General features: G+C 34.3%; 10 protein-coding genes and 1 non-coding gene across 21 annotated transcripts in view; 7 read left to right on the top strand and 4 right to left on the bottom strand.

Annotated features, from left to right (window-relative positions):
* The first annotated feature begins 3,345 nt into the window (after positions 1–3,345).
* Positions 3,346–10,880, top strand: LOC125867329 (U-box domain-containing protein 44-like). The gene is made up of 5 exons (XM_049547787.1): positions 3,346–3,523; positions 4,009–5,353; positions 6,653–6,956; positions 8,090–8,562; positions 9,379–10,880. Exons 2-5 carry the CDS (start codon positions 4,136–4,138, stop codon positions 10,363–10,365), a joined length of 2,982 nt encoding a protein of 993 aa, XP_049403744.1. The 5' UTR covers positions 3,346–3,523; positions 4,009–4,135; the 3' UTR covers positions 10,366–10,880.
* Positions 10,881–11,669: 789 nt separating this feature from the next.
* Positions 11,670–13,326, top strand: LOC125874597 (pentatricopeptide repeat-containing protein At5g08510). Its single transcript, XM_049555514.1, has 2 exons — positions 11,670–12,596; positions 12,721–13,326. The coding sequence occupies exons 1-2, from the start codon at positions 11,670–11,672 to the stop codon at positions 13,318–13,320; spliced, it is 1,527 nt and encodes a 508-aa protein (XP_049411471.1). The 3' UTR covers positions 13,321–13,326.
* A 234-nt stretch (positions 13,327–13,560) lies between these two features.
* LOC125864713 (calcium-transporting ATPase, endoplasmic reticulum-type) lies at positions 13,561–19,625 on the bottom strand. 6 transcript variants are annotated; one of them, XM_049544781.1, is made up of 8 exons: positions 19,567–19,625; positions 16,868–18,397; positions 16,665–16,786; positions 15,784–16,062; positions 15,311–15,694; positions 14,920–15,029; positions 14,594–14,822; positions 13,561–14,429 (listed from the first exon to the last, which is right to left on the bottom strand). In XM_049544781.1, exons 2-8 carry the CDS (start codon positions 18,333–18,335, stop codon positions 13,875–13,877), a joined length of 3,147 nt encoding a protein of 1,048 aa, XP_049400738.1. In that variant the 5' UTR covers positions 18,336–18,397; positions 19,567–19,625; the 3' UTR covers positions 13,561–13,874. The 6 variants fall into 6 exon arrangements, with proteins under 6 accessions (XP_049400738.1, XP_049400722.1, XP_049400731.1 ...); XM_049544765.1 differs by lacking the exon at positions 19,567–19,625 and adding an exon at positions 19,388–19,533; XM_049544774.1 differs by lacking the exon at positions 19,567–19,625 and adding an exon at positions 19,280–19,376.
* Positions 19,626–30,143: 10,518 nt separating this feature from the next.
* On the top strand, positions 30,144–33,420 carry LOC125846787 (serine/arginine-rich splicing factor RS31). Of its 4 annotated transcripts, XM_049526419.1 has the most exons (7): positions 30,148–30,252; positions 30,433–30,562; positions 31,551–31,976; positions 32,106–32,218; positions 32,346–32,575; positions 32,675–32,926; positions 33,094–33,420. In XM_049526419.1, exons 3-7 carry the CDS (start codon positions 31,913–31,915, stop codon positions 33,113–33,115), a joined length of 681 nt encoding a protein of 226 aa, XP_049382376.1. In that variant the 5' UTR covers positions 30,148–30,252; positions 30,433–30,562; positions 31,551–31,912; the 3' UTR covers positions 33,116–33,420. The 4 variants fall into 4 exon arrangements, with proteins under 4 accessions (XP_049382354.1, XP_049382370.1, XP_049382376.1 ...); XM_049526397.1 differs by lacking the exon at positions 31,551–31,976 and having other exon boundaries at positions 30,144–30,252; XM_049526413.1 differs by lacking the exon at positions 31,551–31,976 and having other exon boundaries at positions 30,144–30,252; positions 33,097–33,420.
* A 2,578-nt stretch (positions 33,421–35,998) lies between these two features.
* Positions 35,999–40,246, bottom strand: LOC125841700 (probable serine/threonine-protein kinase WNK10). Of its 2 annotated transcripts, none has more exons than XM_049521927.1 (7): positions 39,891–40,246; positions 38,567–38,604; positions 38,232–38,459; positions 37,931–38,151; positions 37,695–37,852; positions 37,223–37,616; positions 35,999–37,127 (listed from the first exon to the last, which is right to left on the bottom strand). In XM_049521927.1, exons 1-7 carry the CDS (start codon positions 40,230–40,232, stop codon positions 36,268–36,270), a joined length of 2,241 nt encoding a protein of 746 aa, XP_049377884.1. In that variant the 5' UTR covers positions 40,233–40,246; the 3' UTR covers positions 35,999–36,267. The 2 variants fall into 2 exon arrangements, with proteins under 2 accessions (XP_049377884.1, XP_049377159.1); XM_049521202.1 differs by having other exon boundaries at positions 35,999–37,123; positions 37,219–37,616; positions 39,891–40,245.
* A 1,063-nt stretch (positions 40,247–41,309) lies between these two features.
* Positions 41,310–41,383, top strand: TRNAV-AAC (transfer RNA valine (anticodon AAC)). Its single transcript has one exon. It is a non-coding gene; the product is annotated as a tRNA-Val (tRNA).
* Positions 41,384–41,495: 112 nt separating this feature from the next.
* On the top strand, positions 41,496–48,601 carry LOC125877598 (bifunctional fucokinase/fucose pyrophosphorylase). 2 transcript variants are annotated; one of them, XM_049559168.1, is made up of 7 exons: positions 41,496–41,919; positions 43,680–43,920; positions 44,125–44,489; positions 45,291–45,417; positions 46,010–47,020; positions 47,254–47,984; positions 48,169–48,601. In XM_049559168.1, the coding sequence occupies exons 1-7, from the start codon at positions 41,590–41,592 to the stop codon at positions 48,565–48,567; spliced, it is 3,204 nt and encodes a 1,067-aa protein (XP_049415125.1). In that variant the 5' UTR covers positions 41,496–41,589; the 3' UTR covers positions 48,568–48,601. The 2 variants fall into 2 exon arrangements, with proteins under 2 accessions (XP_049415125.1, XP_049376087.1); XM_049520130.1 differs by having other exon boundaries at positions 41,551–41,919; positions 43,685–43,920.
* Positions 48,602–49,036: 435 nt separating this feature from the next.
* LOC125843138 (protein LEAD-SENSITIVE 1) lies at positions 49,037–53,230 on the top strand. The gene is made up of 3 exons (XM_049522624.1): positions 49,037–49,131; positions 49,220–49,391; positions 52,398–53,230. The coding sequence occupies exons 2-3, from the start codon at positions 49,298–49,300 to the stop codon at positions 53,066–53,068; spliced, it is 765 nt and encodes a 254-aa protein (XP_049378581.1). The 5' UTR covers positions 49,037–49,131; positions 49,220–49,297; the 3' UTR covers positions 53,069–53,230.
* A 936-nt stretch (positions 53,231–54,166) lies between these two features.
* LOC125841887 (aluminum-activated malate transporter 10) lies at positions 54,167–56,553 on the bottom strand. The gene is made up of 6 exons (XM_049521075.1): positions 56,077–56,553; positions 55,849–55,989; positions 55,455–55,727; positions 55,245–55,363; positions 54,987–55,130; positions 54,167–54,873 (listed from the first exon to the last, which is right to left on the bottom strand). Exons 1-6 carry the CDS (start codon positions 56,405–56,407, stop codon positions 54,385–54,387), a joined length of 1,497 nt encoding a protein of 498 aa, XP_049377032.1. The 5' UTR covers positions 56,408–56,553; the 3' UTR covers positions 54,167–54,384.
* Positions 56,554–61,433: 4,880 nt separating this feature from the next.
* On the top strand, positions 61,434–66,946 carry LOC125842644 (uncharacterized). The gene is made up of 3 exons (XM_049521968.1): positions 61,434–61,791; positions 65,006–65,154; positions 66,566–66,946. The coding sequence occupies exons 1-3, from the start codon at positions 61,609–61,611 to the stop codon at positions 66,702–66,704; spliced, it is 471 nt and encodes a 156-aa protein (XP_049377925.1). The 5' UTR covers positions 61,434–61,608; the 3' UTR covers positions 66,705–66,946.
* A 1,704-nt stretch (positions 66,947–68,650) lies between these two features.
* The window catches only part of LOC125874658 (dof zinc finger protein DOF2.5-like), a 2,348-nt gene continuing 2,020 nt past the window's right edge, over positions 68,651–68,978 (bottom strand). Inside the window, exon 3 of the mRNA XM_049555654.1 lies at positions 68,651–68,978. This exon is cut by the window's right edge and continues 383 nt beyond it. The gene's annotated coding sequence lies outside the window, so the exon portion shown is untranslated.

The raw sequence follows: 68,978 nt of genomic DNA on the forward strand, positions 1-68,978 counted from the left end.
TGATAAACATGTTACATGTCGATACACAAGTGACATATTTTGTAGTTTTGGCAAATTGGATGTGATCTTTTACTGGTTCAATCTGATTAGTCCTAAGAAAAATAATTTAGAATTAATCTGTCCCAATGATAAAATAGAGTTGTGTTTAAGCTCAAAGGATCATTAAAAATCACAACTGAGAGGTCTAAAAAATAAATACTTCCATTTTTTTCCAAGTATCCAAAATTAAGAAAAATGTCGAGATTTAAAGTAATATTCAAATTTGTGAATTTAAATCATCTATTTTGTGACAGCTGAATTCCACCTTATTCGTGACAATTATATCAAAATATTTGTGATGACAATACAAGTTCGAGATCACGCTTTTAGGTATTTGAATCGGACCAAATTCATCAAACTAAGATGAAGTTGAAAAGCTCATAAATTTAGTTTTAAAGAAAAACTCACATAGACTTTTTAAAATTGACATACTTTGAAGATCACAACCCTCATCATTCTTGAAATCAAATACAAATTATAACTTATTATAATTTGTTATTGTACAGTTCTTTTGTTCATAATTTTTATGTGGTGTGAAATTAGGTCTTAGGTGGTATCTCATTAAATTACTAATGTGAGACTTTTGTCACCCCACCTCATATCTGTGCTTATTTCTTATGAGAATTGTTCAAGCCTTATAAGGAGTTCACCCATCTCATTAACCAACAATGTGGTACCTTTTTCATTCTTTAACCGCATAGCTCAAAAAATTCAAAAGTAAATAAGAATATAAGGTGATCGACAATATTAACATAGGTTATCGTGGGACGATTAAACTCTTTAATTAAATTTTTTGAATTTGAGCTCTTGGTCACTGAAAAAATTATACTATTAAAATGCCTTTCCTCCACCCTCTAAAGTAGGCCCTGTAATATGTAAATTCAAATTTAATCAAATTTCAATACAAACGCAAAACATGTGAAAGAAAGAAAAAAAGCACAAGTGACAAAACTTGGTATTATCCTTTCCAAATCTTGAACGCGCTCTTTACTTTCCCGGGACTGGAACACGGCCTTGAAATGGCACGTATGGTTATTTTTTAATTTTTTTTTAATTTAGTCAACAGCACGAGTCCTCTGTCCAACCAAGCATTTTTCTGCCATGATACAAATTTAATAGAATTGTTAATACAAGTTTTGAACACTGAGCTTAGACCATCTCCAATTCACCTTTATTTTACTCTTCATTCTCTATATTTAGAGAATAAAATAGAGAATGGGCACTCCAACCCATCTCCAAATCACCCTCTATTCTTCAAATTTAGAGAGTTAATATTTGGTTCTCCAAATTTGGAGAACTACTATTCACACTCTCTATTTCACTTTTTCATTATTTTATTATTATTTCTATTACTTTTTAATTAACATATTATTTTATATATAATTCCATTAATTAAATATCTAATATTCATAATTCTTTTTTAAATGTAATATAATATTTTAAAAAAATATTATTTAATATATATTATTTTAATTTCAAATTAATAGTATTTTAATTTTTTTTTCTAATTTTCGTGAATAATAAAATTTTATTTTATTATTAATTTTCATTATAAAGAATATGCAAAATTAAAATGGCAAGATGAAAAAATTTAATTTAAAAATACAATACATGATATGATAATTTAAATACAAGATAACAATATAATACATAACATAATAATTTAAATACAAGATAACAATACAATATGATACATAACATAATAATTTAAATACAAGATAAAATACAATACATAACACAATAATTTAAATACAAGATAAAATACAATACATAACATAATAATTAATTGATCACAACAATAATTTAGAAATCCAGTAGGTCGTTTCCAGATTTAGCACTATTCGAAAAAAAATTAGAATATGATTCCGAGAATTGTTGTGATTGTGGTTGTGATTGCGATTGTGACTGCGGTAGTGATTGTCGATTTCTTTTTTCAAGTATTCGTTGTGGTTCTCGTTGCAGGTAATCACGAATATTTGGATCACTAATAGTTTCTAAATTTTTCATTAAAATTTTAGTTTCGTCTCTAAATTCCTTGGCTTTGATATATTTATCTAGCCTTTTGCCGTCTTGTTGTTTGGATGTAGCAGATTCTGATAACATCTTCCCAAGTCGATTATTTTCGGTTTCGAAAAGTTTCATAGCCGATGAAAGACCTTCATCTTTTGATCTCTTTAATTTTGATTTCTTCACCCCAATAGGCCGTTCAGATGAAGTGTAATGACCTGAAAATTTTTCATTTAAATTAAGTGAAAAACATGATATGTTAGGAGATGATACTATAGGTGATGTAGGACTAGGAGCCTCGGACTCCGATGATTGCAAAGTAGAGCCTTGTCCTCGAACTTTTTTCTTTCCGGTGTCGATATCCTTAAACTTTTCAAAATCTTTCATTAGATTCCATACATGATCAAACTTAAAACCTTTTTTATAAGTTGATTCTTGCATAAGTAGCATTTTTGCTTGATTAATTTGCAAAAATATGAATCAAAATTGTGTAAGTAAATATATATAAATATTATACTGCACAACATGATAATTTAGGATGAACGTGATCTCAATGCACCAATTCAAGATGTCGTAGAGGCTCCAACTCCACCTATAGAAATGGTGGTAGATAAAATCTCCGATTTGAACAATTTTTACTAGATATAAAAAAATTAAGGACAAAAATGCTTATTTTGAACTCCGCAATGCATTAATAGAGCATTTATGGGAGCAACGTAATAATTTTGAAAATTGAGTGTTTATGTAATTGTATGTCACTTTTATTTGAATTTATCCCCTAATTTATGTATTATATTATATTTTCTTGCAATTTATGTTATTTAAAAATTTAGAATAAAAAATAATTTTATATCACATTAAAAATTATATAAAGTAATTATTTGAGAAAAAGAAATAAATGATTTATATTATGAAATAAGAAAATAAGAATGAAATAGAAATAATAATATAATATTGAGGAGAAAGAAAAATATTCCTTTTTAGAGAGTAAAATATAGAATTAGATTGAAGTTAATTGTCTGAAAAAATAGAGAATTCTATATTTAGAGAGTAAAATAAAGGAATGGATCGGAGATGCCTTTAAAACAAGAGAATAATTGCATGAAAAGGTTGAAATAGACCTGGAAAGTAGAAATAAATGATAGTATCTATATGTAAAAGTAAAAAATGGAAGAATCCCCACGTAGAAAGAAACTTGGGCCAAGTCCTTTGTACTGTACCACTTTGGAAAAGTTCAATGCAATTTCTCAATCTACTTTGTTAATCTTCTTCTTATTATTACTTCCTGGAATTTTCGCCTGCATTTCTTGCCAAAACAAAAATATCATGTATCTCGAGTTTGGGTTTCGATTTTTCCAATTTGGTTTTTTCAGCTAACTCTCTAGCGCAGTCAACAAAACTTTTGATTATTTGAGTTGGGCTATCAATTTTTTTACAATTCTTGCCAAGACTTTGTAACATAACAACCCTTAATCAGGTCAGCTATCTATATTATCATATTTAGTATAGTTTTCGTTGACTTAAACAAGTCTCCTTGCTCTACTTGTTTTGTTCCCTTTTGCTTCAAATGAATGTATGTAAAAATTCCGTTTCTTGATCTTGAGCATTTTTTCATCTCATGTTCTTGAAAAAGCTGTAAAATTGAGAAAGTTTTTACCAAGATTTCAACTTTTGTGTTCTCAAGCTAAAACCCCAAAACACAATTTGCTTGAGCATATAAAGTTTGGAGACGAAATTCAAGCTCATTTATTCTATATCCTGAGCTGTAGCAATCTGATTTTGTGTTTAACAACTTTTAAGTAGTGTGTGTTTTGTGAGGAGAATTTTAGTAGCTCAGTTGGTTGGGTTAACTAACTGAACTCAGTTCGATTCCCCACCTTGTAATCCCCTCCTCATACCCCCAATTTTTATAGTACATATTTTTTAAAGTGGGTGTTCTGATACTTGGAAGCTATAATGAAGGTTTCTTGAGGTAAGATGAAGTAAAGTGAAGGCTTTTCCTCCAGTGGAATTACTACTTCCTAGATTGAATCACATGAGATGAGATAGCCTCAACTTTGGTCCTTGAGAGTTTTTCCGGGCTGAAAACATGGTGCCAGATATGATTTGTGGTCCTTTTGCAGATCTCCTCTCTTCAACTATGGAGTGCATCCTTGAAATAGTACTTACTTCCAAGAATGTCTTTATAGAAAGAAAGAGTTTTGAAGAACTTTCAGCTTATTTGAATCGTATTGTTCCTTTTCTTAAGGAGATCAATAGGAAGAACATTACTGATTCCACACCCTGGGAAAATGTTATACAAATTCTTAACCAACAGACAGTGGAAGCAAGACATCTTATCTTGGAATGCAGTAAGAAAAACAAGGTCTATCTCTTAATGAATTGTCGGCTTTATGCAAAGCGCATACAAAATATCACCAGGGAAATTAGCCGTGCATTAAGTTGCATTCCTTTAGCTTCTCTTGACATTTCTTCGGGTATAAAGGAAGAGATTGTCCAGGTGATTGATAGTATGCGTACAGCCGAGTTTAAAACAGCCATAGCTGAAGAAGAGATTTTAGAGAAGATAGACTCAGGTATACATCAGAGAAATGTTGATCGGTCCTATGCCAACAAGTTGTTAGTTTCAATTGCTGAGGCCATTGGAGTTTCAACTGAAAGCTCAGCTTTAAGGAGAGAATTTGAAGAATTCAAAGATGAAATAGACAATGCACGGCTAAGGAAAGACCAGGCTGAGGCCTTGCAGATGGACCAAATAATTGCTCTGCTAGAAAGGGCGGATGCTGCAACATCCCGTCAGGAAAAAGAAAAGAAGTACTTCATAAAGCGGAAATCATTGGGCAATCAACCTTTGGAACCACTTCTGTCATTCTATTGCCCGATCACTCGTGAGGTTATGACTGATCCTGTTGAGACTCCTTCAGGGCATACGTTTGAAAGGTGTGCAATAGAGAAGTGGTTGGCAGAGGGAAATTTGTGTCCCATGACATCTACACCTTTGAACAACACAATGATGCGGCCGAATAAAACTCTGCGGCAGTCAATTGAGGAATGGAAAGACCGTAATACAATGATCACTATAGCTAACATGAAATTGAAACTATCGTCTGCCGAGGAGGAAGAAGTTCTCAATTGCCTGGAACAGCTAATGGATATTTGTGAGCAGAGAGAAATTCACCGAGAATGGGTTATTATGGAGGACTATATTCCTATTCTAATCAAGCTACTGGATTTGAAAAGTAGGGATATCAGGAATCTTGTTCTTGAGGTTCTCTGCGTACTAGCAAAGGATGATAATGATGCTAAGGTACTTATTCTTTTTGAAAAATTATAGGTTTTTCAATGTGTCCTCTTTACTTTGAGGGCCTATAAGATCAAATTGTCTCTGCATTCTATATGTAAGATTATTAATCTCTCACATTGTTGGGAAATGGAAGTTGAAAACAGTGTATATGTTGAATGTTGTCACTAGGTTCAAGTCTTTAACTTTAATCTTTGTGAAAATGGCTGACCAAAGATATTGACTTTGTTCATATTCATCCGACAATGTCACCATGGTTGGGGCACAACAATTTCAGTATCATGAAAAGCCTAAGAGGGTACTGACAGTGTAGAAAAGCCACATAGGATGTGAGCACCATATGATCCACTTTGGTGCATTGTGGACCTCACACAATTTTCTAAATAAATAATTTAAATGTCATTAGGTATGAGTATGAGATCCATTACTGCCCAGTTCAGTCAAAAATGGCATTTCGTCGTACCATATGAAAAAATGCTGTTAGTTCAAGTAGTTCTAGTGCAATAAGGATCTCTCACAGTTAATCGCTGATGTGAGACATATTGGGCCAAGTTGCATTTGAAAATCTATACTAGGTATTTGCTTTAGAGAGAGAGAGAGAGAGAGCCTTTGTAGTATATCATGCACTTTAAGGTTAAATTCATTTCTGGGCTTATGGAAATTAGCTGTTGAAATTTTATGGTTCATTATGTGTAGTTTCCTATGATTTTTGTTAGGAAAATCGTACATTCTTTCTAACAGTTTCATATGATTCTAGGTCTGGCAATTTTATAGGCCTACACATTGAGTTGATGTGTATGCCGGAAAATATCACACTTACCATATTAGAAATCCTGATGAGTTTGATGTGATAATGCAAAATTTTGTAGTACAAACCTCTGAGCAATTAACACCCTTGAGGAGAGTATGTTTCTCCAGTTGTATGTATTTGTATTTCCCCTGACCTGGACTCCCGCATTTCTGTCATTTAGATCTTGTTGCTTTTCTGTATTTTTCCTATATATACTTATGGTTTCAGACATGTGATGTTGAAATGTCATGCTTCTCGCCCAGACTAGAATTAGATCCAATACAATGTCAACTAAATGGGCATGAAGTCATTTACTTGCATATATGAATTATTTGGAATATGGTATTAATCAGAATGAATTATTTGGAATATGGTATTAATCAGAATGAATTATTTGGAATATGGTATAATCAGAATCAATTATTTGTTATCACGCGCAGAGTATAATATCACATACCTGCAACCTTGATAGTTTTAATGAGTTGTTGAAGGCTCTCACATTAAGTGTATTGCAGGAAAGAATTGCTGAAGTTGATAGTGCATTGGAATCTATTGTTCGCTCACTTGGACGTCGCATTGGTGAAAGGAAGTCAGCAGTAGCATTGTTACTGGAATTGTCAAATTGCAAGTCAGTTCAGGAGTCCATTGGGAAGGTTCAAGGTTGCATACTTCTGTTAGTTACTATGTCAAGCTGTGATGACAACAAAGCCGCCAAAGATGCAAGAGACGTTTTGGAGAACATTTCATTTTCTGATGACAATGTTATCCTGATGGCCCAGGCCAACTATTTCAAGTACTTGTTGCAACGCCTTTCTTCAGGTTAGTTTCTCAATCATATTGCCGTCTTTGACCTTTAAGAACCCCGACACTTTTCTGATGTGGGTTCTTAGTTTTTGGTTTGGATAACTTGATGAATATATAGAAACCTGAGAATGGTTAAGTTTGTCGTAGTTGCCGGATCTTTCTCAGTTTGCATGTCATTAGTTACCAAGATCTGGGAGCTTGATGAGAACAGTTTTTTTTTAAAAAAATAATAATTTGGAACCCCTTACACATTGTGATATACTTGGGCAATTTAATGGAGGATGGCACCAGAAAAAAATTCAGCATTAAACCAATAGCATTATTACTTATGTAATCATGTGCGGCACGGTAGATCTTTGAGATTGTATAGTTTACAGTTGACAATATTACAAATAGTTTCTATAACTGTGTTATCCAGTATTGACTTATTCTTCCATTTTTTATACATGTTTTTCTCTTTGCTTCGATTATCGTACTATTTGTTGTTACTACTGTTCTTTTATCCATTATTTTCATCATGGCTTCTTCATTAATGTATTTCCTTTTCATACCCTCTTTAAAATGTTTTACTTGAGACGAGGGTCTATCATGAACAACCTCTCTATCACAAGATAGGGGTAAAGCATGCGTACATACCACCTTCCCCAAACTGGGTATGTTGTTGTAATATTAAAAATAGTTCCTATGGCACAAATTGAGTTTGTAATGCCTCCTAATGTACTTCTTGGAAATTTTAAATTGTGAAGTTCTCCTGCTCTTAACAAATGTATACACATAAGCTGTGTCAGATTGACTCCTTTTTGGTTCGAATGGTTCCACTCTTGTTATTGAACATGGATGAATTCTCTATTTCTTTGTAATGGTAGTAGAGTATCAGTTACAAGTTTGTCAACAGCACATCTGTTTTTCTTTTTTCAATATAATGTTGCCGAAGCCGCAAAGTGCCCAATACATTTAGCAAAATCTTACAGTTATGTCCATTGATAGGAGTGATGACAGAAGAATTCAATGTGGATACTTGGACACACAATTCAGTAGAAGAGCAAAATTTACATTCAACAGCTTCTTGTATTAGAGTCTGCTCTAATATTTGCTTACTTATGGAGTACTAAATCATTACCATTAATTATCTTCTCCTTACCTAACAGGATCCAGTGATGTGAAGCTCCTAATGGCAAAAACCTTAGGAGAGATGGAGTTGACAGATCATAATAAGTCATCTCTATTTGAGGAGGGAGTTCTAGATTCCCTTCTTTCCTTGTTGTCACATGGTGAAGTTGAAGTGAAACAAGCAGGCGTGAAAGCTCTGCTAAATCTCTCTAGTTTACCAAGGAATGGACAGGAGATGATCAGAAAAGGTGTTATGCGTCCACTGCTTGATATGTTGTACCGTCACACAGCCTCCCAAAGTCTGCGGGAACTTGTAGCCGCCACTATTACAAAACTTGCCTTCTCTGCAAGCAGTGAAGCGCTTTCACTGCTTGATGCTGATGACGACATTTATGAACTCTTTTCCCTAGTAAACTTGAATGGCCCAGCTGTGCAGCAAAGCATACTCCAGGCTTTCTGCGCCATGTGCAAGTCTCCATCTGCCGCTAATGTCAAGACCAAGCTATCACAGGTATTCCCCTCTTAGGAAAGAAGTAGTATTTCTGAGTAATAGCATGTATCGTCATCAAGAAATCTACTTTTACCCAAATAAATTCACCCATTAAGTAAGCAGCAACAGATGTGGTAACTAACACTTGCTTTTTAGAGTTAACTGAGTTACTAGTGTACATCCTTCTTGAAACTTGCATATGAGATGCTACCTGTTTTGAGACTTGTTATAAGCAATATCATGAGACAGCTACATAGAATTCCTTTCTGTGGAAAATGATCAAAACTCATGCTTAGCCATAACGACTGACAGACTGTTACAGTTTTATATGATTACGTTATGGTTCTTACTACTCATTTTACTTTTTGATGCTCCTGCTGTCAAGCTCCTCGATACTAAAGGATTTTTGGATATTCTTTAGTTTTGTCAATCAGAGAATATCAGCAACTCGTTTCTACTCTCGCAAAATTGAACTAGGAAGTCTTGATGACTCCCTTCATTTGAATGGAATGGTGTGGTCTGAAATAGGCCCATTCTTGCAAACATGGGGTTTACATCATAATGCCAAAGCTGACCACTTCCCAAATTGAAAAACTTAATTGTTGCTCTACTTTTTCATACTATAATATAGTTAAACACAAACCCACTTATGCACCACCCTGAATGTATACACATTAACGTGTAAGTTGTGCTCTGCCCTCGACACGTTTTCTGCTATCTTTATGCTTCCCACTCAAAATAGTGGTAGCTTTGCTGTTAAAGGTGGCTCCATTAGTATTTTATATCTTGTTTTTTTAATTTCTTTCTCACTCAATACTGAGAATGTTGCATCCACAGTGCTCAGCTGTCCAAATACTAGTGCAATTCTGTGAGCATAGCAATTCAAATGTACGGTCAGATGCAATCAAATTATTATGTTGCTTGATTGAAAATGGCAATGGAGGTGTGATCCAGGAGTACGTGGATCAAAACTTTGTTGAAAGATTACTTAAGATCATCAAGACTTCGCAGGACGAAGAAGAGATTGCTTCTGCAATGGGGATTACCTCCAACCTTCCCAAATCTCCTCAAATCTCTGATTGGCTTTTTGCAGCGGAAGGACTTCCCGTCTTTTCTGAATTTCTTGATGAGGTAAAGCATAAGAGTTCCTGTAAGCTTCAGCTGGTAGAAAATGCTGTCGGGGCATTATGTCATTTCACAGTCTCAATAAACCAACCAACACAGAGGATAGCTGGCCTTGTTCCCAAGCTGATACGACTGCTAGACCTGGGAACAAGCTTGACAAAAAACCGAGCTGCAATTTGTCTTGCACAGCTTTCAGAGAATTCACAAACACTGAGTCGTACAATCCCAAAGCGTTCGGGGTTATGGTGCTTCTCACCTTCACAAGTAGAACTTTGCCCTATTCATCGAGGGATATGCACACTAGAAACTTCATTTTGTTTGGTAGAGGCTGGCGCCGTGGGACCTCTGGTGAGGGTTCTTGGGGATCCCGATCCTGGAGCCTGTGAAGCTTCTTTGGATGCCTTATTGACTTTAATTAAGGATGAAAAACTTCAAAGTGGTGCTAAAGTTCTTGCTGAAGAAAATGCCATACCATCAATGATAAAACTACTTGATAGTCCTTCCCCTAGACTGCAAGAAAAGGTTCTGAATTCATTAGAAAGACTTTTTAGGTTGTTGGAATACAAGCAGAGGTATGGATCCTCTGCTCAAATGCCTTTAGTCGACTTGACACAACGAGGAACTAGCAACATCAAATCTGTAGCAGCAAAGGTACTTGCTCAGTTGAATGTGCTTCATGACCAGTCCTCTTATTTCTAAGGCAGAGCCATGATCCTTGAAGGCGCACACAGTGCAATTAGATGAAGAAATTGGTTACAGTTAGGTTGCGACTAGAGCAAGATAGCATAAAACCCCACCTTCATGAGAAAGAACCTCAGTTAGGAAGGCAGGAGTTTGAGTGACTGAAGATTGCATGGTAGCCCTGGTTTAAGTGAAATGCAAAGCCCTTACATCTGATATCTTGTGGTGCTTTCTGGCAATCGTGGTGAACATTCAGGAAACCACTGGTAATATAATTTTTTTTTTCTTTTGAAATTCTTGCATTCTTAAGAATAGGGGTTGAGTAACAATCAAATACTTTGATAAAACCTGATTTATGTGTAAGTGGGAAACAAGCAATTTGGGCTGAGCTCCCCATGATAGAGTGGTTACTCAAGTCTTTGTTGTAAAATATGTAATGGAATTCTTTAGTCATAGCCAATTGATTCACCTGTAATATATTCTGAATTCTTTACTGATCAAAGTAATAGCTTATTGATTCTTTTGTTTCTTCTTACACTTGGTTGTCATGACGGGATCCTCGCTAAACTGGCAGTCTTTTCTCTTTTAGCATTTCTTTGGAATGTTGTTCATCAGCTAGCATTCCACTCATGTTTGAATTTCACTATATGTAGTTGTAAGGTCTGTTCCGTCTTCAGCTTATTGATTTTCTTTACTAAATTTGAACAATATTTGGATATGCCTTGTACATGAACAAATTTTCGCTATATCAAATCCAGTATTTCAACTCCATGAGCTTGCTCACATTATTGGTCCGAGCCCAAAGATAGGGTTGCAGTAGTCTAATAACTACAGTAAAACTAGTCAATATATGACTGAATCTTCACAATACAGATTATGGATTAAATTAGATGAGATTAAATTGTGCACTTGATAAGTGAGAATTCATATAATCTACCCCAACTTACTATGGATTAAGATGTAGTTGTTATATCAAATTCAATTGTCCACAACTTCTTGTTCGTTGCTCCAACAACAATAACTACACTTCAATACCAAACAAGTTGAGATCGATTACAAAAATCCAACTATGTTTCTATGTTGAACCTCCGATCCAAGAATAATTAAATAAGTAAGCGTTGCCAAGGTGTGTCAATGTTCATTAAAAAATTATTTTGGTCTTTGCACTTGGGAAGGTTGTTTGGAACCAACAAGTCTGACAGATATTTACAAATACCAACTTTTAACACCATTTAAATCTCTTATAAGGTAGATTTTTTAATCCTATTCATTATTCACCGAGTTTCGAATTGTAAGATAGATTTTTGCATCAAACATTTCTTATGAACCAACTGAAACAAATACACGGCAACACTCTCCGAAATGGCATCGACTTTACACAGTTCTTGATCACTAAGCTTATTGAAATTCCAAACATCCCGTACGCCCACAAAGTGTTCGACAATATTACCAAACCAACTGCTTTCCTCTACAACAAGCTCATTCAAGCCTATTCTTCCCATGGACTTCCCAGCCGGTGTTTTTCTCTCTACATCCAGATGCGCCGGCAAGGCTGCTCCCCTAACCCACACTCCTTCACATTTCTCTTTGCTGCATGCACCAATAGTTCCAGCCCCATTCAAGGCCAAATGTTCCATGTCCATTTCATCAAATGGGGTTTTGAATTTGACATTTACACGTTGACTGCACTTGTTGACATGTATGCTAAAATGAGTTTGTTGCCTTCTGCGCGAAAGCTCTTCGACGAGATGGAAATGAAGGATGTCCCCACTTGGAATTCTTTGATTGCCGGGTATGCCAAGAATGGAAATGTGGAAGAAGCATTCAAATTGTTTTCAGTTATGCCTTCAAGGAATGTGATTTCCTGGACTGCAATGATCTCAGGCTACTCGCAAAATGGGAAGTATGCGAATGCACTAGCTGTCTACAAGGAAATGGAGAAAGACAGAAGGGTAAAGCCTAATGAAGTCACAATTGCTAGTGTTCTTCCGGCTTGTGCAAATCTTGGGGCGCTGGAGGTTGGGGAGAATATTGAAGCTTATGCAAGAGCAAATGGATACTTTAAGAATATGTTTGTTTTCAATGCGGTGCTTGAAATGTATACGAAATGTGGTAGAATTGATAGGGCAATGCAACTCTTTCACGAGATTGGTAGGGGGAGGAACTTGTGTTCTTGGAATACCATGATCATGGGGTTAGCTGTCCATGGAAAAGGTGATGAAGCCCTTAAGCTTTTCAACCAAATGCTGGTAAGCCTTCGCAATTATTCTCTTCGTTCTTATTTGCCGTTGTAATGCCTATGAACATCCAATTACAGCAGCAAGAATGAAATTTTACAGTGGAATTTACATGATTGTCCTGCTGTTGACACAGGGAGAAGGAAATGCACCTGATGATGTAACATTTGTAGGAGCTATCTTAGCATGCACACATGGAGGCATGGTAGCAAAGGGGTGGGAACTCCTCAAATTGATGGAGCAAAGGTTCTCCATAGCTCCAAAGTTGGAACACTACGGCTGTATGGTTGATCTCTTAGGCCGGGCTGGGAAATTGCAGGAAGCTTATGATCTTATACAAAGCATGCCAATGAGACCTGATTGTGTTATCTGGGGAACTCTTCTTGGGGCCTGCAGTTTCCATGGCAATGTTGAACTGGCTGAGAAAGCAGCCGAATTCCTTTCTGTGTTGGAGCCATGGAATCCTGGGAATTATGTTATTCTCTCAAACATCTATGCAAGAACTGGCCGGTGGGATGGTGTTGCAAGGTTAAGGAAACTGATGAAGTCCTCTCAGATTACAAAAGCAGCAGGGTATAGCTTCATTGAGGAGGGAGGTGATATTCACAAGTTTATAGTAGAGGATAAATCCCATCCAAAATCAAATGAGATATATTCACTGCTTGATTTAGTCACAACTAGATTAAAGTTTGATGTAAGCACCATGGATATTGATTTGGATTCTATTGTTGAATAGAATTTTTAGCAAAAACAACTGAATAGTTTTTGGACCTACATGTCTCTCCTTCCTATTCTGTCTAGAGTTGTTCCTCCTCCACCAACTCGAATTACACAAGACTAATGTAATTAACTCCCTCCTGGTTGTGATCACTAATAGCCAGCCCCCCACCCCCCAGAAAAAGGAAAAAGATAACAACAACAACAACAACAGCAATAGCACTGATTGAGGAGATATATAACTTCAAGCACCAAGACCAGAAAAAGGTGTTTAAGTTCATCAAAATCTATGGTAAGATAGCAGATTCAATAAATGAATTATACAAACTAGAATTTATAATACGTGAAACCCCTCCTAGAAAGGATCAGGGAAAAACACAACAGGTTTTGCTTCAGAAACCTTGAATTTTATGATAACAAGAAGCCTTCCAGGGCATGTGATCAAAGGCTATATAGCTTACAGAGTTCCTCAAAAACTATCACCCCAAATAGATTTTTCATTTCTGAACAATATACATTTAATCAAACCTCCTTTAGTCAATAGTAAACTCGAGCATATCCTAGAAGAATACATTATGCAGCTTTTAGTTTAGTTCTTCTTCTTCTCCTTCCCACAAATTTGAGGACTTCATCAATAAGAATAACAGGTGCAGAAAGCAAGATGACTAGAAGCCATTCATTTAGGCTTAGTGGGACAATACCAAATATATCTGCTAGGAAAGGAACATAGAGTATCAGGCTATGTAGGGCAAACGAGACTGACATTGCAACAAGAAGCCAAGGATTTCTCCAAGGTGGCATTTTGATCAAGCTGTTGTCTTCAGAGAGGGCATTGAGAGAATTAAACATCTCAATTGCCACAAGGACAGAGAGTGACAGTGTCATGGCCTTCACTTTACCAACAGTAAAATATTCACAAGGGTCAGAAAAGGTAATCAGGCGGTTACCAGCCTTGAATGGACTCACGGTAAAATTTGGCCATGCTGAGCATTCACCCCAGTTGCGAAGCTGTGATAGATGAACAAGTGTGTGGCCATCACTCACAAGATTAATACCAAGGAAAGAAGCCTGGGTGTACCACACTATAAATATACCGACAGTTGCAATGCCCACGTAAGAACCAATGACCTGAAAATTATCTCAGGAATCAGAATGTAAGACCCTCGGCACAAAAGGGCAGTATCCGACGTGGGATTGTAAGAAAAGAGACCGCAAAGTAGCAAGATACAAAACAAATGCAGCAACATATAGTAATACACATCAAAGAATAAGAAATAGCAATCCAAACTGACCATATATCGGAAGAAAACCCAGGAGTTTATGAGAGCATCGTTGCTCTTCCTAGGTGGTTTCTGCATTATGTCAACATCAGCAGGGTTAAATCCGAGAGCTGTAGCAGGTGGGCCATCTGTTACCAAATTTACCCAGAGCAACTGCACAGGTATCAAACATTCTGGTATGCCCAAAGCAGCAGTCAAGAAAATGGAGATGACTTCACCAACGTTAGATGATATCATATATCTGCATCAGCAAAGAATACAAATGAAATTAAGTAAAAAGAGAGCATGACTAATTCTAGGAATAATCACATATTCAATACCAGAAATATAAGACTAACCTGATGAAGGCCTTCATGTTATTGTAGATCGAACGTCCCTCTGCAACAGCAGAGACTATAGTACTGAAATTGTCATCCGCCAGAACCATATCAGAAGCTTCCTTTGCAACCTAAACATATAAGTCTTTGATCAGCTAATTAATTGATCAACAAGTTAAACATATTCAGGAAAAAATCGCATGCAGGGTGCTCAATCATATGGGTACTTCTAAAGATTTAGATAATTAACTTAGTGCCACAGCTGTCGACCAGTCCCTCAGAAGACCTCACTACTCTCCTATTTCAAGAGTGTATTTTTAGGTAGTACACGGTTAAATAATTGGACTGAGAGCACTAATATAACAATTCAGAAAATGTGTTGTAATGTCCACACAAGAAAAGCTTATTTCACCTCAGTTCCTGTAATGCCCATGGCTATTCCAATGTCAGCAAGTTTTAGTGCAGGTGCATCATTGACACCATCTCCAGTCATTGCAACTATTTCACCCATCTCCTTCAGCATCCTTACAATTTCTTGTTTGTGCCTGGGTTCAGCACGAGAAAAGACCTTGCCTCCATCTTGTGACAATATCTCAATTTGTTGCTGAGAGGAAAATGCCATGAATTCTTTGCCAGTAAAACTACTCCCCCTAAGATTCTCACCATTAGAAAACAACTGAATTTCCCTGCAAACGGCCTCAGCTGTGGATTTATTGTCTCCTGTTATAACCATGATTTTGATCCCAGCTATGCTGCAGTCATTTACTGCCTTGTGAACTTCCTCACGTGGGGGGTCCTGCATTTCATTCATTTAGTCAAACTATAAGGAAAATGAAGGTTTTCTAGATAGTAATGCATTATTCTTGGAAACTTAAACCTACTTACCCTTAGACCAACAACTCCCACAAAAACTAGATCACTTTCTATGGAGGAGTAGCAGGATGGATCAAGCAGCTTCTTGTGGGCAGGATGAGTCGCAGCATAGTATCCAGAAAGCTCACCTAAGTCATCTTTATATGCCAAGCCCAAGCACCGTAGACCCTTAGAGCTCATCTCCAAGTGCCTCAACAACAATAGTTGTCTACAAGACTCGTCAATAGGAACAGTTGATCCATCTGCAAGTTGAACATATGTACTACGTTCTAGCAAACTCTCAACAGCACCCTAGACAAAACAAGTTTTAATCAGACATCAACACATTACCAAGCTCAACTTCTGAACAAGTGGTAAGTTCAACATCATCAAATAAAACCTAAGCATTTCCAAGAGTAAATGACTTCATTGTGGAACTAACTACACAGAAGCATCTTTTGCAGAAAAGACAGATAACACTACAAACTGTTGATGTCCATTTTTCATGTGTGGAGACTGAAGAACGTTGAAAAACTGTTGATGCCCATTTTTCCACTTTTGGGAACCGGAGAACGTTAAAAACAGTTAACCTGCCCCAGCATCTTGTAAAGGAACAACATTGAACCTACTACTATAGATAAAGATAATACAGACTCAGTTGCTTGCCAATTGAAATTTCCTAGGTGTATACAGCTTACAGCACGCCAACAAGATTACTAGAATAAGACTCAAAATAACAACTTCTCTAGAAAACTGAGTATATCGAAGCCAACAGACAAAGAAAGAAAATATTTTAGAGACCAATTATCTCTAGTGTCTAATGTAGTTCAGAAACTGATTATACAAATAAAAATATGCAACTACACTGGACTCCATTACTATTGACTGATGTACAATAAAGGACATGAAACAACCTTGACAAGAAGTCGATTGCTCCCATTTGGCTCCCGCACAATAACACCCATGGATTTGCGAACACGATCAAATTCCAATGTTGCAACCCTTTTTGATCTTTTCATCCACCAATCACAGCATCCTATATTAAAAAGAATCTCAATACATTGGTTTTTGAAAATAGTAGCACATAGATAGATGAGTGAAGTAAAGTTATGTTCACCTAATTTAACTGTGTTGCGATCAATCAAATAACTCGATACAATCTGTGCGTCCCGAATCTTGCTCCTTGCTTTGCTATCTGGTACTCCCATCTTTTCCACCAAAACTTTAAGAGCTGCCTCAGTAGGCAATCCAGTTGCTTTGAACAGACGACCATCACAGAAGACCCCAGCATCATTGCAGATTGCACATATTTCAGCCATGAGTAGCAAGTTAGAATCCATTTTGGAACAATTCCAGCCCATTATTCCCCCATCCTTAGGATCATAAGTTGTACCTTCGACGCCAAAAACTCGACAGGCTGTAGTTTTCCCTCCCAATGTGAAGAATTCTGACACAGACATTTGATTGGTAGTCAAGGTTCCTGTTTTATCTGAACAAATCACAGTTGTGCATCCTAAGGTTTCCACGCTTGGAAGTTTCCTCACTATTGCATTCTTTTGTGCCATTTTCCTTGTACCAAGAGCTAAGCAAGTAGTAATTACAGCTGGGAGACCTTCGGGAATTGCAGCCACTGCAAGAGCAACAGCTATCTTGAAATAATATGTGCATTTCTCAAATGAGAAACGGACATTAGAAGGCCAGCCATCCACAACCTCCCAGGAAAGAAAATATTTGTAGTTGATTGCCCACACAAGTAAGCAAACAACGCCAATGGCAGATGTAAGCCTATTACCAAATTCATCAAGTTTCTTCTTCAAAGGGGTGTCACTTTCTTCCATTGACGCATCATGGATTTGTCTTTGAATATTACCAATTTCTGTGCACATCCCCGTGTTCACAACAATGCAGATGCAGCTACCATTCACAACTGTCGTTCCAGCAAAAACCATGTTCTCTTTGGCCTGCAATTCACAATCATCCATAGCAAGGAAATCAGTGCTTTTAGTAACTGGCATTGACTCCCCTGTCAAAGAACTTTGTTCAACCCTTAGGGTTGAGGATTTTAAAGTGGCAACTCTCATATCAGCTGGCACTTTGTCACCAACTCGCAGTTCCACGATATCCCCTGGAACAAGCTCCTTTGCTGGTAAATCCGGTACTAAATATCCATCTCTGAGTACCTTTGCAGACTCACCTTGCATCTCTTTTAATGCTTCTAGTGCTTTCTCAGCATTGCTTTCTTGCCAAACTCCGACGATTGCATTGAGTACTAAGATCAACAGGATTACTAAGGGTTCTACATAGGCCTCGAACCCTGACTTTCCAGTCTCATCCTGATGCAGATAAGCTAGAACAAATGAGATGAAGGCTGCACCAAGGAGGATTTTGACAAGCATATCATCAAACTGCTCCAAAACAAGCCTCCACAAAGGCTTTCCCTTTTCTTTCTCAAGTTCATTCAAACCATATCTTTCTCGCCTCTTCTCTACTTCATAAATGCTTAGACCCTTCTCTAATTTTACTTGGTACTCTTTCAGACACTGATCGACAGACCAGGACCAGGCAGGGAATGGTTTTTCTTCCATCACAAATTGAATCCTCAGTCTTACTTAAATTCCACAGAAATTATCCTCAATAATCTCATTCCCTAAAAAGAGATATAAGAATTAACAGTTTGAGCAAAGAAGCACTACTAAGCTCCCTCCGTCCCAATTTATGTGGCATAATTGGAATTTCCAGATCAATCAAGTTTTGCTTAGACAGGAATTTCTTTATATGCCTTATAAATATTTTAAATTGTTAATTATTGTGTTTTATAGTACTTGTTCTGTGATTTTCAAATATACAAATTTTATTTTCAAAAAACTTAAAACTTGTATGTCCTAATTCAATTTAAAATTTTAGAAGTTTGAATCTCGAAATTCCAATTGCTCCATTTAAAATTGGACAGAGGGAGTAGTATTTTTAGTGTGCAACACTAAAACCATAAAATTTAAGCAAAATAATAGAGAAGGAAAGCTAAATTAACATCACTGAAGCTAGAAACTTCATTAGACTTTGCCCAAACCAAATAACACACAGAGCAAACATGAAGACCAAATAAGAGAAAATTCACATAATAAGAGTTAAAAAAAAAAAACAAGTTCCAACTAGAAACTCTTCAATAACAACAACATACCCAGTGTAGGTCCGGAGAAGGAGGTTAAGATATACGCAGACATTACCCCTAACTTGTGGGGTGTCTCCAACTACAACTCTATTAAGTTTTAATTGACAGCTTTTATGACAAGACCTAACCAATTGTGAACCATAAGTAAATTAAAAGCAAAACAGGGACGCCAAGCAGCATTAAAGTATCAAAGAAATAGACTTAAAGAAATGGAGGAACGAAATCAACAACCCCATAAACTTCTATACAGCAATATGGAAACTAAAACCATGCAAAGCAAACAACTTTACATATAAAAACAAGAATAACGGTCACATAAAGAAGAATCAAAACAGATCATGTCATTAGTACAGTACCCACATGAAAAAGATTGAAACTTTAGCAATTGCAAGGAAGGCAACAACCATAAATCCCAAAATCAAGAAGTGATAAAAAGGAATACAATGAGTTGAAAAAATGTTGTACTACCTCTTATAGAGGACAAAAGCAGTGGCTTTGAGAGAAAGTAACTGACAGATCGGACATAATATGATGAGAAAGAAAATTCTTGGAAACTTACGGCCTAAAAATTTCTTTGCTTGAAAAAGCATTCAATAAAGTAATATTTTTTAGTGAAAAACAAGAAAGAAAGACTGAACAATACTTACTTGAAATTAGAAATGGAATAACTGTTTTTATGCTTTGGAAAGAGACAGAAAACTTCTACAAAAAAAAGTTTTGAAACAGTTGGGATTATAAGATCGAAGTGGACAATGAATGAATTTACCATAATGTCCTTAAAATTGGAGTTTGACTTTTATGTGGTAGTAGCCGGAGACAAGTAGACAGCCGTACGCGTAAACAGAATCTTCAATGTATATACTAGTACTAGTATATATATAAAATTATAAATCATTAAATGTTTTTTTTATTTACTCAATTTTATTTATTTAAATAAACATCATAGAAAGTCATTAAGAGGAATAAAAAGATTTTTTTATGTATATTCTAGTAATGTTGAATGACGTTTGATTACAAGAGAATTGTTTAGTGACTTATTGAGATATTTAGCAAAGTTCAATTAGTAGTAATTCTTTTGTTATAAAAAATATATATATTTAGTGAATTTTATGTATATTTGAATAAAGTTGCACGAGTTTTATGTTATCAAAAATAATCTTACAACGTTATTTCAGTAAAATAAAAATTGGGTGATGATTAACTTATGAATGAGTTGGAGACAGGGGAGTAAGTGAAGGAAAAAACATTAGATTTGAACTCTACACTACTTTAATCTTATTGATTTAATGCGGATTTTCAATTATTCCATTATTTCAAATTATCTATAGTGATTTTCAAAAATATTTATTTAAAATTATTTATTATTTTAGAAATTTTTAAAAAATAATTATTTTTTCTCATTTTACCCTTATTAATAGTAATTGTTATTGAAGACGGCATACAATTTAATTATTTTGTGTGACATATAAATAGAGTAAATATTTAATGAAAAGAGATTAGATGTTAAAACAAAAATAAGGATAAAATATTATTTTTTTAAATTGAATAATATTTTTTAAATGATAATGTAAAAAGAGAAACACATTAAATAAGTTTATTTGAAATGGAGGAAGTACTAGAGTCACCCCCAACTTAAATAAGTCTTTCGATTTCTTTTTCATTTAGTGACACTTTTGTCTTTAATTTGGTTTATTTGACTTTTGCATTATATTTAATTTGTAAAGTAAGTTTAAAATATAGTGTCACTTCATATTCAAATTGGTTTATTTGACTTTTCAGATATACGTAGTGTGTAAAATTTGTATACAACATTGAGATTTCATACTTGAGTACTTCTTATACTTTTTCTCCAAGAAATATTAGCAAGCTTATAAAATCGATGGATTGACCATAGGAGGTACAAGTCTTGCCTAGCATACTAAGAAAAATATTTTTTGACAGATTTCTCAAATTATAGAGAAAATTGAAATACGTTATAAAGAATAACTCATTCATTTTTCTTGATTGTATTTTGCCTCAGGCTCTTAGCAAGTAGTTTATCGGATAAAACTGTTTATGATCAAGCAATCAAACACTTGCTAGTTATAACTTACAGAGTGATAGGTAGCTTGTTCTTGTTATATAGGTGGAGTGTTGGCCAGTGAAGAACTTATATATTCAGAAGATACATGTTGTGGAAATACGGATATTCAAATAGATATGTGGATATACTAGGAGTGATAAGATTATGATATGTTATCTTAAACTAAAAGAAAAAATAGAAAGAAAATAAAACAAAGTCATTTATATAGATTTCCGTCATTCAATTGCAAAGTATGCTTTCATATTGACGACTAATTTTGGCTTTTATTTTTTCACTAATGATTAAAAGAATAACACTGTAACAAAAATAGTTTTTAATGATAAAAAATATACATATTAATAAAGAATGTCAAAGCTTTTACTAGTATTAATTATTTGTCATTGAATCTAATATTAATATAAACTTTTAAAATATTTACAAATAATATTAATTGTGACTAAAAATATATATTTAACGATAATTTAATTAACTAATTGCCGCAACTATCCTAGGAGTTTATGCAGAAAGTAATGTTGTCCACGACTCAATGGGAATTGAAGAATTATGGTGGGACAGCTTCTAAAAGTTGTTTGGTTAGGAAAAAAGCAAAGACCACGAATAAGAAAACCATTCAACAAGATTAGTTTTTGACTCTCTTCATTGTTTCGCAAGGAAAAATGCAATAATTCGGGCTAGTTAATTTTCATTTTATTATATTAAGGTTATTAAATTATTTTTATAATAAAAAATATATTTAATTTTAGCTAAATATCGTAAAAGTAATCAAACAATCCTTGTAACAAAAAAATCATTCAATTTTGTTTTACTATAAGGAAAAGTCTTTTAACTATCTCTGTAACTAAACAATCACTCACTTTTGCTTAGGTATCATGAAAATGTTTTTTAAAAAAATAAAATAAAATTGGAGGTAGATGAAAGGACGAGACGATTACAAAGTGGAAAATCGCACCATCACCAATAAGGTGAAAGACTTTTTTGATAAAAGCAAAGTGTTTAATCACTTTTTGTGAATTTTAAGCAAGTTGAATAAATATAAATAGTGGTAATTTAATTATTTATAGTATGATAAAATAAAAGTTGAATGATCATTTGTGTATACTTACTATTAGGATTTATCTTAATTTTCTATCATTAATTAGAATTATCTATCTTGGATGAAAAAAGGTTTTAATTTCTTGGTGGAAATGAACTCTTTCATACTTATATTTCTCTTGAAGGACGTTTGTAAATAGAAGATTCTTTATTCGCTAGACAACATAATAATATTTGCAATAATATGGTTCTTTAAGGATTTAAGAGTTTTGTTTAGCGGTAGATTATTATTTATATAGTTTTTTACTCTTTTTTATTAGTTTTTCATATGTAGGTCAACTGGTTAAATCATATCAAAATATTATGTTTTTTTTAGTATAGTTTTCTTTGTTAGTTGATTTATCGTCATTTAAAATTTTATAATTGTTAGCTTTCGCATGATATCTTGTTATTTCGATCTCAATGGTCACCTCCAATACTTCATTTCTTTATCCATCAATTTTGGAAAAAAGGAAAAAGAAAGATGTTTTCAAAAGATGAGACTAAGACTTATTGTACTAGAAGTACTTTTTTTTTTTTTTTGGTTTCCCATTCGGGGTCCGGAGCTCCAATTGGAGCTCCGACTAAATTTGGATCGCGTTCTGCAGGGCCCATTCGGGGGTGGCGCTCTCAACGGGATTTTCTCCATACCCAGAGCTCGAACTCGAGACCTTAAACACTCTCACCAGTGCACCACAACCCATGTTGGTACTAGAACTACCAAGTCAGATTTGGTACTTTTGCTCAAATTTTCCAAGTTGAGCCATCTTCTTGGAAACTTCGTGATGAAAAACCGCATCGTGGCATATTCTAGTGCTAATATTATAGATTTAATAGTAATACCACCTGCCTTAGTTTAATTAATAGATTTATACTCTTAGATCTTGAATAAGTGGGATTACTTTATTTTATAATCAATTTACCAAACAATATTCTCCAAAGATAAGCATATTTGTAAAATAATGGTAAAGTAGCTGATCTAGCTGAATAATAAATTGAGACCTGTTCAGTGTTCTGTTTGTTGTAACACCTACCATCAATTTTGTTTAAAAAAATTATATTGTCTTGTAATTTATGTATTTGTCAGCTTACTGACTATTTCAAAGTGGACGTTGCTTTCCCTTCAATGATGACCTTTATAAATATTTTAGTTTTATGAAATTTTATAAATGTGTATTGTATATTAATTATCATTACAACAAAACAGTTTTTAACGATAATATATATATATATATATAACAAAGAGTGATAAAAAATTTATCGGCATTAGTTAATTGTCATTGGATCCAATATCGTTATAGGCTTTAGAGATATTTACAGAGTGCTAATTGACTTTAAACGTATATATTTAACGGTAATTAAATTATTACCTTTGATCAATTGCCATTAAAAATCATTTTTAGTGTAGTGATTTTTAAATTGAGATACTGCAATTTTGTGTTAATTGTGATTTTTAAATGAGCAACAACAATAACACACCCATAGAATTCTGTAATTGAGATTTACAAATAGTGAAGTGTACGTAAACTTTATCCATAATAGAAAAGTTATTTTCGAATGATCCCCGGCTAATTCAAATGCCAAGCACACTTTGCTGTTTTTTCAACAACAAAATGTTCAAAGCAAGCGCACTTTGCTTTAAAAAAGAAACATAAAAAGGGCGAAATGATTTTTCTAACAAATATTTCTTTTGGTGACCATTGAAGGTGATCATAGTAGTTAAGGGTCAAGTCAAAATGTCAAATCCACTAAAATATATTTGCAAATGTACTCATAACGCTTGATGTTTATGATAAAAAATAAATCAAAAGAGATTAGTACTGCATTTGGTTATTATTTTCAAAATAGTTTCGTACTATATATTCCCTCCGTTCACTTTAATTTGTTCAATTTAAATTTGTACATTTTTCAAGAAATAATAATTAATATAAACATTTTATCATAATACTTATTGATATTCAGTCTTATATTTTAGAAATTGATTTAAGGAATAAATAATTAATGCTAATAATGGTAATATACGAAGAAAAGGATACTTTTGATATGCTAAAAATGAAATGTATTTCTGTTATAGGGGACAAGTTAAAATGAAGGAAATAATTGATTTATCCAACCGCTTTTATCTCTACTAATCCTAATTAAGGTGACACATACGACGAGGTTTCTTAAAGAACATGTTTAGTGAAAAAAAATGAACAATATATAGTTATAAATTAAAGTCTCCAAGTTCACTTTGCAAGTGAAGTTCTCTATTGCTTTTTAGGTTTAGGAAAAACAATCTATCTAATAACTAATGTGACGATCCATAAGTATCACGTAAGTGCCACATGGAAGAAAATTGCCAATATGGATTGTTTACATAGGAGAAAGACAATTTTTTGGATGTATCTAGAGAAATATAGATATTTTCTTTGAAAAATTATAGAATTACATAGAAAGTCCTTGAAATATTATAGGATTGTAGAGTATTCTAGAGAAAAGACTTATTTGTAAATATGTAGGAACTTACATAACTATTATTATTTACATATTAGCCCTAAGTTAGTAGCATAAATAGAGGGGCAACCATTTTTATACAAACATCAACTAAAAATCAACAAATTTCTCTACAATACTATCTTTCCAAGCAATTCTCTTGCGTTCTTTCTTCCGTTCTCTTAGCGGTATCTAAAATCATAGATTGACTTAACTTAGCAAGATCAAAAGCAAGTGGTGCAAGAACGTGAGTAAGTTGTACTTTTCCATTTAGAGGAAAGATTCAAAACCTTTATCATTTTGAGTACGAATATTTGAAGGCAAGAAACCCTTTAATTATACAAACTAGCTAATAACAATCAGAATCATCCGATTTTTCATTAAAAATATTTAAAATAAATAAATATATCAAAATAAACAACATATAATACATATACTTTAAACAAGAAATGATCTATCTATAACTCCGATAAAGAAGAGTCAATTGACTCTTATTCAACAAAAATGATTCAGACTCCGCCACTGATACAGTAAATCTATTGAGGGAGTAAGAGAATTACTTTAATACAAAGATTACTCACAATCAAGCATTCACTAAATATATGCCATGTGTCATTATATGTCGTATGATCATTTAACTGAAATTAGTTACGTACGGAAGTATGCTAAAGCTGATTTTTTTTGTAGCTATAACAAACTGAGCGCTTTAATTTTTTAATCAGTAATTGTAACATGAATAGTTAGGAACCCTTTAGTGTCAATCATAAATTTTGAGCTTCTGAAAATGAAAAAGTTCTATTGAGAGCATCGTTTTAAAAAATGAGTCTTGCAATGTGTGAATTCAAATTTACTCAATTTCAATTCAAATATCAAATATTGAGAAATAAATAAATAAATAATGGGCAAGTCTCTGGACTAATTATTGATTACAATATATAGGAGTAGAATTTTTGTGTGGATGTGATGAGTGATGTACAAGACTGCAAGTGAGGGACAAAGAAGTCAAGGACAAACCTTGCAAATTCTTCTCGCACGAGAAAGCTAACTGCTAAGTGAAAATGACAAGGCCATGATACGGCTTCAGTGGTTAATAGAAAGAAGTGATTGGAGTTAAGGATAGTCAAAATACAAAATTTTATCCAACCAAATATAGAATGACTTACATGTAATATATATCTAGGGAAAAGGGTTAAAAATGCCCTCAAACTATATGAAAGGAACAAAAATATCCTTCATTTATAGTTTGGCTCAAAAATATCTTTATCGTCAATACGTTGGTTCAAAAATGCTCTTGCAGTCAATACTTTGATCCAAAAATGTCCCTATATACTAAAATGGGTCAAAAATGCCCTTTTCTGAATAAGTATATTATTTTTTCTTTTTAAACACATTTTCTTCTTAATTAAATTATTAAGAACTATGATCTTATTTTCTTTCTTTTAAAATCACTTTAACAAATAAAAATGTAGGAAATATTTTTTTTCTTCTTCTTAATCTCATCTTATCAATTAAAATAAAAATAACTTCATGTACCATCTCGACAGATAATATATGTCATATGTATAGGATCATAGTATATCCATCATTAATTTATATTTATATAATGATAGCAAATAATTATAATAAAATAAGAAATATTTTCATTTTTTATTTTTTTTGAATTGAAGATAAACATTTGCTAATTTAAAAAAAAAATATTAGAAAAAGAATGTGTTAAAAGAAAATAAATAATATATTTATTTGAAAAAACGAGCATTTTTTTACCCAAAATAACAATAAGGGCATTTTTGGACCAAAGTATTGATGAGAAGGGCATTTTTGGACCAAAGTATTGATGAGAAGGGCATTTTTGGACCAAACTACAAACGGAGGACATTTTTGTTACTTTCACATAGTTTAAGGGGATTTTTGACCCTTTTCCCATGTATCTATATTGTATAGTATGGGATCATTTGATACGAAAGATAAAATTAAATAGTTTGGTATAAAAAATAGTCAAGGAATAAAATTTTGGTGTCATGTTTGGGATAACTTATCTCACCATTTTATCATAATGATGAGATAAATTATCTCATATACATAGTGACATAAGTTATTTCAGGTATAATTAATTCTGGGATAAGGTTACTTAGTACTTAGGTCGTGAGTTCCGATCTTAGTAGCCTTTATTCCCATCCCGCGTAAGAACATAGGTTTTTTCCCTCAGTTTCTGCTCTCCTTGCTTGAACTAAAGAACTACTTTTCACTTTAAGTAGGACTCTAAGAGCTCTACCTTAAAATGAGTTAGATTTGCTGTGTTAACAAGAAGGAATGCAACTAAATGACCCTATGACTATGAGAAAAGGAGAGTTTTTGTGACTTTAGTTTTAATATTATAAGCAGAAAAGGGCCTAAAATACCCTTCAACTATGCGAATTGGTACAAAAATACCCTTCTTCTACCTTTTGGGCCTAAAATGCCCTTGACGTCAACTTTTGGGCTCTATTTTGCCCTCATCTTTAACAACCTAAATTCATTAATGACGTGTCACTATCCTATTGGCTATCCTAAAAATTAATTAAACTAATTAAAAAAAAACAATATACCCACCCAATAGCCCACCCGTAAACTTACCCAAATACTCTAACCCAACCTTCATCCTCAAACCTTTTAACCTAAAAAACTTACTCTCCAAATCCAAATCTCCTTGCTCCAAATCAAAATCCAGAGCTCCTGATCATGATTTATAAATTCATGTAATGGATTAGACATGAAATAAAACTTTATTTTATTCTATATTTACCACATTTGTTATTATTATTATTATAATATGTTCGTGTAACATACTGTTAATCAAATGAAACTCGATTATTGTCGTGCAATATATTACATATTTTTGTAACATGAAAATTGCAAAAATGAAAGAAAATAAACGAAAGGGAGAAGAAGACGAAAATTAGCTAAAGCTATGCTCTTTTGTTCAGTATGCCAAATTATATGTTCTTTTGGTCAGTATGAGAAACAAAGAGTATATCATAACTTCCATATGAGTGTATGCTCTCTATTAACAATTTACTGTAACATATCAACAAAAAATGAATGCAAAATCTGAGATATATAACTACACAAATGCAAAGTTTGCTTCTTGTAATTTTCAAAAACACTTAGCTTAGTGTCAAAAACACCTAGCTTACTTCTTTGACAAAATAACTACAGTTCATACTGTTGGGATATATACTATTAACCATATGTTAAGAAATAATATTTATTACAAAATAAATATTTGCTCAATTTTAATAGATTATATATTCGTTTATGGTGTCTTTTTACTTGTACAATAGATGATTTAGTGTGTAGAGTTTTAGCTTATACACAGAGGATTAAATCATCGGTTCTTTTAAGTATAAATTTTTTGTTCACAATCTAGGATGGAAATTGGACATGCCATCGGTACGATTGTAGCACAAGATTATACGTAATTTATCTTGATTATGGGAACGGTATAGTTCCAACTTCTTGTGCTAGTACATTTTGTATGTATTAAACGAGACCGAGTAGAGATAGTTGTTTTAGACTGGCTAACAAAAACATATTCTCTAAACTATTAAATGTACTTATATTCTTAATCTTGATATAACTATTATGATCTATATATATTAATTATCGTTTTGATTTATTAAAAGGTGACATTCTGAGATGGGTCAATATGCCTGATAGATTGGATGGTAATAATATATATTGGTGAAATAATAAGTTAGTTGATGGAATCCATGTCTCGTTATAGAGATTGATTGATATGCCTTTTTTTTGAGAAACTTATAAGTTTTCATGGTGTCAAACCTTGTAAGTGGATTTATGAATCCGACACATGAGATAAGTTAAATAGTGCTCTAAAGGAAATTGATCATTGAATTAAATTCGTCAGTAATTTAATTTATTGATTAGTATATGTAATCTTAACTCGGGGAATAAATTGATTCTTGGTCAATCCAAAAGAACGAATGCAATTAAAATGTAGTATCAATTATTTTGGCAAATAATTAAATATTCACTTTGCCAAAACGCAGTACACTGCTGCCGCCAACACTAGCATTATCGATCTACAACTACTACTCCTTAATTGCCAAAAAAAAATTACTACTATAGTTATTCACGTGAACACAGAAAACTACAGCCATACATTTTTTTTACAAAATAATGGATCTCTTTTTACAACAAAAGATTCCATTGATTTACAGTAAAGAGAGCAATCCAATTACTAGGGAAAAAGAAAAAAAGGAGCATGTATTTTTTGGAGAAGAAACGTGTGTTTCATGAAGGAAAATAACTTTTTTTCGGCTGGGAAGAAATTTCTATAAATAGGGTTTCTCCTAACCTGCAAAGACAATCCATTTTCTATACGATACTTGCCCACCAAGTATTGAGAGAGTTCGGATGTGACCTTGGGATCACTGTAGAAGACCATAGTTGCCGTCTATTTTGTGAATTCGCTTGAAGGTCTGTCTAATTCGCTTGAAGGTATCTGTTCACACTTCAAAATGTATTTATCGAATTAAATTTCAGCAAATTTATGTGTTATAGCATGATTATGTGTTGTAGCATATATGGTATTGATTATCTATTATTCACGTAAACAATAAGATTATGGTATGCCTCCGCTGCACATATAATTTTCCAACACTTACTTTAGTGTGACAAAAAAAAGTAAAATCTTCACAAATAAGTTCCTGCGACTGCAAGCATAGAAAGAAAGGCTCAGTAATGAGTGCAAAGTTCGGTTGGGTTAAGAGTAGCAAGGAGATTTGGATTTGGATTTGGAGCTAAGTTTTTTAGGTTAAAAGGTTTGGGGATGAAGGTTGGGTTAGAGTATTTGGGTAAGTTTATGGGTGGGTATATGTTTTTTTAAATTAGTTTAATTAATTTTTAGGATAGCCAACAATAGGATAGTGACACGTCATTAATAAATTTAGGTTGTTAAAGATGAGGGCAAAATAGAGTTCAAAGGTTGACGTTAAGGGCATTTTAGGCCCGAAAGGTAGAATAAGGGTATTTTTGTATCAATTTGCATAGTTAAAGGATATTTTAGGCCCTTTTCCGTATTATAAATAATAAGTTTAGTTACAATCGATGAAATTAATCCTTGTCCTTATCATTTGTTTTCCCTCATAAGAACCAGCAGGGTTTTAAGTAATGACAATATTTTCATAAGAAAATTAAAATATTAGGAAGAAAAAGGAGAAGAATGAAGAAGGAGAGCCTGAAGATAAAAGTTATGTTAGCTAGATAAACGATGACAAAAATTATAAATGTCAAATAGGTAGTTGAAATGAATTTGGAACTTGTTTAATAATTACTTGAATCGAAATATGTTGGACAAATAAGCTTAACAAACATGTCAATAGGTCATAACTCAAGTTTCCAATTCTTACTACTTAAATTTTAATTTTATGACTTGTTTAAGTATCTAATAAACTTTTTAATTTATTATATTTATATATAACAAATCAAAATAAAATAAAAATATTTTATAGATCAATTTAAACTACATATCAATCTAATTCTATTACGCGTATCCTGACTTTATTTTTTTTTCAATTTCCAATGAAGTGGGCTTTGGTCCACCCGTAGGCTAGAAACAGGCCCAAAAGTAACATTTAAGCTGTTTCGGTCCCGTAGAACTTTTCTGGAAGACGAATGCTTTTGTTTGAGTTCTAAGGATTTGCAGGTAAATATTTTCAGTTCCCCTTAACCCTAAATTCTTACTTGAAATCGTTTGTATGAAGCAAAATTACCAAATAGGAATTCATTTGTTGGAATTGACATGTAATTCATTGATTGATAGTAAGGATTTTTATTTTTTGCTTGTACACAAATCCATTTACAGCGCTGTTGATTAATTTTTTAGGCAAACGATAATTTGGAGTCGAAAATGAGGCCTTTATTCGTGGGGAATATCGAGTATGATGCACGTCAACCAGAACTGGAGCGATTGTTCTCCAAGTATGGAAGGATCGAGCGTGTTGACATGAAATCTGGTAACCCTTTTGTCTTTTTTTCTTCTTATTTGTTGATTTTGTTAGTTTTATTATTCTACTGTTGTTCCTTTGAGGCGTAGTTGATTGCTTGATTGTTTATGTTCATTTGAAGGGTTAAGATTTAATTGTGTTGGCTTTTTAATGCATTTATTCTTGATGATATATATGACTAATAAAGATAAATACAAAAATGATAGCTAGAGGAAACTGTACAAAAAATTGAGATGATAAATTCATCAAAGAGGGCACATAGGAGTAGGGGATTTATGCATAGGTTACTTGTATTTAGTTTCATTTTTTCACAGTGCATAGATGTAACTAGTGTTTTCTGTTGGAGGCTCTTTCTTTGTAGCATTCTTCCTGGAGGGTGTTTGGGGAGATGGGTGTTCTTTAGGTGTATTACTTTTGTTTGGTAATGGTACTGTTTAAAACAGAGTAGCAAGAAAATAACACCCTAAATTAGCTTTATTCATGCAATTGTATTGCAAATTAAAATACATTAGGTTACTATTTACATGATTCTTTAATGTCAGGACACTTGTTTTTCAAATCCAGGCAGTGTTGGCCTTTCTGGAGCTATGAATGTTTTCCTTTTGTTTTTTGAATGCCACAGCCAGTTTGTGTAAAAGGAGTAGGCTGGTAGTCACTATTCACCAGTGTAAACATACTCCCAATCAGGATAAGTAATCCATGTCTTGCCAGGTTTCATATATCTGACCCCAATCAGTTTGGGACGAGTACTATCGGGGATATTGATTAATAGCTTCATTCATATTATCGTGCTGATCCTCCCTTCCCAATATATGAGTATAGTGTTTTTTTTTCTGGATACACGATAGTGATATTTTGCTTAAATGTAATTGCTTTGATGCATAGCTACTTTGTTGTAGCTATGTATGTGCACAAAGGACCTGGTAAGAATGGTGGGGAGCCAAATGTAAAATTCATTCAGAGGATCTCCATATTTTAAGTGTTTCTTTTGACGCAGGAACATCTCCTAAGGAAAAAGAGCTTGTATCATGGCTCAACACTTGCAAAAACTTCTATTGCAAGGCAACCTATCTGTCTTCCTGTACTCCTCAGTGATGGAATCATTCTGCATTTCTTAGATCAATCTTCTGTCATTCACTTACTTCATTGCCCATGTTGCCATTTTTCAAGAATGGTTGTGGTGGGATCTATCTGTTCTTCATGCCATGCCTACCACTATTAATAAGCGGATCAATGAATTCTATCATGCCTTGCCTCCATATTCTGAATCGTGCTGTGAAATTGGTGAAGCATGCTTAGCAATGACTACTCAGGCTTGACTTCTTGGATTTAAACCTTTAATAAGACTTCATCATCATCATGATTTTGTTCATGCAAGGCCTCTCTCTCTCCTTACTTTCATCAGGCCTTCACATACTTGCAGGTGTTGTACTTTTTTATTTCCTAAAGGGGATGAGGGCTTTGATTTAGTGATGTACACTCTGCTCAAAAGATTTCAAACTTTCTTGTCTTGCTTTTTATTATACTTATAATGGTGTCTTTACAACTACAGGCTTTGCGTTTGTCTACTTCGAGGATGAGCGTGATGCAGCTGATGCCATCCGTAGTCTTGATAACCTGCCATTTGGGTATGACAAGCGCCGGTTATCAGTGGAATGGGCAAAGGTATTTTCCTTGCACTCTTTACTTCTCAAATTCGGTAAATGTCATCACCTTCTCCAAGATACAATAGGATTGAAGTTGTAGTCAACAGTTTATGTAAGAACTATGGTTTGTATCTTTGTTTTGGCAGGGTGACCGTGGTCGACCTCGTGATGATTCCAAGGTTGCAGTAAACCAAAGACCAACAAGATCTTTGTTTGTCATTAACTTTGACCCTATTCGCACTAGGGTGCGTGACATAGAGAGACACTTTGAACCGTATGGAAAGATCCTTAATGTTCGAATACGCCGAAATTTTGCATTTGTGCAATATGAAAATCAGGAAGATGCCTCAAAAGCCTTGGAGTGTACACACATGAGGTTGTCATTGCATTTTCTTCTGTTTGTTTATATTGCAATTTCATGTCTACTTTGTGCTATTTTTCTTGTTGACAAGAAGTGAGTTTTTGGCATTTGCAGTGAGATCCTCGACAGAGTTGTTTCTGTAGAGTATGCTTTGAGGGATGATGGCGAGAGGGGTGACAGGTATGATAGCCCTAGAAGAGACTATGGCAGGCATGGTGATAGTCCTTACCGAAGGTCACCGAGTCCTATGTATCGCAGGGGTCGATCTAGTCCTGATTATGGTCGTCCTCGTAACCCCGCATATGAAAAATACAATGGTTCATCATATGATCGGTACAGGAGTACAGAGTATGGAAGCTATCGCAGGTAGATTCGTAGTGTCTGACAGAAAATTTCATTTTAGTATTTGAATCTAGCTACTGTTTAGGAAGTTCTGTAATTTGCTGTAAGTGGGGAGCTTTTGTTCACTTTTTACTTTATCAAAAATAAATTGGAGAGCTTTTGTTCACTTTCTTTTTCCTCCATAACTTCAGCAGGTCTCCTGTTCGGAGGTAAAGAACTTGAAGCAGTACTTTATGAGATGAAGATCACTACTGCTTTCTGGTATCGTAATATAAATAGATGCTGTGTATGAATGTAATTGATTGTTGCTTAAACTTTAGAGAGTTTGGCAGTTCAATTTGGGTGTTGAGAAACATTTTCTTGGTGGAATCCTTGGCTCTGCTTTTTTTTAGAGCAGTTTGCACGTATTCATGACTGAATGAAAAGGAACACATGTAAGAAAGTACTTGTTAGCTTATGACATTCAGCACAAATTGGGACGATATAGCATTATGCTCCAACTGATGTCTGCTGTTTATTGCCATGTCCTGCCTTTTCTTTCTGTCGTTTTGATTATTGCCCCAACTTTAAATGGGTTGTGCAGCATCAAAGTAACGTTCTAGTACAATTTGTACTGAAAGAATGGAAACATAAAAATTATAGCAAGGCCATCATTTTCTGGAACTACACTGATCCGATGAAAATGAAATATTTAAGTTCCAAGTTTCAGAGAGTAAAACCGATATTATAACTCAGCGTCTTGCATAATCTCTGGGCTAAGTCTGACCATGAGGATGCAAAACTCATTTTCGTCCAATGCCCCATCACCATCCAAGTCTCCTTCTCTCACCCTAGCCTCAGCATCTTCTCTGCTCAATCCCAAAATCCAGAGCTTTTCTGCAAACTAGACGGTGCGATCAATTTGATTGTGGGTCAGCCAGTTGCCGGAATCCTCCACATAGCTCCTTGATAAATGTATCCACGTCCAGCTTGTCCGCCATCACTGGTAACAAGTCTTGATATTTACCAACTTCGCTTTTCATTCTCTTCTAATTAATTTGTGCTTGGCTATATATCTACTGTACAAAAGAAAGTTCCAACTCAGGCTACTTAGAAAGTTGAACTAAAATGTGATAGAAAGTTCCAACTCAGGCTACTTAGAAAGTTGAACTAAAATGTGATGTCAAACTTGTCACAAGGATTTTTCCTTAGTTTGTCTTTTACTTGTCCTCCTTCTTTGAAGCTTCCTAGCTATCTTCTCATTTTGAAATCCTTTTGGTCCCATAATATTTGATGGAATTTAAGTCATCGGTTTAAAGAATTTACAAAATCAGTATAATTTGACTTTTTATAATGTTATGATCCATCAAAGGGGAGTAAAAATGTTAGTGAAGGCCGATCATACTATCAGAATAAACGCGCCTAACTATCTAATTGTGTAAAAATAAAAATTAAAATTAATACCGTCGGTACATAGGATTTTTCTTCACTAGTCAAGGCAAAGAGGATGTTTTTCAAGCCCAAGTTGAGGGAGTCAAGTTTTGTTCAATTGTCAATTACTAGTACTAGTTAACTTTCCTTGTCAATTAATTGTTCATACAAAGGGCATTGTTAATGACTTCCATCTCTCCATATCTAAGTCTAATTGGGGTCTCTTTTTTCAGTGATAACCCTCATAGACTTTATAATAAACCATATGGAGCATCTCAAATTGACCCAAAATCTAGTGCATATATAACTAAATAATGTATAACTGTCAAAGTTCAAAACTTTAAACATGATAATGAATGAACTAAACATACATTCATATCATTGAAAGGAGGATGAACAACCTAAACCTTGATGATGTTGTACTTAACCATGACAATTTTGCCTTCCTTGTACTTGTTAACATCACGAAAACTTTTCTTGTATTTCCAGCCCAAATTCTTGCCACATTCAGCACATAAAATATCAGACACCACATGAGGACCACTTATCATTTGCATGCAATATGGAGGCTCCTCAACAACATTGATAGCATGAGAAAATAGAAATGCTCGTCCACGACCCTTTTCATGTATGCCCTATACATCATAAAAATCAAATTATTTCTCCGGAATCCATTTTTCAGGTTTTATTTTACTTCTCTGTAACAACATTCTACATCTATAATAATGATAGACACCATACTCAAAATACTATGTTATAATATTTCGCAAGAAATATATCATGTAAAAATAAAATAGTAAACTATTTATGATAAATCATTAGTAAAATTTCAAGTACAATTATCTAAAAGGAAAAAATTGCATTTCAATGGTGCCCATAATTAGTTATGATCACAAAATTATTAAACTAATTGCTTGATACTTTTGTTTGTAACAACTAATGAGATCTGCACGTCAAGGTAGGTTTGACTATATATTTTGAAAGCGAACCAACAAATATTGCAAGAAAAAGAAGAAACCAATTAATGTACTTAACTAAAAATTCCTTGTTAATGATATCATTATGATCTGCTACAATATTCCGGCAATTGAAGCAGCAATACCCTCGTAATCCAACTGATTTATCCATCTGACAAAACTTCTATGATTTAATTATAGGGAAAAATAATGAACTTCATGTATATATTATTCGAAGCAATTATTTGGTTATTAATATATATAGAATTGCATTTAAGACTTGAAGAATAAACGGATTTGAATACCTAAGAGGATATGTTTGAATCTTGATTCTAACTAATCTTATCGAGTTATCGTAATTATCTACTGTAAAATTAAATCTTACCTCAAAATTTTAATTATTATTATTTTTATTTTTTACATATTTATATTTTGAGACAATTTCACAAACTTCCCTTGAAGTTACAGCTTGTGATAAATACCTCTCCTAGTTTCAAATATTACACAATCATACCGTCTTCGTTATTTATATATTATGTTTTGTTTTACTTTGTGCGATGGATGTGTTTTGAAATTTTGAAACAAAAGCAAGAGGCTATGTATCAATTTGCCAAATTGTAGTTCATAATTTTCGTTTTAAGTCGATCTAATTAAACCTCTGGGTTATGGATAATTACATTCAATTTAACAAGTAGCTTGTATGAAAAAAAAAAAGTGCATGATCAACATATATTACAAGTCAATTATTCCAAAACATTTGCCTAACCATGGCCAAAGAAGAAGAGTTTTAAAAAGGCTAAAAACCAGCAAAACTAAACGACTATATACACACTTTATACAAAGTACATATAATCTTCACCCACACAAATAAAGGGGTATGAAGGAAGATAGGTCTGAAAAAATGATGTACCAAAATCCATCACGGATTCAAATATGTGATCACAAATTAAGAAAAGATTTAAAAAAAAGAATGAATTGTTGTCAGCTATTCTCCTTCAATTAATTACATGCCAACTTCTTCTTTGTGATCCATCTCTTCCTGCAAGCTTCTAATGCCTCCAGCTTCATTCTTGAGAGTTCTTGATAGCATTGTCGATACAGTGATTCAATTGTGTCAAGTTCTAACTTTAACTCACTCTCCTCATCTTTCGATACTAACGATAAAAATGAACAGTTGCTTGACAAAGTCATGCATTTAGAAGCTCTATTTGTATCTGTCAAGGTCACCTCCAGATTCTTTCCAAATCCATTTGTTAACATGCATTCTACATAATCGCCACCATTTCCCTGTGACTTGCATTCATCATGAAACAATCCCATGAAATCCAGCTCCGATAAGTTTCCACTAGAACCTTTAGAGATTACTTCTGCACATGTAAAGTAATCGCCAAATCCAAATGAATTTTTTAGAGATGAAATCTTTCCCATAACTTCAGAAGCAACAGACTCTCCATCTATCACACTTGCCAAATGTGAAGGGGAAGCAAAAGTAACACGACAAGAAGTGCCATTTGAATTAGCATACAATTTATCTTCATCAACTTGATGAGTAGTGCTGCTAGTTTGGTTATTCATATTGAGAACTGGAATATCATCTTGTCGAGCATTGGATGTGGTAGGTAAGGGCGACAAGGTTAGGTAGTTCTGTAGAGCCTCTTCTCTTTGACTTCTCCCTCCACTAGAATAATAATCTGAAGGCTTCCAACTAGGCACAATTTTCATTATTAGATAGTCAATGAAGTCAGCAATAAAATCTACATCATGATCATCTAGTTTCAATTGATCAACCATCTCAGCCGCAACTAAGAGTGCAGTGTCTGTATAGAGATAGAAATTGAAGTGTATATTCCTTACTCTGCCTGCAAATTTTTAAGGCTTTAAATAAACAAGAGCTATTTGATTCCAAAATGCCAAGCAAATAAAAATAATATAGAATTGGAATGCATCTACGTACCCGAAGGGCTTTTAATCCGCAAGGTCAATGAAACTGAGTTCTCATCATTCTTCTTACCCGTCAATTTAAATTCATTATTCTGATGAAACCTCTGGAACTCCAATGTTGGAGCACAAGGACTTCCACAATGGGAGTCTGTACATACTGATTGGTTACAATCGGAATCTATATCCATCGAATGAGGTGCAGATTTCAATGAACTTAATGATCTTGGACTTTGGTAAGGTGATTGCAACAGACTATGGATTGGCCCGTTTAAATTCTCGAATTGAAGAAAGGGATCTTTGAGAAGGTCCTTGGCAGGCAACCTCTGAGAAGCAGGAACCAGGCATTTCTCGATGAATTCTTTGATTTGGGGATCAGTAACTTTGCCGAGGGATGCCGGTTTAACACCCTGAGCATAAAAGTTCCTTAGATTCACAAAAACATGTAATGACTAGACAGAGTAAAGAAGCAACTTCATCAAACTTACCGAGCTAACTTTCTTAAATATTTGAGCAGGATTTTTGCATTCACTGTAAGGATATTCAAAGGTTACTAATTCCAACATACACATTCCAAAGGAATATATGTCTACTAGTTCATTGTATTCTTCTTCGTAAAGCTCCGGGGCCATAAATTCCGGGGTTCCTTCAGAGCAATAGATAGTTAGCGTGTTAGAAGAGGGGACATTATTTCAAAGCATATTAATACAAGAAATACCCATACCAATAACACTCTTAACAGTAGGCTGCTCCATAATGGTAGCCAATCCAAGGTCCCCAATCTTAATTTCTCCATGATTTCCATTGACAAATATGTTGTCACATTTCAAATCCCTGTGAATGATAGGAGGGTTCTGACTATGAAGATAGTCTAACCCCTGAAGTATCTGCCTTGCCCAAGTCTTTATTGCCTTCATATCAACACTTCTATACTTCTTACGGTATCTGAAAATTACAACTCACATAGTTATTGTAGGACAACACAATTTGTAAGTAAAGAAAATGAGATACTACGAGAAACTCACTGCCTCAGGTTCCCAGATGTGAAGAGTTCAGTGATCATGTTAACTGTTCTCTTCTTGTCATCAACCCATGAATCGCAGAACTTCATTATATTGTCATGCTTCAATTGTTTAAGAATATGAATCTCCGCATACAACTTTCCCAAATCGTCAGGCGACTGCAAAACATCCTCAACTTTCACTCGGCTCCATGCAACTTCAATACCATCAAGTAAGTCAAACGCCTTGTAGCTGAAACACAATTTTAATAAAAAAGACAAAATGCTTTATGCTCTGAATACACAATTAGTACTATAGAAAGGAACAATAAAAATCAGCAATAAGGTTTTGGAACATACACAGTTTTGAATGCTCCCTTGCCCAACACTTCACTGTACTGTAGAGGAAACACAAGCAGGTGATATAAATGATGTCCGTGAAATAATACTCTAGTTTACAGTGCTAAACAGCATATGTTCCAATTTTGTCTTAATATTCAGACTTCTTAAATCTTCTGTTTGGAAGCAAAAAGGCTATTTAAGTTGCTAAAGAACTAGAATTCAGCCTCAAGCAAACACGAGAATCCCATACTCCTTCCTTCTTTTCCTTTTCACAGCTATCTCAATACTACAGAGAGTTTCACTTGTGCCTTGATTAATGTTCTATTATAAAGAAAATTATATATTGTATTTTGAACTTGAAATTTCACAGTATCATCCCATTTGGTGATTCAGCAAAAAGAAAATGATACTTTGGATTAGCATAAACTCAGCACTCTAATGCAGTTGAATTGGACTTACTATTCAAATCACCTTATCAGCAGTAATCAACATAAACCAGTATTTTCAGATCCTTTTCTTCTGTCTCCACCCTTTTTATAAGTATCCTCTCTCGATTACTCTCTTCTTTTCACACGAACCCCACCTCCCAAAACCAAATTTAGGAAGCAGGATGACTAAAGGAGTATGCAATTTGGGAAGTCCAATACATGTCTGTTTGAGTAGCATGGTCTTGAGCAGGCAGTTTGTTATCTGGCTGCCAAGATTTTTCTATTTGATTAAATATCTTCAAATTGATTTGAGCTGAAGCTGGCCTCTTTCTTGGCCTTTATTCTTTACCCACAGAAAAAAAGATGTCACATCTGTTGGAGTGTTACCAATGCTAGGAAAAAAAGGGATTACACAAACTAAGCAAAAAGTCTTCAAAGTTCAAAAGAAGTTTTCTGTGTTTAATCAAGAAGCAACATTAAGATAGTGTTTAATGAAATCTGTTGTTGAAGAAGCAACAATAAAATAAGCTCTTGCTCACTGAAAGTAGAAGCTTCCTGGCAAAGCTTCAAACAAAGAGGTTGGTCTGATCCCTTTTCAGGTGCAGATGAATATGTTGTTGAAAGGTATTGTCACGACAACTCAATTTGTGCGGTAAACTACTCAGGATGATCAGTTGGACATTTGACTAATTAGCATCTCTTTTTTTTCTTTTGACTGACCTCCTCCTTTCTTTAATTCACAGGCACAGGAGGGAGATGAATTATAATAGAAAGAAAGAGATGGATTTTGAATTAGAGTAAGGGCACGCTCAGACATTCCTTTTCGTGATCATATATAAAACAACAAATCAAGAATTCAAAATCTCAATAGAGAAGAAGTAATACAAAAAACAACAGAGAGTATAGTGCATTACCCGAACATATCGACCCTTAGGATCTTTCTCTACATAATCAACTTGGTGAACCGGTCGCTCATTAGCAGATGAACCTAAAAATCCGCCTTTGTTACTGGAAGAACGCCGCAGAGGGCTTCCAACTCCAAATCCATTTCCGGAATGATAAGAAGATCCTGATCCAACCCCGAAACTCATTCCGGCAATGAAGCAAACAATAACAAAGGAAGAATAAGGAAAAGAGAAAACAAAGACAACCCAAAACAGGGTACTCAAATGCTGCCTAAACAAATATATCAACTTTGCATGTCGATAAATGCCTCGGAAAAATAGAATGCCGATCGCGTGTGGAGTGATCGGCATTCAAATTCGAGGCTGCTAAACAGCTAATTAAGACATAGAGATTCAACAAAATCCTTTACAACAACAATGAAATTCTTGTCATCCCAAATTTCACATTAATTATACGATGACCTTCTTCTTCATAAAAATATATATATACTCGTGCAATTAATTAATTAACCCTTCCAAATAAAAGTTATATAAAATTAAGATAAAGAAGGGCTAAAAGATGATAGGGGGAAAAGAAAATGAAAAAAGGTATAAACTATTATATATAGATAAGAAGTGATGATAGACATAGAGCAAAAATCGATTAACTTTTTTAGCAGCAGGAAAGAGAAAGAGAAAAGGTACTAATAATTTTGGGGTGTGGAATTTTTGAAATAAGATGGCAGAAAATAATGCTCCAACGAACACTTGTTCCGTTAATGTTTGCTCATCACTCAAATAAATAAATAAATAATGCGGCGATCAAGGCACCTTCTTATATCTTACGTTGACTCTTTTTGTTCCATTTTATGAAAAGGGTTTTGAATGATACAAGATTTAAGAAATAAAAAAGGATGCATATTATTCTTTTGGGATGGAAAATAAATTTACTTACAGTAATATTTTTGTTGTACCACCACACCCAATCATCAAGATCACAAAAATATTTAAAGAAGTTTTATATATATTGATTGTGGTAAATTTTTTTTTTAAAACTTAAATTAGGTTAAAACAATCACAATTTACATGTAATTTTATGAGTACTAAACAGTGAATTAGTAACATATAAGTTATTACAATAGTTTATCATTTACTTATTCTTTTCTTGAACATGCTGTTATTTTAAAAATAATTAAAATGTATATTATTCAAAATGACAAGTAATAATTGTTATTAAGTTCAAATAGAGATGTATGACGAATATGAACATAAATTATTATTTAATTATTGTGATATAACAAAAGAGGTTGAAGCATAACTAATTATCTATGCGATAAACGATATTCAAACTTGTAGTAGAGTCTGCTGAGGACATTTATATTTATAAATTTAGCATACAAGATTATCAAATTACTATAAATTTAATATGTATGAGAAATTCAACGATCAGGTGTCGTGGTGTAGTTGGTTATCACGTCAGTCTAACACACTGAAGGTCTCCGGTTCGAGTCCGGGCGACGCCATTTTTTTTTAACGCTGTGTCATCTGTTTCCTATTTTGTACTCAATCAACTGATATATGATTCTACTTTTGGCCTTAGAATATCTAAAGTTGCTTCAAAGCAGTATATGCATACTCTGTTACTGATCTAAAGTTGCTTCAAAGCAGTATATGCATACTCTGTTACTGATTTGCGTTTTTCTCCGGTCAAATTCCAACAATAGCAGAAATGGAAAGGAAGTACAACCATAGAAGCCGAGTCAAAGCAGACTTGGCTGCAATATTACGGAAATCGTGGTATCATTTAAGATTATCGGTACGGCACCCGGCCAGGGTTCCGACATGGGATGCAATTGTGCTCACGGCGGCGAGCCTTGAACAAGCTCAGCTCTATGAATGGCAGCTCAAGAGAGCCAAACGCATCGGTCGCATCGCCGATTCCACTGTAACACTCGCTGTTCCCGATCCCCATGGCCAGCGAATCGGTTCTGGTGCTGCTACTCTTCATGCCATTTTGGAACTTGCTAAACATTACCAACAGCTTTCTCTCGAATCTCAGGTACCAATTTTGATGCAATCCTTATGGGAAATTTGAAAGTTTGACAGAGTGATTCAGGATTTTAAAGGCACGATGTATATATATGAACTTCAAAGTTTTCCTTTATTTGACATGAGAATCCGGGTATTAGTGAAAGGTGTTGGACAAAAACACTTGTCCTTTTCAGGTCTCGTCTCTAAGCCTATATATTTGAGATACATTGGACCAAATTCCTCATCTCCATAGCTTTTACTTATGACATTTGAATTAGAGCGACATTTTTGTTAATTTTTCCAGTGACACCTCGAAATGCTTAGGTTATCATTGGGAATACTGGACCCAGTTACACTTAATCCCACCAATCTCCATCCAGAAACTCTGTTGAATATGGGTTGCAAAAGCTTAGTTTGATATAAATCTTGATGCAAGTCATGAGTCTATACAAGACAAACGCATAAATTTTGAGAATAGGTAAATTTTATTTTTACTTGAGAGGATTTTCAGGTATCTCCATTAGTTAAATGAAACAAGGGTGAACACTGTTCTTGATGTCATTGGTTGAAACTTTGAACTCCCAAGCTAATTCTTGATTTTAAATGGATCACTAAGCCAAGTTCTAATTTCATATAGGGCCGGTAAGCCATACGCCTTAGTTGGGCCCCCAAATTTTACCAAGAATATTAATTGACACATTTTATTTTGAAATGGAAGTAGTAAAAAGGTATAACTCAACAAACTAAAACTAATGCAAATTGATTTTTTTTTTTGAGAATGGTAAACTTTACTTCTATATAGCCACAGGTATGCTACAACAAAATGTAGTCCCCCATCACAAAAGTTGTCTCTTTTACAAAATCCTAATATTCTAATTACAACCAATCAATTGCATTAAAAACATCTTCTGTGCTATCTATAACTACTTGTTTACACGAATATAGTAGAGGCCTAAGCAGTCTATCATGATCTTATGTATGTTACTCTTTTTGCCTTCAAAACATCTCTGATTCATCGCTTTCCATATGATTCACCAAATACATGCAGGGACCATCTTCCATCTCTCCTCCTTCTTCACTGCATTGCCATCTGTGTTCCAGCTTCTTAGCACTTCATATTTTTGAAAGGTTTTTGCAGAATCATTTCTCCTTCTGCAACAGTTTCTGAAATCCTTTATAAATAGCTAGTACTAGACATGAGTAGATCATATCACTACATGCACATCATCCTTACACACACACACAATATAATTGCTAGGAAGCATGAATCATCCTCTTTTTGGTGACTCTTATTTGTCCACTTGTTACCGGTTAGCAGAATTATCAGGTTATACAGTACGTCCTTCACTGGCCTCGTACTTTAGGTGCATAACTACTGTTAAGGAAAAGTTCTCCATCCATGGCCTTTGGCCGACAGATGGTGGAGGCAGGGCCGACTCAATAAAACAAGTCACTATTGCAAGTGCTTTAAGCCCCTAAATTTTAGGAACTCACACACAAATTATTAACAATAATATGTATGTAAACTTTAAAATAGTTTTACTAATTGACATGAGATACACATGTGGTGCACACACACAGAAACTAGTTTTATTGAATATACTTGAGAACTCTTATTAAGATTTGACTTTAGGCTACCAACTCCATTGAACAGTCCCTAATTTCATACTGTTAAAGACCAGCCGCGCAAGTGTTTCTTGCTATCTTTTTTGGGATATCAATTTATCATGCATCAGCAAGGAGCAGGTGCAACTTTGTAAGTAAATCACTTGCTTCTCTTTGATACAGTGCAGAAATTCTCAGAGGAAAGAACCTTCTCCATCATTTATCGACTTGATTGCCAAAAAACACATCTTATTACTTCATGCTGGAGGTGATTCTAAAAGGGTACCATGGGCAAATCCTATGGGAAAAGTGTTTCTGCCACTTCCTTATTTGGCAGCTGATGACCAAGATGGACCAGTTCCCCTGCTCTTTGATCACATCCTTGCTATTGCATCTTGTGCAAGACAAGCTTTTGAGAATGAAGGTACTTAACCCTATCAAATAATCAGCATGCATAATCAGTGATACTTATTTTCAATAAGATAGTTGATTAATTTGCTTATACTTTTATTCTGTTAAAAAACATAGTCTATCTACTTATATGTCAACTTTTTGCTAATGTCCTGGGCTATAATCTCTGTTTTCTATATGAAACACCATTTTGAGCAGAGTCAAAGAGTTTTTGCAGGTGGGATGCTTACAATGACTGGGGATGTTCTTCCTTGTTTTGATGCCTCAACTATGGTTATGCCGAAGGATGCATCCTGCATTGTGACTGTCCCTATTACGCTGGATGTTGCTTCCAATCATGGTGTTATAGTTGCAGCAAAATCTGGGATTTCAAATGATACTTATTCCATCAACTTGGTGGAGAATCTGCTTCAGAAACCTTGCTTGGACGAGCTTGTTAGGCACCAAGCTATTCTGGATGATGGTAGAACATTGCTTGATACTGGGATAATAGCAGTTAGAGGTCAGGCATGGCTAAATCTAGTTAAACTTGCCTGTTCGAGCCAATCAATGATCTCAGAACTTCTGGAAAAGAAAAAAGAGGCAAGTGATCATTTATCAGTGGCTTTACTCAACTCTTTTTTGTATTTCCATGTACCAGTATCTAATACTTGGAAATGTGTACTCTTCTCTTAGAAGAAGTATTCTACGTTTATTGCGAGAAGTTTATCATACTAGATAATTGATACTTCATTTGATGTGCAGAGGTGTATTATTTCACAAAAGCATGCTTTTATTATTGCCAAAGAGTGAATTATTAAAATTTTCGTTCTTCTTTCTGTTAAATGTTCTGTAGTTTTGGCAAAAGCACTTCAAGTAACTGAGTGCAGAGCCATTTGAGTCTTTTAATATCTTTTCCCAGGATAATTTGTATATAAGGTGGATATTTTCTTGGTAGCTAGTTTCTGAAGATGCAATAATTTGGCCTGTAAAACAACAAATGTTTAATATAGCATGAAATTTGCTCATCCTATTTTATTGTTTCCTCCATTCTGATGTACTCTTAATTCCCTGATGACTTTCTTTTTCTTCGTCATATATCTTTATTTATGCACCGTTTCCCTAATCTGGATGCTATTTGACATGCAGCCATTTCAGTAACCTATTGGGTTAGATTTTGTTATTTCTCATTTAATCATAAGTTTGACATACCTGCTCCATATGTTGCAGAAAATTCTTCTCTTTCTTGCTATTGTGTCTACACTTTACTTTGTTTGTATTGGCACAGTGAAAAGAAGTTACTCTTCCAGTTTTCTAAAGTCATAGTTTAGTTTTGTTATTTATATTCAAGTGGGTCTTGATCTATGTAGGTGAGTTACTTTTTTGACTTCTGTTATTGGGCAGATGAGTTTGTATGAAGACCTTGTAGCCGCTTGGGTACCAGCAAAACACGAATGGTTGCGATCCCGCCCTTTGGGTGATGAACTTGTCAACAGTTTGGGAGAACAAGAGATGTTCAGCTATTGTGCTTGTAGGTTGAATGTTGTTGACTGTGTGATGATGTTAGTAATTTCCTAAGTCATTGCATATCTCAGAGTCTGCTTCCTTTTTTCTTGTGTGTAAAGAAGCATTAACCTAAATGGCCGTCTACCCATTATTTATTTTTTTGGAAAATAAGCACTCTTTTGAAATGCATTCCAAAAATACAAGAGTTGTGAGTTGATGAAGAGATTGTCTTAATGAAATCACTTAATCATAGTGACTTTATTTGAATGGGAATATCCTAGTCTTAAAATCCTGAAACATAATGGGATTGCTAATCCATGATGGACTCGATTTATAGGTGACATAATTTACATTAATACTTCAGAAGTCACTTAACTAGTTAAGTGGATCTTAAATACTATCACTTTAGGACTCTGTGATTTGAAAATTCTAGAGGAATTTCACTGAATCAAACTTGGTTAAAGAATTATGGACCAAAACAGTATTATTGTATTATTCATATAAAATATCTACTGTTGCACTCTATGGAAACCTTAACTGTGCATTTACTATGCTTATGATACGTGTAAACTGATTTTTAGAATTAAACTCATCTTCTTTTCTTGAATTTGATGCAGGTGATCTATTATTCTTACATTTTGGAACATCTAGTGAAGTTCTAGACCACATGAGTGAAACAGGTGCTGGACTTGTTGGTCGAAGGCACCTCTGTTCTATTCCAGCAACTAATGTTTCTGATATCGCTGCCTCAGCTATTATCCTTTCCAGTAAAATAGAGCCAGGAGTCTCTATAGGAGAAGACTCTCTCATTTATGATTCCTTCATTTCTGATGGTATACAGATTGGTTCCCAGTCTATTGTTGTTGGTGTTAATGTGCCAGCAGCCAGTGATATGACAGAAAAGGTACCATTCAGATTTATGCTTCCAGATCGTCATTGCTTTTGGGAGGTTCCTTTAGTGGAACGCACGGAAAGAGTTATTGTGTACTGTGGAATCCATGATAACCCAAAGATTCCACTCTCAAATGGTACCTTTTGTGGAAAACCCTGGAGGAAGGTTTTAGATGATCTAGGCATTCAAGATACTGATCTGTGGATCTCAGAGAATACTCTGGAAAAATGCTTGTGGAATGCCAAAATATTCCCTGTTCTTCCATACTTTGAAATGCTCACCTTGGCGTCATGGTTAATGGGCTTGGACAACCAAAGAAATGAAACACTGCGTTCTTCATGGAAGCGGTCCCAGCGGATTAGTTTGGAGGAGTTGCATAAATCCATCAACTTTCCACACATGTGTTTAGGTTCTAGTAATCATCAGGCTGATTTAGCTTCAGGGATTGTCAATGCTTGCCTTAACTTCGGCTTACTTGGCCGCAACTTAAGTCAGTTGTGCCAAGAGATTCTTCAAAAGGAATCAACCGGAATTGAAGTTTGCAAAGGATTTCTATCCCATTGCCCAAGTCTTCAAGCGCAAAATTCAGCAATCCTTCCTAAGAGCAGGGCATATCAAGTTCATGCTGATCTGCTACGAGCGTGCGGCAATGAAGAGATGGCACTTGAAACTGAGCAAAAAGCATGGGCTTCCATTGCTGATGAAACTGCGTCTGCTGTGAGATACGGGTTCAAAGGTAAAATGACATATTGAAAGTTGTTACGAACACTGACCAACTAAATCCAAGAACTGTTTTTCTAAGACCTGTTATCTAATTTCTCTCTAACATCTGGGTACTCTTTTGACTGGACAGTCTGGTGCTTCTTTTATCTTCCTCCTATTCTTTTCTTTCTTTCCTTTCCTTCAATTTGCGATGCTTCACATGTGGTGTAAATACAGTCTGTTAATGAAATGTCATTTCTTTATCAGAAAACTTAGCAGGGTCTTCCAGTTGGTTCTCTATCGCATCAAATCCTGGTAATACTAGTGGTTGTTGCAGTGAGTCTTTCCACCATAGGACGGTGAAGATTGAACTACCAGTTCGAGTGGATTTTGTTGGGGGTTGGAGTGATACACCTCCTTGGAGTCTAGAGCGTGCTGGTTGTGTTCTGAACATGGCAATAACATTGGAAAATTCTCTTCCTATTGGCACAGTGATAGAAATAGAGAAAGGGACTGGGATATTTATTAGTGATGATGTTGGAAACCAGTTATCAATTGAAGATCTATCATCTATTGCCCTTCCATTTGAAATCAGTGATCCATTTCGTCTTGTAAAATCTGCATTGCTTGTAACCAGTGTTATCCATGAAAAGATCCTTCAATCAGTGGCCCTGAGAATCAGGACTTGGGCCAATGTTCCTAGGGGCAGTGGCTTGGGAACTTCTAGCATCTTAGCAGCAGCCGTTGTTAAAGGGCTTTTACGTATTACTGATGGAGACGAAAGTAACGAAAATGTCACAAGACTTGTTTTAGTCCTAGAACAGCTCATGGGCACAGGAGGTGGTTGGCAAGATCAAATAGGAGGTCTATATGCTGGCATTAAATTTACTGCAAGTTTTCCCGGAATACCATTGCGGCTTCAAGTCATTCCCCTCTTGGCTTCTCCTCAGTTAATAAAGGAGTTGCAGCAACGGCTTCTTGTAGTTTTCACTGGTCAAGTAAGTTGTGAACTGTAACTAATTCATCGGATTTGTTAAAAGTTTGTGTTTCACGTTTGCATTTATCATGGTACTCATGATTTTTTTAGTGGTTAATTCATCTCCAAATTTATACCCATTACAATCCAACTACTAGTTCTGTTCTAGAGTTTATCAACTTCAGCTGTTGACAATGTATATGCAGGTTCGACTTGCACACCAAGTGCTGCATAAGGTGGTTACTCGTTACCTTCAACGAGACAACCTGCTTGTTTCGAGTATCAAGCGCCTCACTGAACTTGCAAAGATTGCCAGAGAAGCTTTAATGAGTTGCGACATTGATGCCCTTGGGGACATAATGCTGGAGGCATGGAGATTACATCAGGAGCTGGATCCTTTCTGCAGCAATGAGTTTGTCGATAAGCTTTTCGCATTCTGTGATCACTATTGCTGTGGATACAAGCTTGTAGGTGCAGGTGGTGGGGGTTTCGCCTTGTTATTGGCAAAAAGTGCTGAGTCAGCTGAGGAACTGAGACATTCACTCGTGAATACTTCTGATTTTGACGTGAAAATCTATGGTTGGAAAATCTTCTTGGAGAACTAGCTGAAGTTAATCTGTCAGTTAATTATTACTAGTACAGTACTCCTTCTTTGATCTGTATATTTGAAAATGTACACTATCATTGCACTAGCTCCACTCTCCTGTAGGTAGAATTTTACAGAGAGATCCAATTATGAGAGAGCTTCTGTATCTACGCAAATGTACCACGTAATTTCCTGCTATATTTCTAGTTTTAATGAACTCACTCAAAAGAGTGATGTTACGAGCAAGGAATCAAATTCTTAGAAGGAACGCAAAAGCTGTCTACTAGTATAATCTTTGAAAATTATTCTTGCCTTATCAAAGGGGCAAAGAATTGCATCTGCATATACAGTTTCACTTGAACCTACTTGACTTTTGACAATTCTAGGTCTCTCTTATCCAAAAAATTTAAAAGTTTTACGGAAAAGTGTCAAAAATATCCTAAATATATTGGAAATAGCTCAAAATCATCCTGCTCGGTGATTTCAATTGCTGACCCTAGCAGTCAAAAGGAGATGAAGAGAGACAGAAAAAAGCAAATCGGTAATAATTTTCATCGGTAACGTTTGTCGAGTAGATGCTTCGGTGAGCCAATCACCTTCTACCACGTCATTTTGTCTTCATTATAAAATGCACTGCATTTCTTTGATTAATAAATCTTTTTTTTTTGTAGGTGGGGTTGTTAAAGATTGCAACTTTATTCCAAGTACATTTGCATTCTGGGGAGGAGTAAAAGGAAGAGGGAGAGAAGATGGGTTTGTTGACAAACAGAGTGGACAGAAGTGAGATCAAACCAGGAGACCATATCTATACTTACAGAGCTGTTTTTGCTTACTCTCACCATGGTAAATTTTCAATGCCTCCTTCCCAATCACTCATAAACAAGAAATTTATGATAATTTTGTATGTCTGGGGTGTGTTTTCCTTTTTCATTTCATCTCTTTTTGGCCAAAAATGATGATCTTTGATGCATATTAGAAAGCTGAAATGTGGGGTTCTTCTAAATTACTAGTACTAGTACTATTTACTTACTTGCATTGGGCAAATCGCTGCTGTGTAAAGTTTGAGTCTTTTAGTGTGCTGATTTTGTTCTATTTACTTACTTGCATTGGACAACTCGCTGCTGTGTAAAGTTTGAGTCTTTTAGTGTGCCGATTTTGTTAAGTTTTTTTATCAATTTTTTTCCTTTTATTGTACTCCTTGATTTACTTTCTTCTTTCATTTTTTTTCTCTTAAGTCTTTGATTTGGTTCTGAACACAAGATTTGTCTTTTCACAATGAAATCAAATTTCTCCAATGTGTTTGAGAATATTTAATCTAGTACTCCCTCCGTTTTCAATTTGTCTGTTTGGTTTTGACTTGGTACGGAGTTTAAGAAAGTAAGACAAAGCAAGGGAATGAAAGAAATTACTTTTGAATCTTGGGCTCTTAAACTAAAGATATGATAATGTCTCAAAATGTCCTTTAATCTTGTGATCTTATACATGATGCCATGTAGGAAGTGGAACTAAAGAATTGCCAAAAAAAAGAGAGGAAAGAGGCACTCTTTTTACGGACTAAAAAGTAAAGGAAGATGAACAAATTGACTCAGAGGGAGTACTAGTTTTTATTTACTTCCATTAGTTAATTAGAGTCCTCTCTTTTGTGACCCTCAAATTAGTAGAAATTTCATGCATTGAGGAACTTTTTTGTTTGTGTTTGATCAATAAATAGCTTATTCTGCAAATGGAGTGTATATTACAATAATGTACATTTGCTTTATCTTGGACATTAGCTATGCTTAAAAGCAGGAAAAGCTGAAGACTAATTAGAGTAACACATATGAACTTCTGAGAGGCTATTTTATCTGATAAATTGAAATACTCTAAACTTCTCTGTTTCAGTTGGACATAGTGGGATGACATTGATCAAATTAGAATAGGCTTTGAGATGTCACTTACACCATCAGCCAATTCTCTAACCACTGAATTTCATCCTATCAAAATCACTTGATGTTGCATTCAGAGTTTTCTTATATTAGATGGATGTGTTTGTGTAGTTTATAATACAAATCCATGAATGTAATGGCAACATTGTTTTTAGTGCTGAATTGATAGCTCCGCAAACTGCTTCAGGCATTCAACGATGGTGGGGTGACAATTATATGGCTAATTTGACAAAGGATAATGCACTTTAAAGACCATGAAGCTACTTTTAATTTTTGGGTAGTTGGCTTTAATGAGACGGGTCTGAATAGTGCCAATGGATGGACGAGGATTCATGACCCCAACTTGCTTGGGATTGAGACATAGGAGCTGTTGCTGCTCTTGAATATTGGGGTACCCCCAATGCATTGTTTTAGCATTTTAGGTGTAAATGGACTAACTTGTGCTCCCTGTATTGCCTTCTCAAATGATTAATCACTCTCTAGTTTGTGTTGTCACCTGATTCATCAGTGTTAGGCCTCATTTCTTTGCACTTAATGGAGGTTTGAATCTTAACCATCCAGATTCAACCCATAAGTATGTTTGGTTTTTAGGTTTGAATCTTATTATTGTGTTCTCCTGCCTAGTTAAATTAAGGCGTATAAGTTGCTCATGTTGTGGAAAAAATTACCTCAGAATCTCCTACAGGGTAACTTAGTTAAAACTTGAATTAAATACAGATTTCTAGACTATGGTTACTGCATGCGTTTTGTTACAGAATCACTACAGATATGTATATGATTGTGTATATATTAGCATAGCTGATTTATAGGGATTTGGCTATCTAGTTACCATAGTTAACTTAGTCTCCTTATGTATTTATACCATTGTATTCTTTGAGTAATGAGATAAGTTATTCAAGTTATTCTTCCTACCTTATTAGTTACATGTTTTATCAACTACAACATCCCCCGCCCCATTTTAGTAGAAAAAGAAGCTGCAGCCACTAAATTTAATCATATCCTGTTCCACTTTGATGCTATTCTTAGTTTTAGGAAGTGAATTTTTGATAAATCTTGGAAAAGAATCGGTAGTCTCCCTGAGATGGCATAGAATAATATTAGTCTGATCAACTTGATTATCTATGCCTTTAAAATAACTTTCCAAATCTTCACATATTTACAAATTTTCAGTGTATTTGCTGCGTGAAGTGATTACTGTTTTCAGATTTACATGCAAGGTTTAGAGCTGCGCTAAAGAGATGCCCTTAATTTTTTCTGTGGTCTCCGTGTTGATGCATTAGTTCTTAAATTTGAGTTGTACAAATATTGATTCATCCAAAAATCTTGTTACAATCATGGTGTCATATGTGGACTTGTATCTACTCTTATACGCTTCAAGACTTCTTGAGCCTTGATTCATGAATTAATTGGTAACTCTTTGTTTCATGTGGACATAAATCTGGTCTCTGCAGGCTCCTTTACTCATGATTTTGCTTCACGATTCTCTGGTGTTGTTTTCTGCATGCTATCTATACCTTATGACAATAATAACTGGAAAAGTTAATTTTACCTAGGCATTCACAAAGAGACCCTGTAATATCATGTGCATGGAAGTACTTCGCGCTCATTGAACTATTTTGAAAATTCTGTCATGTATGCTTTGATGTTGGTAGATCTGATAAATGGCCCTCTATCAAAAGAGAATTAATTCCTGTGAATCAGCTGTGATTACCAAGGCGTACAAGTCACTATTGACTATTGAGTCACTGCTGGTTCATATTTCATATTGATCCAACTTATTATACTGTTTGGACTAGTGATAAATGGTAGTTGCATTTTTTTGATGAAGATGATAAATGGTAGTTGCATTTCTCTTCCCAAAAAGTAGTAGAGAGACAATCATCATATTCACAAGTCTTAGTTTCTAAGCAATTTGATGTGATAGGTATTTTCGTTGGCGGAAGCAAAGTGGTTCATTTTACACGGGTTGAGGGCTCTTCTGATGCTGCTAATGAAATATCAGGCCTTTCTTCATCCTGTCCAATCTTTCCAGACTGTGGATTTAGGCTTCCTAACAGCGGTGTTGTACTTTCTTGTCTGAATTGCTTTCTCCGCACTGGTTCACTCTACAGCTTTGAATATGGAGTAAGCCCCTCCGTTTTCCTTTCCAAAGTGCGAGGGGGAACTTGCACTACTGCTGTGTCAGACCCTCCGGAGATGGTTATCCACCGAGCAATGCATCTTCTCCAGAATGGATTTGGCAACTATGATGTGTTCCAAAACAACTGTGAGGACTTTGCGTTGTATTGCAAAACAGGTCTTCTGACACTTGATAGATTGGGAGTTGGAAGAAGTGGACAAGCTTCTTCTGTTGTCGGTGCTCCTTTAGCTGCGCTTCTTTCCTCCCCCTTGAAGTTTCTAATTCCTAGTCCCGTCGGTGTGGCCACTGTTACTGCAGGAATGTACTGTATGAGCAGATATGCTACTGACATTGGTGTTCGAAGTGATGTCATAAAAGTCGCAGTTGAAGACTTAGCTGTAAACCTTGGCTGGGGAAGCAGCAATGAAGGAGCTATTGTGGAACATGATGATTCTATTCACTTACTTGACAGGTGACATCATTCTCAGTGTATTTTGTAGGAAATGCTATTGATGTTGTATTGATTTGTGATGAGATTTCTGGTCCAGGAACTGCCATTTGGCTGTCCATATGTGCCACCATATCCGATGGACATTGAAAATAAGTTGTTGGTATTAGCTTGTTATCCTGCGTACAAAGATATGTCTTTACATTTTCTGAACAAGTCATTCGAATCATGTAGAATATGGACTTGCTGCGGATTATCAGCTGAAATAACGCTCTCATTCCCTACCGCACCTCCCTCCTTTATTGACCCCTTTTCCTTTCCTGGTTGGGTAAAACACTTCCTTGAATTTGGTAGGCAAGAACTCTGCCAGGTTCATGGAAATTCCAGGAAGAAACCCAGAGAAGAGAAGTATTCCATGGACTCCCTGGCCTTCCCCGTAGTAGAAAGGTTGACCCTTCTCATATTAACAACGAATATTTCACCTCTGATATACGAGAAAGAATGTCCATTTCTTTTTACCGACAGATTTCCCTTACCAAAAAAACTTTTATATAACATTATATCTAGTCACACAAGATTACCTACTTATGATTCTTCATTATTATTTAATTTTGACATCAGTGAGGTCACTATGTTTAGGTTGAATTGCACTATAAGGAGTTCACATAATTCTATCTGTTTCAACGTAGAGTTGACAGGGTAAAAATAAAACCAGTAAATTCATTGCCTCGTTAACTGTATGCCTTCTGGCGACGAGTCAGAGATACGGTTAAAACTCAGAAGTAGCTTAGATATGGCTAGAGCTGGGTTTGGTGCATGCTGCTTCATGCAGTTTAATTACCTTAGATCTACATATTATCTGGATAATATTTCTTCTCAATCGTATGAAGAATAAGAGGCTGAACTTGTGCCACCTTTATTTTTGTTCTCATAAAGAAAATTGGGTTATCTAAACTCAAATAGTAATGTCATGACAGATTCATATGGAGGAACAAGCTCAAATAGCTTAGTTGTTATCATTGTATTTTTTATATTTCTACTAACTAGTGAAGCTTGCGGAAATGCATTTGTGTCGACAAAAAAGTTCAGAATATGTAAAAGCATGGTTCTTTATCCTCTGCACTTATTTCAAGAGTAGAAAAATGGAGAAAGATAGATAGAGAGATGCAGCAAAAGAGAAGGAGAAAGAAACTTCATCCTATATTTCCTCAAATGTTCCTACTATAGTAATGAAAGTCATCTGTTTTCTGTACAATATGCAGTTTACAGTTACAGATGTCTCATAAAACCGGAGAGCCTGTCAAAACCCCACCATGTTTGGTTCATCCTATAATGGTGATTAACTCAGACTTGTTGAAGAGTCTTCACTGTTACTTCATGCTCATTACCATCATTTCCATTTATCTCTGTTTGAGTTTGTTTGGACTTCTTGCTGCTTTCGTCTCTAAATTCTGCTTGGGATGCCAGTTCTTTGACCTCCTCTACAATCCCTTCTATTCTTGATGCTATTTCTACGAGCAGTGATGTTAGGGTGGCCATTTGAACAATTTCCATGAGCGATAAAGCAGTAGGTTTCAAGCTAGGCTCTTCTGTACCATTAGGCGTCTCTTCAGTTGCGGGATCTGGGGTTGGTATATGCTGGTAACTTGGGAAGATTTTGAGGGAATTTTGAAGGCCTTCTACCGAAGAATTCATTTCATCAACAAGTATATCTAGCTTTGTTGATTTTTTCATTGTTTTTATCATACTCGACATCTCTTTTAGCACTTTGGAGGAACTAGTACCTAATCTCATGCAGACATCATTGAGAGGCTTCTTAAGGAACTCAGGAGTCTGTGGCACAAGCAAAATAAGAAAGATTTTAGCTCAAATACTATCTTAGCAGAAAAGATATCAGCAAGACTCATTCAGATAGCTAGAAATCTTTTAATCCTGAGTGTTTTTACCTCAGTATTGGAGTTAATGCCACCATGGAGAGTCTCAATGCAATAGGCACAGCTTCTCATTGAAGCTCCAATCTTGAGGTACTGTTTCCATGGATGTCGGAAATTGAATTTTCCATGTGCTGGCTCCCATCTGGCAAAATTGGCCTGTCATATATATTTATAAGACGTTTAGTTTATCTTCTACTAGCTAAACAGGAGAGAGATTTGACAGATATTACAGGCTAGATCAATCGTTATCAGAGAAAGTTGATTACGAACCATGGATTCTTCTGCAGCCTTAGAATTAAGAACACATTTGTAGCCTTGCAATCTCTTACTGGAATCTTTCTCATGTACATTTTTACTGCCATCTACACTGAAGTTCTCAGCAGCATATCCTGAATATTGAAGTCCAAGAGCTATTAGTTTCTTCTATCATTGATAGCATATACTTGTGATATCATTATTCAGTTAACAAATGTATATTACCTTCCAAGGAATCAGCAAGTTTTTCCAGGTTGTTACTAATGAGATGATGCAGCTCAGTACCTGCCCATACTGGACAGAGAATCATGGTAATGAAAATACAGATGGAGGCCCCAATAGCAATAGTGGAGACCCGTTCGTGAGCCAATTCAACCAACTTATCAACGCGATAGCCTGACACTGACACTAAGCTGAAGGTAAGGATAAAGATCATGGCACCATAGTCAAATCGCGCTTTTATTGTAGGTATAAACCGAGAAAAGGTTGCTGCAGCAGCTGCAAGGAAGACATGTATAAACATGTTAACGTCCATCCAGTCATTTATCAAACAGCAATCCATAACTAGTAAGTACAAAGTTTTCATAAACATATACGTATATAGGAAACTGTTACATACCCAAGAGAAAAACTGAAACTTGGAGAATAACAGGTTCAAATTTATCTCCAGCTTGACTTGCAACCCAATGAACACCAATTCCTAGAGATCCAGCTAGACATGTTCCAATAGCTCTATTTACACACTTATAAAGTGTAGAACCTGCCATTTTGACTCCAAATCAATACTCATATACATGCACAATGAATCTATAAAAGAAAGGACATAACAGAGAAGAATCACACTCACCTACAGTATACTCAAAAACTACAACAACGGTCATAACAGCCCACATAGCATTCCCTCCAACACCATCATAAAGAGGCCTCATGTAATAAAACACTGACACAAGGGAAAGAGCCAATCCTACTTTAAGGCAATGAACAACTTTTTTTGGCTCATTTACAGCTAAATTCCATGCCTTGTCAAGAAATCCCTTGATGTTTAAAACAATCCCCATAACTAAGCTTTGCAATCTACTGCATGTCTCCCTAGACTCGGGCGCTAAAATTCGCGATGAGCCATTAGGCATGTTAACCCTCCATTCCAATCTTCCAGGCACTTCATTTTCCTTAACCATCTTGTCCAAATTCTCTTTTTTGTCTGCTAAAGTTTGAGACTGATTTGGTTAAGGTTGTTTGAGAAGGACAGCTGAGGTTTAAGACTAAACTTCAAATTACCATGTGTTTGTTGGACAAGTATGTCATAATAATGTACACATCACATATATATTTATACTCATGCTCCAACATTTAATTTGTACGTTTGTAGGGATTGTACGGGAAATTTCATATTTTAGTTAGGTAAGCTCAGGCATTTTTTGTTTTTAAACAAATAGTGGACATTGATTTGATATTCATATTTATTCATAGTGCTTGTTATAAGAACACTAACAGGCTGCCTAAAAACTAACCTATCGAAACTTTTTTTTTAGTGGAACCGAATGTAGAACGTCACTAATTTGATTTTTGTTTTGTTTATTTATCTACTAAGATTATCTTCATATCTTAATTATGTTATCCTTTTGTATATAATCAATCCTGATATTTAATTTTCTACATATATCAGAATTTTAAGAATAAGTGGGAAAATTTATGAGTTCAACCTCAGCTTGCATTCAATCAAATTCAGACTCCTTTTTTCCCTTTAATTTCTTTCGAGTTCTATCTTAAGTTGCTCTAGTGCAATTATCGGTCCACCACAAACAAAATGGAAACAAAAAAATATGGATTCCATTTATTTTCCCTGTTGTCCTTCTTATCCTTAATGTACTATACATGTCTTTTCCTTGAAAAAAAAAATCCCACATGATTAAAATATCAAAATAATAATGCAAGACTACAACAACAACATACTCAGTATAAGGTTTAGGGAGGTGGTGTATACACAATCTTTTTCCTAGAAAAATTGTTTTCGATAGACCCTGAAATTCTTACGTGCCAACACTTAAATATATATATATATGTGACAGAGAGATCAAAATGCATTTTATTTTCCTCAACATTTTAGTCTAAACTTTAAATAAGTCGTGATAAATTATATCCAATCTGATAATTATTGAACTCTATATTAGTTTTACAAATTAACAAGGCAAAGTAAAAGGAATTTTCTGTTCCGATCCGCACTAAATATTATCTTTGTGTTTATGCTCTATTCTACCTATGTCTGATTAGTGCTGTATGTCTAGACAAATTGCAGAGATTGGAATGACATAATTAGGAAATCCTCATATCTTGCCGTTAACCAAAAAAGTAAATCTTCACAACTTGCGCATAACTCTAAAAAAAAAGTTAAATAAGTCTAAGTTCATCAATTCCTCGATAATGTAAAAGATGTTTTTACACAATCAGATCACTTGTAAGGTAATTATATATACAACTATCTATGATAAACGTTAGTGATAATTAAGATGACAAAAATAATAATTAACCTGCTATAACATATTAAACAATATTGATAAAATTTAAAACTTGCTAGCGCGCTATATTACTCAAATTTAAAAAGTAAAGAGTCTAGAAATAGAACTTAAAATGGCAAAAAAAGAATGGAAAATGATCCGCCAATGACTTTGTAGTAAAGTGAAATCATATTCCGTAGTTAATACTACCTAAATTAGGCCCTTGTGTTGGAAAGAACATGACCTAATTTTGCACTACTACTATTAGCTAGTGCCTTTTAACTGAAATAAAAAGGCCCTTAAAGTAACCTTCATATTTAAATTTGTTTTCGTGCTTACCACAGTTATTATTTAAAAACATATATAAACGGTTATAATATGCCTATGACCCACAAACATCACCATCACATTTATAAAATGATCTTATTAGTTACTCCTATGTCTAAAAAATTAAGTTAATTAGTTATGTATTCAAATTAGGTCATGAACAATTTCACGAATATCCCTCCTTATTAGTCTGTTTAACTATTTTTTTAACCTGATAAGCGTGCCATCATCAGTTGGATTAGTTTATAAGGATCGTAATCACACTTTACACGAACAACAACATATAATTTGAAAAGCTAGCTCAACTATCAAATATTAGTAGGTTAAGTTTGACCTACATTTTACATTTTTTTTAATGACTATGACTATCACGTCGCTTAAAGAGGAATTGGTTAACTAGTATTCTAAAAAATAAAATAAGACAAGTAACCTTCTACGGAAAAAGTTAAATTGCACTGATAGTGTAAAAATTATATCATCTTTTTTATTTTTATCGAGTAATTAGACATCTCCGTTCTATACATGAAAGAATTAATATACGAAGGAAGATATTTAACAAAAGAATCATGAGATTATTATACAAGCTTGGAATAATAATTTAATTGAATGACTCAAATCTATTTGTTATAATAATATGTAAGTTCTTTATTATTCAGTGGATCAATATCGTAATGCTTATTGGAACCACGAAAAAGTGATATTTAGAGGACGAAAAGGTTATAAAATATTTGGCGGTTCAAAAAAAAAGTTTACTTAATTCTGTAAAAGTTGATACGTACAAGCAAGTGCATATAGTATGTGGCCATGCACATCACCATGCAAGCAAATATTCTATAGTGCTGTACAGCTTAGGGATTGATGTGGATCATTGAAAAAGTTCTTTTATTGCAACTTGACGGGTGTGATGTTGTATGAATATTTAAATTGATTTAAGTTATACGTGCTGATATCGCTAACAGTTTGAAGAAATATTACTACTATGGTAATTTAGTGCATAGAACTTAATCACTAAGTTTAACTAATTATCGCTAATGTAAAAATTTTCTTATACAAGTATTACTATTCACGATTTTTACATGTTGTAACATGTATTTTTATTTATGTCTTTCATTTTTATGGAGGGTTATCCGTAGATATTTTTTGAGTGATATATTTTACATATTGCATATAAGTAAAACGCTTAAAGCTATCATGTTCGTTTAGATATATATGAAAGACATACTTTGGTTCATATGCTAATTGCTATCGTTGATCATTGTAGGTTTGTAAAGAGAGTTAGAAAGAGGCAATTCATGTCATGCAGGCCCAGTGTAAAATGTCCATGGCCGCATCAGCGTGTATGGAATTTAGCCCATAAAATGTAAGGAATTTTTGTACTTCTAGTTCTTCACCAATGTCATCACTCCCCTCATATTCGAATAATATTCTTAATTTAGAGTTTCACATTTTTATCTGAAGTTTTATGATTCGATTTGATGCATGTACATTATGGAATGGGGGTATTTTTACTCCCGCAATTGTGTGGGACCTTGGCGGTCCACATTGGATTGAACTTGATTCTGATGTCAATATCAAATTATAATCATACCCCAAACGCTAGCTTAAGGAAAATTTCTCAAGGCATCAATGTGGGATTTATTCAGTTCATTATTTGTTATTGATAAGTTGGACATTTGTAAAAGTATGATCCAAGTACTTTATTTAAAATGTATAAATAATCTATATCTTAGTATGTAAGCTGGAGAGAAAGCCCAAAATAGTCCCTCATCTTTGGGTTAAGACTCAAAGTCATCTTTGAGTTTTCACATGGAGCACTAATAGTCCCTCATGTTTGCAATATTGGTGCACTTTTGGTCCTCCCCTAAACTTTTGCCTATTTTTTAACATTAATCTTTTCCACAATTTTATGTAAGGAATGTCCAATCGTCTTTTTATATATTTAGTATAAATAATAACTCTATGTGAGAGAAGGTGAGAAGAAGAACACCTTGTTGTGTTCAGTAGAAATATTATTACAGCTAAACTAAAAACATCTTAACATATGACATTGCAAGAGTAGAAAAAATTGTACTATATTGCACGTGAAATCGTCGTGATGAACCTCTCGACTTACCTGCAATACGATTTCTACTAATCAAAACAAGATGTTTTTCTTCTCACAATCTCTCACACGGAGTTATTATTTCTACTAAATATATAAAATGACGATTAAACATTCCATACATAAATTATGAATAAAATCAATGTTAAAAAATAGGCAAAATTTTGAAGGAGGACCAAAAATGTACCAATATTGCAAATATGAGGGACTATAAATGTTCCATGTGAAAACTCAAGGATGACTTTGAGTCTTAACCCAAAGATGAGGGACTATTTTGGGCCTTTTCTCATGTAAGCTGCATGACTAACCAATTTTCAATTTAATGATTCTGTTGCAGATTCATGAAAATATGATCGAGAAACTCTATTTGAAGTATACGAATAATCTTTATTTTAGCATGCAAGCTGCATGACTTATCAATTTTCAATATGGTGATTGTGGTGGTATAGTGTCAGTTATAAACTCAAATAATACGATTTTTCGGGAATAAATAGTCAAACCTTTTTGAGAAGGATGTCGTTTGAATTATAACCGTTTAGTCATTTACTTCATTTTTTCTATTTAATTGTTTGTTGTTGAAAATCGCACGCCTTAGACTGATACACTTTTTTTATATACTTGTACCTACATGTCAATTCTAGTGTGAAATCACATCAATAAAAAAGGAACTTCATATGAATAGTGTGAATACCAAATAAAAAAGAATGCATCATTATGAGTTGCATGCGATTTTCCTGTGACAAACAACCAAACAAAAATTGTAAAGTAAATAACTAAACAATCGTTTGAGCGTGTCTCAAAAAAATTGTTTGTCCTTAGAATTTATTTGATTTCTCCATTAGATCTTTCTCAAAAAGATTAATATTTTTGCCTCAAAAGTGACTATTATAACTCTAAGCTCCAACTTATAATTCTATATTAGTAAGATTATTTTTCTTAATTTAATAAGAACTATAACTTTACCAAATAAACTTCACAAAAGAATTACTATTTGATTACAAAATAATTTAAAAACTATTACTATTAGTTTCAATACATAAATAATTATCTCCCCAACCACCAACTAAAAAACCCCTTATTTAATGGGTTTAGTTACATATATTAAGAAATTTCGGTCGATACAAGACCAATGTACATTTCCTTTTCTATAAATTTATTTTAATCTAAAAGTTAATCGAAATGAGATATAATTAAGATAAATATGATAAATAAAAATGAACAATATTTTTTAAAAAAAGGAACATTGATAAATTACGCTAACTAGAAAGATACTATTAGTGCAGAGTGGATAATTATGAACTGGCCTATTACTTCCAAAATATTAGTCCTTCTTCCTATAGGAGCAGAGCAACCCAGAAAACAAGAAGAAAAACTGAGCAAATTTTGGCAGGAATCCCAATTACAATTGATAGATTTTGATTGAATCAGTGTTTGATTGAGCTAAAGAAAAATTATTATGCCTAATTTGTATGTAAAGGCAGTGCCTCCGGCGGATCTGAACCGGAACACAGACTGGTTTATGTACCCTGGAGTATGGACCACCTATATACTCATCCTCTTCTTCTCATGGCTTGTTCTCACCGCTTTTGGCTGCTCTCCTGGCATGGCTTGGACCGTCATCAATCTCTCGCACTTTATTGTATGTTCTCTTATAACCTAGCTCTCCGCGATTTATATGCCTATAAAAGTTTGGGGTTTCTCTATAGAGTTTTTGGTTTGATCCTCTATGTTGAAAGATTTGATTTTTCTTTCAGAATTTGGATTGATTTCCTGATTTCGAGTGGTTTAAGATTAACCCCCCATTTTGGTTTCGAGCTATAGGCTTCTCTGTTTTTCGTTTATGTTTTTTTTAACCTTGTGTTGTAGGAGTAGGAGTAAGAGTTTGTGAGTCATTTTATGTTAAAGATTTGATCTTTTGGTCCAGGATTTTGATTTCGTTGGCGAAATTTAATGGTGTAAAATTCACCCATATTATGAAATTGTAATTTATTTTTTTTACTCCGGAGTTTGGGTGTCCTGAGATTTTGAATTGCTTTTTTGTGAAATTGAATGGGTGAAGATTGGCCCAATTTGTTTCTGATTCAAGGCTTTACCTAGAGTTCAAGGATTTCTAGTTCCTAGTGAATGATATTTACTTCACTTTTAAGGATTCTATCTAGAAGATAAGTTTAATCCAAGGAAGCAAACTAAGCATAATATAGTTTGGTTTTTGAATATACATGGTGTACTCAAAGATGAGTTGTTAATTATCTGATTAAGATATTCCTCCTTCTTTGCTGAAGAGAATGAGTGGACGTAAAATTGCTTAGTTCAACGTTTTCACAGTCTGTAGATTTTGGGGCATTACAGTTTTTGCTTTCATTGTCTGTATATCATTTGAACTAAACCCTTCTTGTTTCTAGTTTGTACTGCTGGTATCCAGTTGAATGGGAAAATCATTCAGTCAATGTTTTGGAGTGTCCAAAGTCTAGGTTTTGCATTATCATAAGTTCTAAGTAATTGAAAGAAAATTTCTTACACCTCTCCTTGTCAAAGTCATAATAGTAAATTACGATTAAGTATCCTTTGCTGCTAATTATTGAGAGAGATTGCCTGTTAAAGCAACATACGAAACCATTATGGATTGGTCAAACTTTATGCATTTATGTTTTGTTCATTGGGATAACATCTAGTGTTAAGATGTAGACCTACTGATGGATGACCCATCTCGCTACATTTGCATCTTATAGTCTTGCTACTTCAAAGATACACACATTAAAAAAAACTCAAGTAGTTAATATAATCTGCAAGAGTTATATAGAAAAGCCAAAAGCCAAGTAATTCATATAATATGTGAGGCTCTTGTGTGTCTTAAGTTTTCCTGCCAGTTTGTGCCCTGAAAATGTCCTAGCTCTTTAACAGTAGCTATTTTTTACCTGTTGTTGTCTGTCTGTTTTTATTTGCTATTTGACAAAGTAAGCTGCTGATGCACATCTAGCTACTCCAATGTGGGCATTTCCTTGTCTTTTCAAGATATAATCAGGTTTAGATGATAGCAGGAAAGCTTTATGCTTAAGTTGCAGTCTTTACAAGGTTGTTTGACCTTGGAATATTTTGACTACTTAGAAGTTATAACAACGCAATGTGCTTCATTTTAGTGACCTTTTAGTTTTCTATAACTAGGAACCAGTTTTAGCTTTGTCTTGAAAATAACTAGGTCCTAGGATATTTAGCACTTCTTCCACTCGTGCCACCTCCACTTTGTCGCAATACCCTCTTTCTTTTGGGAGTCAAAACTATTTCATGTTAGTAGTGAAACAAATACCCACAGAGATCTTATAGTTAATTAAAAACCCAATAACACATGAAAATTGAAACCAGGGCCTCTTAACCATTTGACCTCTTAAAGTGGGTCCGTTGTCACTTATATGGATTTCTTAAGATGTACAAAAGTTACTGCAACGCATTTGCACAACCCATAAGTATAATAAGGTTACTTTCGGGCTGCTTTTGGTTAGAGGGGGTAAACAATTGGCAATCAACTAACTGGACTACTTCTCTTCTCATCTTATGTCTTGCTTTCTCCAACTTCCTAGTATCTCATTACCTCCACTTTTGCTTTCATTCCAACTCTATTCTCATCCATACTGGTCGTCCCCTGAAAAATGAACAAGCATATGCACACATTCACACATATATATATTGTTGAAGCTAATTTGGAGATGAGATAGACCTAAAATCATATGGAAGGAAGCTCCCTCGAAAGACCTACAAAATTTCTTGGAATGAATGAGGACTTAGCTAAAGATAGGGTACAAAATGGATCCATATAGGTTATCTACAAGTTGAGAATAGGTTTTAATCTTGTTAGTACTATGGTTTTGATCCTATTGCTTTTCTAGGAGTATTTTGACCTTATCATAGATTTATATGTCAATAAAAATATATAATACCTTCAGTCATCAAAAAAAAAATTTAAAGAACTTTTATTATTATTATTATTATTATTATAATTACTTTATTATGTACATTTAACTATTCTTTCACTTTTAGTTTTTATTTGCTATGATGTTGACATGAATTGAGCTTACATGGTTAGTGAGGATGCATATAGTTGACCCCAACTTGTTTGGAATCGAGATGTAGTAGTTGCTGTTGAAACCAATTTAGATCGAACTAATATCAGAACCTTTTTGGAATCACCAAGTATATTCCTTCTAATGACATTGAAGGTTTTGTACCTAACTCTTAGGTGTCGTAAAGATTCCAGGTTTAAGCAATCGAGGGATTGGATTAATAATCATGAAAACTTGTATTTTCAGATTTGAAGTCTCAGGCTTTTATTTTTTGAGCTATGAAACTGGACAGAATTAGTCCTTTTTTCTGAGTTGGCTGTAAATTTTTGGGAAATATACTTGAGCTCATATTAAAAGAAGGCATAGCAACTGAGTAAGATCTATTTGATTTATTACCAATTAATCACAAACACTTTCAGCACGTAGTTTTTTGAACTATTATATAATGAATTCAATTTACTAAAAACACAGGAATTAAAAAATGTATTATTCTTGAATTTTTGCAACCTAAAGAAACTGGGTAATGCTCTACAGAGGTATGAAATGAGTGACCTATTAAGGAAACAGCGGATGAACAACTAAACTTTTACACAGAATTGGGTAAAGTATGGTTTTTAACTTCAACTTTCCAAATAGTTTCCTTTAATTTAGTCTTTGATTGGCTGCATCTTCATTTTTATTTTGGCTACTGTTGATATGGGGTTGATTAATTTATTTTGATACATTCACGTGATTTATCCACAAAAAAGAAAGAAAATGATTATCTTCAAATGTGACTGAACATGCTTCAACATGCAGGTCACATATCACTTCTTCCATTGGAAGAAAGGAACTCCATTTGCAGATGATCAGGGGATGTACAATCAATTGACTTGGTGGGAGCAAATAGACAATGGGAAGCAGCTCACTCGTAACAGAAAATTCTTAACTGTCGTACCTGTCGTGCTGTAAGTTCCATCTTTCTTTTCTGTTGACTTTCACAATTTGGTTTGGAAAATGTTGAGATCATCATGACATCCTAAAAGGGGGAAATAAGACGTGCTAAGATACTGCTTGTTCTTTCCTTTTTTTCGTTTTTTGGTGCAACAAGAGAGTGTTGGATGGTTAATTTTATGTTAGATTTTAATCTATAAAGTTAATTAGTCTTCTGAGCTAATTGAATAAATTGTCCCCAATTTATGCCTCAAAAAGGAACTTTAACCAAAATGTTTTTTCTTGTGCAAATTTCATGCTATGGTGTGCGTCTGCATTCTTTTTAATAATGAAACCTACCAGCTGTTATTATTATCAACTCAAAATGTTTTTTCTTGCGCAAACTTCATGCTATGGCGTGCCTCTGCTTCTGTTATTAATGAAACCTACCAGTTGTTATTATTATCAACTCAAATAAAGGACAACAACAACAACAACATTCCTAGTGAAATCCCACAAAGTGGGGTTTGGGGAGGGTAGAGTGTACGCAGACCTTACCACTACTTCGTGGAGGTAGAAAGAATGTTTCCAAAAGACCCTTGGTTCAAGTGTATTAAACCCAGGAAAAAGAAGAAGAAAACAATGGAGAGAGCATAAGAGAGAAAATAGTAACAACAAAATAATGTGATAATCGAAATGCAATAAACAATATATGGCAAGAACTATAAAGGCATGACTAGTCCTATGACAGGCACTATACCTCCACACGGCATGACAACACTATACCCCTTCTAGTCTTCTACCCTAATACGAATAAAGGACAAAAAATGTGAATTTTGATTCCAAAAGAGAAAAAATACATGTGCATTATGATTGGGTTAGACGAATAACCAGTTGTTATGAGCAGCTGTCTTCTGACTATAGTGAGAAAAAGTATAGAGGTGTGTGACACACTCTTGAGGATTGAGAAGTTTGACGAAGTAGAAAGTTAAATGAAAGGCTAGAGTCAATGGTGAGCCTATACTCCCACTGAAAAATAGAGATCTGTTTGTGGACAAACACCAAGATTATGTATTAAAATTGTCACATTCTTAGATTTGAGGGGCAATTTGAAAGATGACTCCAAGGGGGCTAAAAACCAAGAATTCATGCCTTGTAGCATGCAAAAGTACATGTGGAATGTAGATTGAACAACGCAATTTTTGTGTGAACAAATTTAAATATTGAAGCTGCTTCTTAAAAAACCAACAGTCCACGCAATTTTTGGTACTTTTAATGCATTGCGAACTCTTAGTGAGTATTTATGAGGGGATAGGCAATATCAGGGTTGCTTTATGCTATCCTTATAGTTATTTTTCGTCTTTCCCCTTTTCTTTTCTACTGTATTGATGACATTTTACTTCTGAGATTTCTTAGCAAACTCTTTTCTACTTGTTTAACTGACAGGTACTTGATAGCCTCACATACAACTGATTACCAACAACCAATGCTCTTCTTCAATACCATTGCTGTGACTGTGATGGTTGTTGCCAAATTCCCAAATATGCACAAGGTCCGAATATTCGGAATTAATGGGGATCCGTAAATGGTTCTTGTTTTTTTATTTCCAGTTTGTGTTTCTCAAAATCTAAGCTTTGTCATTCTCCTGCTGTTCTGCGTAAAGCTCGTCTCTGTATAGAAGTCAGGACAGGAAAGCGTACTTGCTGCGTTAGTGCTTATGTCTTTTACAAGTGCTTCTCTAGATAGTGAAGCAATAAAAATGTAATAAGTTTTCTGTACAGTGTAATTTTCCTTGTAAACTTTATATGAGTACTATAATTAGTTCAATCTCTGTGAACTATATATACTACCATTTCAAGATCTTTTTTGAGCTTATGTTGGCAAATGGACGGTCTTTGGTACACTATCAACTTAAGTTTTCAATTTGTTTGTCTTAATTTTTCTTTTTAGTTCGTTTCAAAAAGAATGTGATAACTCTTTAATTTTAACTTTCAACGTGACATATTTAGGATCAGAAGGCATTTGACATATCTTTAGTGTAAACCTCAAGATTTTTTATTTTTATTATTATTTTCTTAAATTTCGTGTTAAGTCATTCTACGAATAAATTGAAACGGAGGAAGCAAAAGTCAAGCTACAAGTAACTTTTTTTTGTAAGCGTGAAATAATAACTCAGAAAAGAGGAAGACACGTTACAGTAGTCGGGTATGTTAGGAACTGAAAGAAATTGGTAGTAATTAATTAATTTAAAGTAAAGGATTAGGTATTGGTTGTGGCAGGTAGGTTCCTTTTCATTTGAAAATTACAATTTGCTTAGTGGCGTTGTTAAATATCAGTATTATTATTACTATTATTTAAATGTTAGACCAAAGAACTTCAATTGATTCAATAATAGCTGATCATCTACTAATTCTATAATTTCAAATAACTATTGGTAATTAAGATGGTTGCCTTTCACATATTTTTTGCAAGTTATGCTCACTACTAGGAGTTTTACTTAATAAGCTCCATATTCAGTCCTCTCCCTTTTTTCTGGAAAGGTTCTTTCTCAAAAGGGCTTTTCTTCGATTTTTCAATAAAAACAAATTTTGACTCTCTAAAAAAAAGTGTATCCTAATACTGCGACACCACCCTATATGCACCAAATGACCTAAAGTTCCGTCAAATTAAGGTACATAACTTTGCAACACTATCATGTGTCTAAATATTAAATTAGTTTAAAAGTACAGATAACTATTTATACTGGAGTCCACAGCCAAAAGGGCAAAAAAAATTGGCAAAAATTTCAAAAGGGCACATCAAAAAAAAATTTAACCAAAAGGGCAAAATCGTTTCTGACAGAGCGATTTCCTTCTGACAAAATTGACGCCGTTACTCTGTTAATTAATTTTTTAACATCACTGCCCCTGCAGCGTTTTCTCAAAAAATAAAACTTTTTAAAATTGAAGCAGCGATTTTCTTTTAAAAAGTAAAAAAATATATATATTAAAATTCGCTTGCAAGACAGCGATTTCATTTTTAAAAAATTGCATTTTAAATATATGCTGCCTTGAAGAAAGCAGTGATTTAAAAAAAAAATCAGTAAATTTTCTTTTTAAGTAAATCACTGCCTGGCAAGCGATTTGTTAATAAAAAAAAATTACACTTTTTTAAGAAAATCACTTATAGCAGCTATTTCAATTTAAATTATTATTTTTTTATTAAAAAGCTGCTGTAGCAGTGATTTAATTATTTTTTTCAGAAAAACGCTGTAGGGACAACGTTGTTAAAAAGAATTAAAAACATTGATGAAATCGATTTTAAGAAAAAAAAAAAAAAATTTGGATGAAAGCAGCGATTTTTATGTTTTATAACGGGTAACGGCGTCAATCTGAAATCGCTTCATCAGGAGCGATTTTACCCTTTTGGTTAAAAAAAAATATTGATGTTCCCTTTTGGAATTTGTTTTTGTCCTTTTGGCTCCGGACTCATTTATAGTGAGTATATATAGAGAGAGACTGAAAAAAAGAAGAAGTTGTTTATCGACATTAGTTCATTAAACAGAACAAAATGTAGCTAATAATTAGGCGGTAATTATAATGATCATATATATATATAGTACATACATGCTAAGTACAGAAACCCTAGAAGCTTACTTTAATCAAGCTAGCTTCCCTAATCTCAAAATAATCCTAGTACAAATTAACAACAATGTAACCAGAAATCAACTATATCTTCTACTATATGTTAGTACGTACTTAGTTCTAATTAAACAACAAATTATTAGTAACCAAAGCACGTATAACAACAACATACTCAACTCAGTGTAATTCCACACGTAGAGTCTGAATTAACCAAAGCACATGAAAAAAAAAAAAAC

This window comes from Solanum stenotomum, chromosome 1 (genome assembly GCF_019186545.1).
Source record: "Solanum stenotomum isolate F172 chromosome 1, ASM1918654v1, whole genome shotgun sequence".
Lineage (NCBI taxonomy): Eukaryota > Viridiplantae > Streptophyta > Magnoliopsida > Solanales > Solanaceae > Solanum > Solanum stenotomum.

Coding starts and splice junctions, on each gene's coding strand:
- LOC125841700 (XM_049521927.1), bottom strand. CDS start 40,232: ATGCCGATCACTCCACACGCGATCGGCATTCTATTTTTCCGAGGCATT. Junction 38,460..38,566: donor AAGGGAGCATTCAAAACTGT/GTATGTTCCAAA, acceptor ATTGTGTTTCAG/CTACAAGGCGTTTGACTTAC. Junction 37,617..37,694: donor TATTTAAGAAAGTTAGCTCG/GTAAGTTTGATG, acceptor TTTTATGCTCAG/GGTGTTAAACCGGCATCCCT.
- LOC125842644 (XM_049521968.1), top strand. CDS start 61,609: ATGCCTAATTTGTATGTAAAGGCAGTGCCTCCGGCGGATCTGAACCGG. Junction 61,792..65,005: donor TCAATCTCTCGCACTTTATT/GTATGTTCTCTT, acceptor TTCAACATGCAG/GTCACATATCACTTCTTCCA. Junction 65,155..66,565: donor ACTGTCGTACCTGTCGTGCT/GTAAGTTCCATC, acceptor TTTAACTGACAG/GTACTTGATAGCCTCACATA.
- LOC125877598 (XM_049559168.1), top strand. CDS start 41,590: ATGGAAAGGAAGTACAACCATAGAAGCCGAGTCAAAGCAGACTTGGCT. Junction 43,921..44,124: donor ACAAGCTTTTGAGAATGAAG/GTACTTAACCCT, acceptor GAGTTTTTGCAG/GTGGGATGCTTACAATGACT. Junction 47,985..48,168: donor TTGTAGTTTTCACTGGTCAA/GTAAGTTGTGAA, acceptor ATGTATATGCAG/GTTCGACTTGCACACCAAGT.
- LOC125867329 (XM_049547787.1), top strand. CDS start 4,136: ATGGTGCCAGATATGATTTGTGGTCCTTTTGCAGATCTCCTCTCTTCA. Junction 6,957..8,089: donor GTTGCAACGCCTTTCTTCAG/GTTAGTTTCTCA, acceptor CTTACCTAACAG/GATCCAGTGATGTGAAGCTC. Junction 8,563..9,378: donor TCAAGACCAAGCTATCACAG/GTATTCCCCTCT, acceptor TTGCATCCACAG/TGCTCAGCTGTCCAAATACT.
- LOC125846787 (XM_049526397.1), top strand. CDS start 30,457: ATGAGGCCTTTATTCGTGGGGAATATCGAGTATGATGCACGTCAACCA. Junction 32,219..32,345: donor TATCAGTGGAATGGGCAAAG/GTATTTTCCTTG, acceptor TTGTTTTGGCAG/GGTGACCGTGGTCGACCTCG. Junction 32,576..32,674: donor TTGGAGTGTACACACATGAG/GTTGTCATTGCA, acceptor TGGCATTTGCAG/TGAGATCCTCGACAGAGTTG.
- LOC125841887 (XM_049521075.1), bottom strand. CDS start 56,407: ATGGTTAAGGAAAATGAAGTGCCTGGAAGATTGGAATGGAGGGTTAAC. Junction 55,131..55,244: donor AGGCTGCAGAAGAATCCATG/GTTCGTAATCAA, acceptor TATATATGACAG/GCCAATTTTGCCAGATGGGA. Junction 54,874..54,986: donor GCATTAACTCCAATACTGAG/GTAAAAACACTC, acceptor CTTGTGCCACAG/ACTCCTGAGTTCCTTAAGAA.
- LOC125864713 (XM_049544781.1), bottom strand. CDS start 18,335: ATGGAAGAAAAACCATTCCCTGCCTGGTCCTGGTCTGTCGATCAGTGT. Junction 15,030..15,310: donor TGGGCATTACAGGAACTGAG/GTGAAATAAGCT, acceptor TTATATGTTTAG/GTTGCAAAGGAAGCTTCTGA. Junction 14,430..14,593: donor GGGTTTTCTTCCGATATATG/GTCAGTTTGGAT, acceptor GATAATTTTCAG/GTCATTGGTTCTTACGTGGG.
- LOC125874597 (XM_049555514.1), top strand. CDS start 11,670: ATGAACCAACTGAAACAAATACACGGCAACACTCTCCGAAATGGCATC. Junction 12,597..12,720: donor AGCTTTTCAACCAAATGCTG/GTAAGCCTTCGC, acceptor CTGTTGACACAG/GGAGAAGGAAATGCACCTGA.
- LOC125843138 (XM_049522624.1), top strand. CDS start 49,298: ATGGGTTTGTTGACAAACAGAGTGGACAGAAGTGAGATCAAACCAGGA. Junction 49,392..52,397: donor TTTTGCTTACTCTCACCATG/GTAAATTTTCAA, acceptor TTGATGTGATAG/GTATTTTCGTTGGCGGAAGC.